Raw genomic sequence first — 60,948 nt, 5'->3', positions numbered from 1 at the left:
CATCAATATTACAGAGAAAGAGATAGAAGAAAGCAGATGTGGGTGTGCTTACCTTCCACACGTCTGGTTTGCTGCCCTGCAGCAAGTATCATTAAAGGTCAACTACAACAAAATATCGCGTGAGTAAATTGGTTATAAAAGAGTACTTTATAGTATTCAAGAAAGCTTGGCAGAGTTTCAGGGCTGGTAATGACCTCATTTTCTTAATAGTAAGCCTGAAATAGAACTTAAGCAGACGACGCGTGCATCTGGCGTTTACCTCATATGACGTAAGTCTGCACATTGCTGCGGACATTTGTCAGCGAGCCAGAGGCAGCCGTGGGTTCCGTAAAATATCGCAGGCCTAGTCTAGAAGCTGGGCGTTCTAGCTCATGCGTCACTTCTGGCAAGCAATAATGGTGGCCCTTTTTTTTCAGATTCGGCATCACAAACTGCTATCTTCTCCAGCTTCACGAGACGCATCCGCTGCTATTTCGAACGTAACATTTGGCACGGAAGCTTTCGTGTATCTTTTATATCTGAAATTAGGCTTTTTACGCGGTCAATAATTTTGTGGCAGTCGGCCTTCATATTTAACGTGAAAAGTAGGGTTAGCTCGTTCTACACGATTCAAAATGCAGCAGTGCGGTTTCATTTAAAGACAAAAAATTAAACAGCTGTCGAGCAGTCAGAAGCCGCGTCGTTGTAATGTCAAATTATTAAAGAAGGCTGTTTTGAGGGGGCGCGATGAAAAATAAAAGATTATTATGCTAAAGATCTATTTTTCACGTCGTTTGGGCAAAAGCAGAAGTGCATGCCGGATGGGCGCGTGACAAAGCGTGTGTGCGTCAGCGACGCTGAAACCACGCAAAGGGTGCAGTTATTGCTTTCTATTTCGTACGGCAGCCACGCAGCAAAAAAAAGAAGTACCCTTGAATTTCAGGTTATGAAGCATCATGAGGATCATGATTTATTGGCATCGGCTTTGAAAGAGGACGCTCACAAATCGTCAACTAGCCAGATTGAGTTACTCAGGTATGATATCAATGCTTTTTTCTGCTTGCATTCTTGTATACATCTCTTTAATATTCGATATCTACATTTTACCACTGCCTATGCCTGTATGGATCCGGTCATATCAGTCTCTTCCCTGCTTTTTTTCCACCAATACTCTAAACATCTCTTCTCTCGACTGCTGACCGGTTAATACTCTCGTCCACTTTAAATCGAAGCGCTTCTGGGAGTTGGACGTACTGGTCTCGTTTGGTAAATCCCTTCGGGTTTGATTAGGATGTGGGGAGCAGTCTCCGGATTTTTGATGCAGTAAACGCATGCCTCATCTATTTCTGAATATTTGCTCCGGTAAATTTTTGCAGTTAGGCAACCAGCTCTAGCCTCAAATAGCAAGGTACTTCCCTTCGTGATATCGTACAGATTTACCCTTCAGATTTCTCTTTCTCATTCCTGTAAATTTACATGGTCTTTTTCGTTTCCATTCTTTGCATCCAATTTGCTGTCTCTGGCTCACTTTCTGTCTGATTACTCCCAGTTGTCTGTCTATACTTTCAATTACCCTGTACTTGGTGGCCAAGTTTCTTGTCCTCTCCCTCCATTATGTGTCCACACATTTTAGGTACAGATACTTGTGCACTTCTGCCGCCTGTTTATTTTGATTCATGTTCCTGAGTTTTTGTTTGAAAATAATTTTGCTTTTCGCTTCTCCGCCTTGAAATGAGGCCCAAACCATGTCCCCTTGCATGGCCACATTTGTGGTTTTGCGGTGGCCTCCCAGTGCCAACCGGCCCCCGATCTGTAGTTAACATCCAACCCCGACAATATACCTGATTAGGCACAGAATGGCATTTGCGAATGTCAGCGCTGGCACTATCACTTCATTCCAGATTCTAAGGCACCACCTCATATTTGTTGTGACCCCAAAGTCCCTTATGCTTCATTATTGCTGCATTCCGCTTCCCTTTTATTTTCAGATTACCTTGGTGGGTGCTTGAGTAACCCTTTCCTTTGTTTATCTGTACGTCGAGCTATTTACATGGCTCGACTATGGGTATAACTTGCTGTTGAATCGAAAGCGCGTAGCTCCTCGTCTCTTCATTGAAGATCATAATTCCCGAATTCTCTGTGCTAAATTAAAGGCCTAGATTTGTCGTTGCGTTGCCACACATATTGGCCAGTCTCTGTAAATTTCTTGCATTGGCCGCTAGCAGCACTATGTCGCCCGCATACATGAGCGCGGAAACCTTCTGTTGCACCATTTCTCCATTACACGTGTACGATAAATTAAATTCTAATTGGCGGATTTCCAGTTGCGTTTTTATGGCGTTAACATAAAGCATGCTTAACATAAGCAGACCGTATTACAACGCACCCCCTAACTAAAACCCTTGATAAAGTGGGCAACGCAGTTAGAGACTAGTATTTCCGTTACGAATCGGTGACTAATGCATACACACTCTGCGAAGGGGGCTTATTATATTATGGTACTTCACGTGCCAAACTACAATCGGATGGTGAGGCACACCGATGTGGGGGTCTCTGGATTAATTTTGCCTTTCTGGGGTTATCGTGCCCCTGGTGCACAATACACGAGTGCATATGCATTCCACCCGTATCGGAATGCGGCCACCACTGTCAGAATATGAATTGTCGGAATAAACAAGCCTTCCACTGTCAACAGGCATCCAAGTGCAATAATTAAATATATATACATTTGTATTCGACGAAAGTGTAGCTCACGTGACTTGCTTTTGCAGAATACTTTCTGATCACTCTAGAGACAAATTTTGCCCGGACTTTTTCAATTTTATTCCGTTCATATCACTCTCCGAGCTCAGTCAACACCTCCTTGATAGCACAAAGCCTGTGCACTTCAATACATGACGTCATGCTGCCTTGCCCGATTAAAGGGATCTAATGGAGATGCTCCCAAGTAGGCTACGGTGAGTTTAACGTCAAAGCTTTTGTCACGCCGGGCTTGAAAGTGTAAATTTCGGTCGAAGTAGGGTGAAGTCACAAAACAAAGTGCACAGCCCTGCTATACAGCACGTGTTCGCTCAGTTAGCATTCCTAGCGATAATAGGGGTGAAGCTAGAAGTGATCCAGCCACAAATGATGCCCCCGATTACAAATGACATTGAAAAATGACGACCCCATTTATCATGACCTACACATCACGCACATAATCTTCAGATTGCATCATATTTTTCTCGCACTACGTTTTGCAGGATCCGCTTTGCCCTCGCACCATCTGACCATGAAACGCGTTTCCTGAAATTCTGCTAATAATTGATGATGGGAAAACTTGTGAAAAATAAATAAAACGGGCAAGTGAATGAAGAATCAAAACAACCTGTTGAAACTACGTTCCCTTGGTTAAAAAAATGCAAGTTCATCTTTGAAGCTGCGTTATTAGAGATCTTTGGCAGTCTTCGCGAAAGCAGCGTTTAAAAATCATGGCATAGCGCCAGGATCAGATGAAATTTGTAACTCGCAGCCGCCATACTGCACTGCCATCGCACTAAACCAACAATATTGCTTCAAAGTTGTTTTTTTTATCGTCATTACCCCTCCACCGAAGACGTATAAGCGTTGGTCCCGCACTGCTTCTAGATAGTATTTCTCGGTGTCATCGTGGTTTGTTTCAGCACGCGCGCTGCCCTTGCGACGCACATGCGGGCGATGACGCAAGCCTGGCTACAACTTGCGTGTGTGCACCCACCTGAAGCAAGACAGCATTCTTGAATCATCAGACAGATAATGCACTTAGCGCAGTGTGTTGCAGTGAGCACACCAGCTAGTGACATTTCAATTGAGTGAAAGCAACTTGAGTGAGCATGACGCATTCATTTCCATATGCAGTTGACCAATCGAAGCAGGCGCAATTGTCGCGTTTGTTTCGTGTTCCCAGGGACTTTGCTACAGCTATCGCCAAAGGACTTGAACAGACGCTTGAACATTACAGCCTTTAACAAATCCTCTTATGCTTAAAGGCAAATTTTATTTTAACAGAGTTCTGTACAGTAAGAACTTCAGTGGTGCGAACCATAACATCAACACAACTATTTGTCTCCCTGGTAATTATTGCACTTTTTTACGAACGAATGCTCACTTTGTGTAGTGCGTGCGTTGTATAATCGCAAAAGAAAGAACGTTTGGACACGTATATCGTCCAGCGCGTGCCACCTTCCAGGCGCACGCCGCGTGCCTAATAGCTGCTCCGAACCACTGTCTTTTTGTTGGTCGTGCAAATTGTTTTCGACATACTTGGTCGCTTACCACACTATCTAGCTCGTGCTGTAATCAAGTGGAAAATTGGCCTCGATACATGATGCAACCTTGTGCCGAGAACTGAGGCCAGTAGTAAATAGCGTTTAGCCGATGTCCCTATATTGAGAGGCACCGACCGCTTCTTAGTTTACCACCCTGCCCGAAAAGGTGGAGGGTTATTTGATTGATTCGCCCTCTATGTGACTCTTTCTCAACCAACCCAGGGATGAAAACATGTGTAATTGTGAGTTCTATACTCGGCATTCCTGGCGAAATGCCCCCAGGTGACTCAGCGTCAAAAATACAATTACATACTTTCTTTGAAATTTAGCATAAAATTCTCACGCCTGCTCTTTAAAAATCATGGGCGCAACGTAAGTTTACGACCTCTGCGTCAAATTAACACTTTCTAAATGTCACTGAAGTTAACCGAACATCTAGGCACACAGCTGCGCGAGTTGTAAGGATTAGTTCGTAGCAAACCCACACAAAATGGTCCTTGTAGCAATGAGATGTACCCAGCCATTACTCACCTTAAGTTCAGTGACGCAGTCGTACTGAGAAATTTGCATTTGTCACGTTCTACTTAAATAAGGCCTACCTCATACATAGATATAATATGCATCGGCCTCCAAGTAACTGCGGTTAGTGTTGTCGGTAGTTTCAGAAAGGGGATTCACCGCTTTGTTAAAAGAAGGGTACTTCTTCTATAACAAGTACCGCAGTATGAATGTGTTAATGTGTAGGTAAAGCGATGCGCCGCATGGCGTGAGTTTCTGATGCAGCAATGTGCTGATTTATATGTAAACGTCTAAAGACATTGCGCTTTTTGGCTAGACAGGAAGGACGCCCATGTTATGATATTCAATGTAATTATTATCAATAATTCTTCATAAGCGACACACAACTTTCACTACATATCATAAATGCAAGGATAACTTGAATTTGCGAGCGGCTGGAAAATTTCGATCATGCAAGCCACCGTCAAACTATTTGGCAGAGTGGTCAGCATTCAGGTGAGAGGTGGTTGCATGTTACGTGAAAGGCTCAGTGGCTGCAAGTAAATACTCCTGCTATGGCAAAACAACCTCCTGAGACAGAAACAGGGCAACAATACCACAGAGTTTGTCTTAACCTATCCTTCGCACTTGCACACGCACATCACTTCACAGTTCGGGCACTGACTTCTTAGAAGTTGTGGTGGTCCAACGACAACGTCATCGGTGAGTCACACCGGGGTAAAAAAGAAGTGTCACCATAGAATTGCCACACTCGATAGCTTCTGCTGGGAGAGGGCAAGGATCAGCGTGTTCCCGTCAGAATCTGTTGCATTTTTTGGCGCGGCTTGCTTCGCTGCCTGCTGCTGCTGCTACCTTCGAGGTAGGTGCCCCGCTCAGAAATTTCTTGATGGTACCGGTAGCGATGATCCCGACGGCCAGGTGGTTCGCGTTGTTGCCGCTGATGCCATTTTGAGTTGCCCCGTTTGTCGCGCCGTTGGTACACACTGCGCGTGTCCGTCGTTCACGCATGAACACTAGCTTCTCCAGGTGACCCGTCGGTGCGTCGCATGTGATGAACAGGAAGTAGCTCAGGATGTAGCTCCACACCACGACGGCGAAGCACTGGGATACCTGCGTTGGGCACAAAAATGAAATTAAAGGCGCCGCACAGGCATTTCCCAGAATTATGCGCAGGTATCAAACAAGTCATTGATCCACTCTGGCACACCATCTGTAAAATTCGGTAAGACGTCTGCCAGGCTGTGGGGCAGACGTCTGAAGCAGCAAGCACATGCAAGTTACATGCGACGTACTTCTGGCGCTGCATTCCGTTTGTATCACAGATTTTCGTGCGTACAATTTTACCATGAATCAAATGTGTCCCGTGCTGTTGATAAAGTGTTGATGAAACATGTGAACGTTCAGTCTGTGGCCAAAATTTTGACCAGAGTACTCGTCGTCCTATTCAGGAAAACCTCGTGTTGTTGCTTTGACAAAGAGAAATCTACTCGCCGTAACGTTACCTACAGGTTTTAGCATTTCGTATTCACCTACTGTTGATCAATTAACTTTCGGTATTACCTCGACTGCTTTGCCATTTTATTTCTTTTTTTTTTAAGTTCCAAGTGGTTGATGCCTGTGTATACATTAAGGTCGAACACCAAGGATCCCCGATACTTGCCACGTCGACATCGAGTGTGAGGTAAAAGCGCTGGCTCTGCGTTTCAAATAAGTAAGACGCAGGTTCAACCTGCATGTCACGTGCTGAAGCACAGCTTAAAGCCTGCAATGTGACGCACACCTTGATGCAGTGCCATGAAAATTTTGAATCGGTATGATCGGGTGACGTTTAAAAAACTTTTTTCTGGAGTTTTGCGTGCCAAAACCACGATCTGATTAAGAGGCACGCCATAGTGGGGGATTGCGGAATGATTTCGACCACCTGGGGTTCTTCAATCTGTTCTTAAATCTATGCAAACAAGCGCTTTTGCCCTGCGCCCCATCGAAAGGCCACCGCCTCTCCTTGGGATTGAACTCAAGACTTCGTGCTCAGCAGAGCAGCGCCTTCGCCTCTAAGTCATCGTCATGGGTATGGGAGGAAGCTTCGTCAAACTTGAAAAGTTTCAGGAAGTATTTACACACCATATAAAAAGACTATATATAAAAAAATTCCCTATATAGAGGACTAATTGAAGTGTCCGCACATTGGTCATAATTTTCTGCTATAACCACTGTAGTAACAGGACAGCGTGCTAGTGCGCATCACATCTGGAACTTGCAAATAACAAAAACTTTACCAAGGAAATCGCGCAGAACTACCTAATCATATGAATTGTGGGTATAATTTCCGCTTGCAAGCTTCTTTGTTCTGAAAAAAATATGCGTTCGGGATGTCACATGCTAAAGTGCAACGGAAGCCCGAAAGTTGTAGTTGAGGCTCACATAAGCGCATCAAAATACTGAAAAAATTAACAAAAAAAATCTATGCGAACAAGTGCAAGCAAGAGAGCGAAAAAAATAATGCCCTAGAGCTAACTTTCAATTAGGCAGTAACACAGGCAATCAGCTGTATCGCCAAAAGCGTGAAATAAACCATAACACCATTCGTAATACAGCAGGCTAGAGGGGATGTTGCCTAATAAGTAAACCAGCAAAGGTCGTGCAGGAAACGATGAGGCGCACGTTGTGTTTTTATGGACATACTTGGCGTATTTTTTGTGCAGATGTGCCCCTTTTTGCAGGGAATGCTCAGATTAAAGTCAGCGCAAGCATTTTCTTTTTGTTTAATTTGTTTGTTCTTTTCCCTCACCGTATTGAACTTTAAAAATAAGCGTTAACCGATTTTCCCGACTTTCCATCTTTGTTCGGCATTGCGTACCGTCCACCAGGTGAAATACGCGCGGAATACAGCATCCTGAAAGCTTGATGCGTCGGCGCTACTTGCCTTTCCTTAGCACTAACACTAGCTACCGCTCAACAACGATGCTATCTTTACGGAAGTCCTGAATGCACGAAAGTAGCTCAGATATAGCGCCAATACGTCGGGTTTGCTTATCTTGCGTGGGGCTACTAAAAATGGAACTCAGTCAACTGGTGAGGTGCCTGCCATGAACGGTCACTTAACGAGACTTAAGTGGCTGGGCGCTTGGAAACAAATTGATCTTAGCAGAGATTAAAATAACTCGTGATCGCACCGCCGAGGCGGAAGCACTGATGGAGCACGCGTGCTAGCGATGCACGTAGCATATTTGTTCTATATACACATGCCGGCGGACGTAGGTCGGTAAATTGCTCTGGTACTACTTCATGAAATGTCCCCTAGGGAGGTATTGCCAATTGTGATCCGGACAGCGATATTACAAGCGTCTCATATTTGCATGTCCTAAATAACAATGTCCGTGTTTATATATACGTAGCCATCACCGAACAACTACAGAAGGTGTTGGCTGAATTGGTCATATTCCGGAAAGGGGGAAGTCATACTTAGCGTATCACCAGCCTTTTCGAACAGCCGCGCAGGCTTTTTATAAATGCTTGGCTAAAGTACGTTTACACGAGAACCTTGCAAAGGCTGCGCAGTTCGCAGAGTTTTGGTAAAATCGCTACCATTAAAAGCAGGCGATTCAAGGAAAAATTAACTTCAGGTGAGGGTCAAAGCTTACAAAAATAGTTTTTTCTTCTTGCCCACTGTCTCTTTATGAAGACAGACTTTTCTGGTGGGGCTACTGCAACTCTTTATCGTAAATTTGTGGCAAGAAATATAGTGTTTTTACTCACCTATGTGCTTAATATAAATCACATACTGTTGCTGCGCAAATTATTATTCGAATGGGAAATTACGCTTAGAACAAGTTTGTTATATCTTTCGTGCTAAAATTACCTACATTAAAGTTTTGTCGGTGCGGTCATGATCTACATTTGCAAGCCAACGACGATCGTTACGTTAACACAAGAGAACCACTCTAACCTGAGCGCCTAAACTAAAATGTCCGCATTTTTAAAGACAATGTGAGGTATTTTATCAGCACAATTACCGTGAATCTGTCACTAACTATGAAGAAACAGAAATGCAGCTTACCAGAGTGAAATGGGAATAGAAGATGCGTTCCCTGGCGACGTGGTGCGTCAGGAGGAAGACGGGGTAGTGAATGAGGTACACTCCAAACGACAGGTGGCTCAAGGGCACGAAGCCGTTCCAGGAAAGAAAGCGGTTCACAATTCCTGCGTTTGTTTCACGGCAGACAGAGAAAAGAGCAGTGACTGTACGGGAATAGGGGTGGGCCGGGGCTATGAAAATACTCGTTGCACAAATGTAGCGACATTTTCTTCGTGCATGGCTTGAGTTCAAACCAAGAAAGTGCAAAAGAGGGAAACACGAAGAGCAGAGCGCCAGGCCTTCCCAAAACTTTTGCGTTCCGTTAATGGGAATGTGGGAGCGCCCCGTGCGCACTAGCCTTTCCGGGCCGAACACTGCTGCAAGTCGTCTTTTTCCAGGATTGCAGGAAGTGCGGTTTGCGCGCCGTACAAGGTGCTTAAGGGGTGACAGTTGCCGTCGGTCCTGTAAATCCGTCAACTCGCAGCCAGTTAGCATACTTTGTGCAAAACGCTCGAATATTTCATTTATAAGTGCAATTTCATTTTGTTTTCATTTTGGTATACAAGACCTGCGGGAGACAGGAAAGCGCTAAGACGAAGAAAATAAACGTTGCCCTAGTCATCGGCTCGACAAAAATCCGTGGAAGGCAGGCAAAATATTTGCCAATACGGTTTTCAAAAAAATAAGTCAACTGAGCAAGCTTTACTGGATATTAAAGATCGAATAATTGCTAACATCGAACAGAAGAAGTTAACGCTTGGCCTGTTTTTGGGTCTGAGAAAGGCATTTGATTCGATTGACCACTATATCCTGAAAAATTGGAAATATACGGAGTACGAGGCGTTGCAAATGACTTGATAAAAAGTTATATATTTAATAGAAAACAGTTCGTGCAGCTGGGAACTACTGCATCTGACATGCTTACCCTACACCAAGGTGTCCCACAAGGTTCAAAGTTTGGACCGTTACTATTTCTAATTTATGTTAATGATATTACAGATTTATCAGGTTCACAAACATTGGCAATGTATGCGGATGATACAAATGTGTTCTTTACAGCTGATAACACAACAGAATTACAGCAGTGTGTAAATGAATATACAATTTTGTTATCTGACTGGTTGACGACCAACAAACTCCAGTTGAACGCAACTAAAACAACCTACATTATATTTAGGGCGCCTAATAAAAGAATTGATGGTAGAATACAAGTAAAATTTAACAACTACCTCATTAAACAGGTCAAACAACAAAAGTTTCTGGGCATACATTTCAGTGAAGAATTGTCATGGAATACACACGTAAATTCCCTTTGCGGTGAATTGTCAAAAAACATCGGTGTAATCTTTAAAATTGGCCACCTGATCCCTCCATGGCTGAAAAAACAACTGTATAATGCACTTATTTATTCAAAGCTTTGCTACGGGATATTGGTTTGGGGTACAACCACCAGAACAAATCACACGAAATTGATTACCTTACAAAAAAGAGTTATCCGCTTATATGCAAATTACTATGGCCGTTTTTTCAGATCTAAGAACCGGTCCACTATTCCAAAAATATGACACGCTGCGTGCGGACAGGATATATTATATGAAAATTCTTCTAGAAATCCAAAAGAGAAATCCGAGCGCTCAAAGTAGTCATTGTAACCTCTCCGGATACTCCTTGCGACACAGCTCACGACACACACCAAAAGCAAGGACCAGTTACGGGAAACAAACATTTCTCTATCAGTCCACAAAAACAATGAACAGTTACAGTGCATCTGTATCCTTAAACACTTCTTTACAGACATTTAAACAAAGAATAAGAGATTGGTTAGATAGGGAAGACATATACTTTAAAATTGAATAAATGCGTGTAATAAGATGAAAAATGTTTCTGCCATGAATTACATATTTTCTCTTTTCAGGATTCACATGATTTCATTTAATATCTATTGTTGGGTTTTGTATTAACACAAATGTTTGCATCCACGTACTGTTCCCAGTGTTTTATTACTTTTGGCACACAATTATGATGTTTTTATATGCGCATGTTCTTGCTCTATATTGCTCCATAAATTATCTGACGTTTATTTCATGCATAATTGTACAATTTTAGCATACCATTAGCATCTCAAATGCTTACTTGCACTTAGTCGTTGCTGTACATTGTACTATACATTTGAAGAATCGAATGACCATGGACTTTCACAGTAACCAACGCTGTTGTAACGCGCAAAATTGTGCATATGTGTGTGACCTGCTGTCAAACCTGTCGTTCGGGGGGGCTGGGACCTTTGTCAGGCTTTATGCCTTTAGTCTCAGTCTACCCTCGTTTGAATGAACGAGAAATAAAATTCAATTCAGTTCAATTCAACTGATGTTGCGAAGCACTATGGTTGATCGCTAAACGCTAAACGGCACAGTTATTGAGAGCGCTTTCCTATTTTCCACCCCCTTAGTATTAATCAGTGCTCCATATCTCGTCTGATAGGGGACACATTTGCATTCTCGCATTCGGTACAACATTTTGGTGCAAAGAAAGCAGCGTGGCTTGAGATGGCTCTCGGTGTATCGCATGTTTATTTTTCAGAGCCATGCTACCCGGCTGCGGAGTGCTCTTTCAACGATTTGCGCCAGTGTGTGTGTGTTGTTGTTGTTTTTGTAGGGCATGTTAATATAGCGTACACTGGTTGCGTTACTTCGGATACAAGACTACTGGCAAAGAATGATAGTCCCACACAATCAGCACCCTGGACTTACTGGGCTTTGGAGCCAGTCGCTAATTAAGGTAGCGTTACTCAGAGGCAGCTAACTGAGGTTTCCTATACCTTGACAACTGAGGTTTCTCACACTTTTTTGGACATATTACTTGGTGCTCAATTGACTTAAGCGCCTACACTCGCAAACATAAAAAGCCAATCCACAAAAAACAAGCCGTATTGGTGCATGCGAGTCGTGCACGTACTAAGACCTAGAGCCCTACAACGTAAAACTATACCGACATGTTTTTATTCCAATCTCCTCACGTCAAATTCGCGCAACTGCCCACGCAAGCATCGGGCGCTGACACGCAGCGCTACCTGAAGAGCCCACTCAAACGCATTCCCAGTTTATATAGTTCACTTTGCTTTCAAAAATGAATAACGTTGCCTACATTGAGTGGTTTTACGTTTGTGATTGGCTACCAGAAGGCGAGGAGCAAGCTCCAGTGGAGAGGGTTTCAATGGGGCCGAGCCAGCACTTTGAAAATAGACAACCGGTTGAAGAGGGTGGTTCCGGCGTCCGCGATTGTTCCGCTTTTCCTTACTTAGTTTGCGGTGGCTATTCGAAAATCGCGGCGGCGTGCAATGGAATGTTGCGAATGCCGCTAAAATGCATACTCAGAAAAGAAGAGTTGGCACAGCGAGCTCGTAAGTGCAGAAAGGGCTAGAAAAGTTTACGCGGCCACGCGAAAAGGTTTATTATATGCAAAAAAAAAAAACATACTTTCCGGCAGGTGCGAGTAGCCAGTGCCTGGGCGATCGGCGGCAGCCATCTATTCCTTTCGAGTTTTGTTGGGCATATTAACGCATCCCTAACGCTTACACGTCACTTTGACGCGGTGAGCTTTCACGGTTTTGTGATGTCGCGCAACAGGTAGGCGAAGTGGGTGCAGCCAGAAAACTTTTGACCAATAACAAAGGGCTAATGGCGAAAATGCGTCGAATCAGAAATAACTATTTTTCTTTTGTTCGGTTATAAGAAAAACCGCTCAATGTAGGCAATGTTATGCGTTTTGAAAGCAAACAAAAGTGACCTCCCATAAACGAGGAAAGCGTTTGATTGGTCTGTTCAGGCAACGCTGCGGGTTACCGCCAGATGCTTGCGTCAGCGGTTACTTAAATTTGACGTCAGGAGGTTGGAATAAAAACAGATTGGAATAGTTTTATGTTATAGGGCCCCAATAGTTGTGAACTTTCTTTTCCTGAATAACTTCCACATTTTATTTCGTTGAGTAGCGCCAAAAAAATCATACCAGCAAGTTCCAAGGTTATCGTAACACTGCTACTCTTGGTGAGCTTGAATAAAGATGAAGCTCCCCAGTTGCCCCAGTAAGCTACAAGCGCGATCGACATGAAGTAGTGATTAAAGTGCAGAGACAACTTGCTACGTCATGCTCACGCTCATATATACCACAATTCCAATGCCCCCCTTTCCCTTCAACATGTTTTCAGCCTAGCATTATAAAACCCGCTCATCAATACCAACGGAGAGCGCGAAACAGGCACCGTTCTTTACCTCCACGGCCAGTAGCGCAGATGAAGGCGATACAAGCGATGCACACAGACCAGATGATGCGGTCAGTGAAAGCGTGGAAGAGTCTCTTCGTTTCGCTGGCGCGTTCACTCTTGCTGTACCATTCGATCTTCATGAATAGGCAATACAGGCCGCAGAATAAGCATATGCACCACAGAGAAGCCTGCATCATCTGCACGTGAAACAGAAGAGACAAGGTTGCGCGTCAAAATTTTGTCCTACGGAAACTTCTTATAGCTTCCTGTCTATCAACAGAAAATAAAAAAAAAAAATGTGTCAGTCTGTTCCTCAAACAGACATATGCCGTGATCAGTCGGGCAGTCATAGACAGAGTTCTGTAGAGAATAACCAATCAGTAAAAACCTTACAGCAACAGCCACTGCATACTCGTTAGGAGGGCACGGCATAACGTCGCCAGGGGTTTGGATTTTTTTACTGCTCTTCGTCGAGCTAATAGCACTTGCAAATCATGCTGCTGCAACAGATGTATAATCAGAAGAGCTCGTAGATAGATATAATTTATTGAGAGAAAAGACAGAGAGGTCGACCTGAGCTAGTACGTTCTATAGTCTGCTAATCTTCACTAGAGAACAGCTCAGTTTCGCTGATAATGTATGCTCGTATTCCTCCGGGTGACACACACTAGTTGTAGAAAAGCTGCAAATAAAACTGCCTTCAAAAGTGGCTTTATTTCTGTTTTTACCAATCTCTATAACAAAATTGGATAGTTTTTTCCTTAAAGGGCCTCTCACCGGACACCGTCGGGCCTTTTGATTATACTGCCTAAAGTGGCCTCCAGACTTCGTTTCACCACACCAACTTTGCATAGGGGTTGAGTAATGGGCTAGATGGAAGCAAATAAGGAAATGAAACACTGCTAGTGTTGATGACACAAGAGGGGTTTTTTTTTTTACCGGTCCCGCAGCATCGGCTTTTACTGAGTGCCTCGACTGGCGTAAAGTAGCAACATTCTACCTCTTCGTCCTCGTGTATCAGAGCCGAGAAAGCAAGACTCGCTTACATCGCCCCATAGAGCACCTTCTATGTTCCTCTCCCCATCCCTTCATCGTTTATTCGCTCTGAATTTGCGGCGTCGCTTTTGATTGCGCGTTGTTTCTCAGGAAACTCCGTGCTTTTAGTTTGGATTAACGCAGAAAGTTGGGCTAGTGGGTACTGATGCATTTGCTGGGACGTATTTACTAGCGCTAACAAGACTAATGGAAAATGAATGCCGGTTTTTTATGCGCTGCAAATGAGACCACAGCGTGCTTTGCTTGTGGCACCTTGTTTGGTAGTCAGGAGATTGGCTGCGCTGAGAAGAATGGCGCGCGGTCCTAAGTTTTAGTTCTGACGCGTTTTTGCGGCGTATTCACATGTAATATTTCGTAGGCACCGTCAGCATTACGGCATCAAGGCGCTAGGCTTGTTTGTTTGTAATGCCCAAATTTCGTGAACGGCTAACTAGTAGATTCAACGATTCATGCTGTCAAGAAGCATGCTGCTCCTTGAGCTTAAGGCAGATCAGCTCACCTTGGAAATGTTGGCTTTCCCGTATCGCTCAACGATGAGAAAAGTGATGCAGCCAGAGAAGAAGCACACTCCGTGGTAAAACGGAAGCATGTAGTAGTGGTCCATCGTGTCCACAACAGTGCTGCCGGAAAATAGAACACGGTCACTGTCTGATCTCGAAATCTCTTTTTTAATATATATGATTATAGGAGAGAGGTTGACATGGTGCGTGATGCGTCATATTCCTTCTAGCTTAGTCACAAAGTCCATGTCAATGATAAGTCAAGATAAACAAGCAAACAAAAAACCATCACAAGATAAAGGTCATTCACAACAAAATTTGCCACTGGCAGGCGCGTCCGCTAACACAGTTCGCCGATAGATGATCTTGCTAAAAACTTCGATAGGAAATTGAAGCTTTACGCCAAGACGAGGACATGAAGTAGACATGAAACATACAAGTGTTGAATTACAACATTTTATATTGAAGCATTTGTTTCATATCAACTTCTTGTCTTCGTATTGTTGTGCGCTAAAAGCTTCAATCATTTCACACTAACATGCCCAAACTGGCGCTTCAGTACAAAGAATATCTTCAATCCACGCCGATTCCTGGCTCGACCAAGCTGTCGGTAGCGCAGCGGAACCTACGAGAAGCAGTGCTGGTCATTCGTAAAAGCGATGGTACCAGCGAAGAAGAAAATATGAGAACACAGGCTCCGCTGGCTGGTGTCTATAGAGAGAGGCACACGCGCTTTATGAAGAATTCAAGAGTCCCAACGAAATTCACAACGGTACGAAGCAGATAGCTTCCCAGCTAGTACGTTTTAATTTAAGCTTAGCACTGGCTGAAGCACGCATTTCTGATTATTTGTCCAGACGCCAATTCATGCGGGACTTCCCTTACTTAAAAGAGCCGCCGATCAATTGTTGCAATGAGCATGCATTTGGACAAGGCGGCGGGCGAACGACAAACATTTCTGATAAAAGAAAGCCTTTGCTAATCCGATCTGATTCCCCGCAGAGAAAACAGCATGTTCTAAAGTACTATTCGATGGCACATGCGTGTCAAATTACTACGGACTTATTTTAAGTGTCCGTTCATTTCGTTGTTGTTTGTTTTCTTTGGACAGTTTTTTCTTTTTTTTGTCTATGGGTGTTAGATAACAAGCCCATTGCTGGCGAAGTTCCCGTGCCACTGAGCTAATACATATGAATGACAGACGGTGTGCTTTAAGTGACCCAGCAATTGCTTTCACTACCTAAGGTTCCTAAAAAGAGCCCTTATCTGAATGAACGTGCGTTTTTGCATAGCGCAACCACAGCAATTCTGTTGCGGCGATTATAATTGAAACCATGACGTCATGCTCAGCAGCGACACGTAAACATCGCTGATGCATTGGGGCTGCCGGGAAGTTTCAACCATTTGAAAAAAGTTTGCGTGTCTGGAATTTATATGTCACACGAAGCAAGCTAATGCTGGTATGGGGCGGGCTTTCGAAGACAAGAACACAGTAAGGTACACAGATAAACATTACTGTGTCCAGGGGCCCTATAACGTAAAACTATTGCAATGTATTTGTATTCCAATTTCCTGACGTCAAATTTAGGTAACCGCCTACGCAAGCATGCGGTGGTTACCTGCAGCGTTGTGGGAACAGCCTAATCAAACGCTCTCCTTGTTGAAAGAAGATCACTTTTGTTCGCTTTCAAAACGAATAATATTTCCTACATTAAGCGGTTTTTCTTATCTAATTGGCTTACAGGAAGCCAGGAGCACGCTCAAGTGGAGAGGGCTTCGATGGGGCTGTGACAGCGCAGTGAAAATAGATAACCGGATAAAGAGGGCGGTGCCCGCGTCTGCGATTGGTCAGCTTCCCCTGCGCTTTCTGACCAGCTTGCGGTGGCTGGTCAAAAAGGTTAAGAATACCGCTAAAACGGATCCTCAGCAAAGAGTTGGCAGAGCCGCGTCGTAAAGGTGCTGAAAGGGCTCGATAACATTACACGGCCACGCAAAATGTTTATTACACGCAAATAAACCCATGCTCGCCGGCAGGTGCGAGTAGCCTGTGCCTGAGCGATCGGGGGCCAGCCATTTTCTATTCCTTTCGGAACGCGGCAGTCTCAGGCTATTCAGAAAGAAATTCAGTCTTTTTCGGCATATTATTGCATTTTTAACGCGTACACGCCACTTTGCCGCGGGGAGCTTTCGCGGTTTTGTGATGTGGCGTGAGAGACAGGCGAAGTGGGCGCAGCCCGAGAACCTTTGACCAATTTTGGCGAAAAGGCGTCAAATCAGACAAAAGTATTTTTTATTGTTCGGTCTAATCTTGCATAATCAGTGTGTACACGTCATATCAGATGTAGAGCTGTCGCGGTTTTCGTGACTTCGTGTGACAAACAGGCGTAGTGGGGATGGCTCGAAGAAGCTTTTGGCGAATCGCGGAGGGATGTTCGCATAATTGGAATAGAAAAGTTTCGAATAGCTTTACGCTATAGCGCCCCAGGGGTGATATAACTTTAAGCCGTTCCAAACTCTTCTCCTTCAATTCTGCAATCATCCCTCGACGATTTGCCAAAAACTTTTTGGGGAGCCCCTACTGAGCCTGTCTGTCACTCGACGTCATGAAAACCGCCAAAACGCTTTATACGCTATATGTGCACACTGATTATGCATGAGTAGACTGAACGAAAGAAAATAATTTGTGATTCGACGCCTTTTTCGCCATTAGCGTAACAGGCGCCCTTTGACCAATTGCTATTGGCCAAACGTTGTCGTTGTGCGCTCACTTCGCCTGTCTGTCACAGGACGTCACAAAACCGCGAAAACTCCTCCCGTCGAAGTGACGTGTACTCGTTAAGGCGAAGCGCAACGAATTTCCCCTGGACTAAATTGCCTGTAAATGCTTCTTGTACACTATCAATGTAATCTTGGCAAAGCCTCGGTCCTGGTAATTGTATAATTTTTCATTAGCAGCCTTTAAATAGCGCCCAAGCATAATACGCATGCACCTTGTGGCAAACGATGGCGATGCGGAAATGGCGAACGTTGCAGAATCGTACACGACTGCTGATCCCTCAGTTACGACTAGACAACCTAGGCCCCCAGGTGTGTCGCTCGCTCAACGTGTACAAGTCAAAGGGTGCCTCTCCGGGCATGGTTGCTCGTTGCGCATGTGATTTGGGTTCTTACAAGAATGCCGACGCGTTGCATTGCCGTCGCGTGCTCGAACACGTATTCGAACACAAGCGATGGCTGTAGAATACGTAACGCTGAGTAGAGGCAGGCCGAATACATCTTACCTGTTCCAGCTGTAAAAGCGCAAGGGTTGCACCGCGGCGCAGCAGGAAAGTGCGACGCGGACCAGCCAACGCTCACAAAGCATGTAAACTGCACTTGATGAAGCTGCACAGGCTACATTTCACGAGCACAGTCACTTATCCATGCAAGATCTGCTTAGAAAACGCTTTCTTGGGATGCCTATAAGTACTATAAGCAGAAAGGTAAGTTGAATCCAGGAGTGATATTCTCCAGCGATCATTCCCGGTAGTGCACCTTCATCGAGACATTTCGCGCGTCTCTGCACCGGGCGCGTCGAAGCAGACGAACGAAAGCCTTTCTGACGCAGCGGCAGAAACGCTATCAGCAGGAACCGCACGTTGCATTTGTCACAAAGAAGAACGCGAAGCGACGGGCATGGTACAGATGTGGCAGCAAGCCACGCAGGAATGCGAGGCCGCCAGAGGGAAACGGGCGAAACTTTATCACGGCAGAAGTCCGATCTGTCTGGCCGTGAGTTTACGCGCACTTAGCACAGAGCCCACGGCCGTGCCCGAGGTAGACCCATCTTGCTCGGCTGTGCCGAGCCTCAGCTACTTATCATCTTTTACTACAGACGGCGATAGTTGTCTTGATCGGCCGACGAGTCCGGCGTTTAAAGCGTGCCAGGAAACAAGTCGGATATGTCATGCAGTAGACGCTGAAATCGCAAAAATTTGACTCCGAGCTTTAAACGTGATCCGTAGCAGCATGGTGATCAGTTGTTACCCCAGCGCCAGCGCAGAACCGCGCAGCGAGCGAGAGCTTTTCGGTTTGTCGAAAGCGCAAACTCAACACGATTGCATTCATTGAAGTCATATGCTCGCATCAGTGAACCTAAACTGCATATTGGTAAGCATGCTGCTGTTCTCCCAAGCTAGCGCGAGATGCAGCCTGTTCCAGTGACTCCGGCGTGCGTTAGAACATATTCTATTCCCGCACTAGCCAGAATACATTGTATAGCGTCCAGTTTTCGCCAACGTAGTCTAAAGCTTCGCAACGCATGGATCACGTCCGCGTTAAGCCGAACTATATCCGCACCTGTATCTGGCCGCCTCAGTGCGCTCTTCTACGAGCGGAGGTAGAACGCATTGAAACTCTTCTTGTTGAGCGCAAAAAACCAGATAGAGAAAACCGGCTGGACTGGGATAATACTTCGCATTGAAAGAACATCGCGGACTCGCAACGGTGTTGGCACAGCGCATGGAGCAGGTAGAAAAGTATACTAACCCTGTGGCTAGCAGACGTGCAGGACCTGTTCGCTGATACACGGGAACGGTATAGAAGGAAGGGAATCAGATCATCCGGGTGCTAGTTCTCTACAATCTCCGCAGTATGTCACTTCCGGCGACTAGGACTGGTGGTGTTTTTTTTTCAATTTCCGTATGAAAAGCATCTATTTTTGCGAGCGTTTTGTGAAGCGCCCACTCGCATTTCATGCATAAAATTTTTCACAGAGGCTACTGTACGTCTTAATTGTCTGAAATGGGGCTTTATACTCAGTCAAGAATTTCGTTGCAGTTTGCCTTTAAAGTAGCATTCATATCACAAATAAAATTGAATTCTTTTGGGAATACCCGGAGACTGCCCTATGCCGAAAGGACTAGAATGTAGCTGCCCTCCCATCGCTTTGGCACTGGCTACTCGCAGCTGCTGAGGAGCATGGATTTATTTGCGTATAATAAAACAAATGCGTAGGAGTATAACGCTATCGAGACCTTTGGGCACCTATACGACATCGGTCTGCCAACTCTTCTTTGCTGAGGATCCGTTTGAGCAGCATTTTTAACCTTGCATTTCACGCCTCTGCAGAATTTGGTCCGGCCACCGCAATTTACGTAAAGGGACGCAGGTCAACCACAGATGCTGGCACCACCCTGCTCATCCGGTTATCTACTTATACAGTGCTCGCTCAGCCCCATCGTAACTCTCTCCACTTGAGCGTGCTCCTTATCTGTTGTCAGCAATTAGATCAGGAAAACTGTTAAATGTAGGCAATACTATTTGCTTTGAAAGCAAAAAAAGTTACATGCCATAAACGAGAAGTGCGTTAGATCGAGCTTTTCCAGCAACGTTGCGGGTTACCGCCCGATTCTTGCGCTGGTGTTTGCGTAAATCTGATGTCAGGAGGTTGAAATTATTGTACGGTATAAGGTCCCTTGTCTTCGAAAGCGCAAAGCATACCAATATGCAAGTCCAATTTGCCCAAGAAATACCACTGTTCAAGCTAACACGTTCTAGTAACTAGGCAGTTAGCTCAAGGAATTATGTCCGAGATGTGGAGTAACGTCGTAATAAGGGAAACTAATTTCGATAGTTCACTCATTTAAGATCTTAAAATTTAATTGCTCACTGCTGCTTATTACAGAGAGGCCCGCATAGCTGTACCGCAGAAGAGTGAAGCTCTGCGCTGCGGAGCTCCAAGCTTTCACGTCAAGTATCGGCTGTCCAGAGAGCCCACGATGCGGCGGTGAGGCATGGCCTTCCCCTCCCAACGTGGGAGCGGCCCGCGGCTTCATCACCTCCCTGAAAAGGGGGCATCGGCGCCTCTCAGGATCATCAATAAAGTTCTCTCTCTCTCTCTCTCTCTCTGTCAGTCTGTCTGTCTCGCTAGAGTGACGAAATGGTTGAAATTATGGGACCGAAACGAACGCCTGTGTCTCCTCAACCAAGGATTATTTATCCCTGGCTTTCTGCAGGCAAGCACTCTGCCACCTCACATGCTGAAGCTGTGGCAGGAAACAAGTGTTCAGCTGCAGTGCAAGGTAGGTAAATTTGGCAATGTATTTCGCCGTCTATTGATACATTATGCCACATACGTGTGTGTTTTGAGTACAGCTATCTACAAGGCCTGTCATAAAAGTTTATGCAGTTATCAGCAAAAAAATTCACCGTCGATTACGATGCTCCCTAATGCCAATAAATTTGAGTGCAGCTTTATATGTGCTTTCATTACACGACATATTGGCTGGCGCAGAAGTTCTCTCTCGCGCTACACATTGCAAATGGAGCGAAGTGTGGCGCAACAGCGCGCAACAGCCTCGCTAAACCGGAGATCGCGAGAGCCAGCGCGTGGGTGACGTGCGGGAGCGATTCACCGCAGCTGCCGCAGACAGACCTCCGCCCATGCAACCCTTTGTTTTATATAGTATTGGTCGACGAGCTCGCCGCATGCCATCGCTGAACGGACGACCGCGCGCTACCCTGGTGCGATCCCGTAGTGGCCGTCGCCGTAGAGCCCATGTTGCGCGGCACTACGCCTTTCTCCTCACGCTTTTGCCGTACACTCCTCATCCCCTTTCCTCCGCGCGCTCTCTTCGCTATCGCCGTCTTTCATCTCCCGCTGCGCTCCGCGTTCGCTCTTTCATCCTTCGCTGTGCTCGCTCGCTCGGTTACGCCGAGGGACGACGCCGACGCGAAACGCAGGAACGGGCGCCTAAGAGCTGCGCGATAAATGCGGGAGAGGGTGTCTCAATGTATCCCCTAGAAAAAACCCGTTCGACTTTTAGTACGAACCTGAGTGTATTGGTGCGTGACAAGGTAGACATTTATGTGCGTATATTCTGCTTAACAAATTTTAATTTTTGTCGAAATGGAGGTCGACGAGCAGAAGAAACAATATATTAATATTAAATTTCTCGTTAGGTTTCGCAAGAATCGAGCAGACATTCATTAAATGTTGCTAAACGCCTATGGAAGCGATGCCATAAAATAAAAGGACTGCGTTTAAGCAGGGCGATCGTATTCGGGAAGGCCATGAAGGCACCAAAGATGATAGAAGACCAGGACACCTCTCCAGCTCGTGAGTATATGAAAACATCAATCGTGTGCGATCGCCTGTGATCAGTGACCGCGGAATCGCTGTTAGAATGGTAGAAGACGCCCCTTGTTTGCGAACGTCATCGCTTCATTGAATTTTATCCGAGCATTAGGAAATAAAAGAGGTTCGCGTGAAGATGGGGTCGAAACTGCTTCCTGAGAAAAGTTGCCACAAGAAGGATTTTGCAGTGATCGGAAAACTTCAGACGACAGCAATGAACTTTTGCAAATGGTCGCCCTCGCGGACGCAACTTCCATCTACAAGTGCGACATCGAGGTGACATCGCAGAGCAAGGAATGGAGAAAATATCGGCTAAAGAAAAAAAAATGCGGAAGAATAAAGAAAACATCAGTCATGTTTACCGTGTCTTTGACTGCGAAGGAACTGCGCAACACAAATTTGTTCCTGAAGGTAAAATTGTCAATGCAAATTTTTAAGTTGAAGTGCTGAATCATATGAGAGATCCTAGGCACCGCTGTAATGCCCCTGCGCACTCTGCTCTTATAGCCCTCGAGTTTTTGGCTCGCGACTCCATCACTGTGCTGGAGCACCCTCCATACTTGTGGGGTGCAGCCCCGCGCGAGATTTTTTTTTTCTTTTTTCTTTTTTTGCTGTTGTTGTTGCCCAAACGTAAACTTTCGCTCCGGGAACGAAATTTTTAAGGGGTATGACGGCAATTCAAAAGGAAACGACATTAGTTCTGAAGACTTGACAGAAGAGGACATCCAAGAGTGCTTCCAGCAATGAAAGAAGAGGCGGAACCAGTGTATTATGTGGAATAGTGAGTATCTTAAAGATTATTGGATTGATGCACCCGAAAGATAGTGAAATATTTTTTAACTTATTGCACGAGCGTTCGAGACAGACCTCGTATGGCCCATTGAGAGCAAAGCTTCTTTCTGGGACAGTTATTTTTATTACACGTGTTTTTTCCCCGCTTTATATTCAATACAATATTTACATCGACCTGCTAGGAAATAATTAAAGGATTTCCGACCAGGGTTGCTAACTAGAAATTTAAAAAACGCAATAGTCGAGAGCTTGAAAATCTCTAAAACCCGCGATACAGCAATTTAGAACCCCGCTGAATGCAGAGAATTAGAATGACGTTAAAAACATGTTTTATTGCGGGTACATAAAAGACTGCAAAAAAAATTCACTACGCAGTTTTTCCCGTCGATAATGAGATGAAAGATATAAATTGTTGATACTGATAAACGCTTTTTCTGCGACTCTGAAGCGCACAAATGGATTGTGAAACCAAACTAAATTAGGATGCCCATTACTGGACAGCGCGCACATAAAATTCAAAACACAAGAAAGGAAACCGGACGAGTGCGCTGCCCAAAGTTGAGGTGCGCTGCCCAAGATGGATTACAACTCGCCCGTTCTTCAATTATTCTGCAGTAAATAAAGATGCGTCCGTGAACTACAATCACTGGCCAGCAATCAGCTTGAACTACCGGGAAGTGACTAAACCAACAGAAAATGTTCGTCTCTTTCATCTTGTAACGGCCTCTCGTTCTCAGTGTCTATTCGTTTGCTGGCGAGGCGGGTTCTAGGGCGGGTGCCATCGGTGATCCCGTAGACCTCCATCGTCCCGATCTTGGTAACAATGTGTTCGGGCTACGTGTAACTGAAGCATCATTTATATATTCTTTGGAGATCAATCCGTACACTATGGCATTGGTCATATCAGTGGACGTTTTGTTCTCTAACTTGCATTTAATCACATCCAGCTGGCTGAAAAAACTCTCAACATCCGCGCTGCACCACGACAGCACGATTTCTCATAAAGCGCCATTAGCCATCATAGTTTTTAGATTTATTTCGCAATGCGAATTTCCCAAAATCGCGTCTGCGAACATCGCGAAGAGTGAAACTTGTACCAACTGCCGAAACTGCTGCACCTATAGTTCAGAGGAAGCAAGTAGACATGTAGGATGAAATGCAAAGCACACCCTTTGTGAAAGAAGATCATAATGCTCATTTACTTGGAAAGGGGGCTAGACAAGCTGCATGTTCACGACGCGTGAAGCAGGACTTATTGCAAAAAATTTCAAATTTTTATGACCACCAAAAAACAAGTCAACGTTACATGAAAACTGCTAAAGAACCCGCCACCCACAAGCGAACAAGTGTGCCCGCTCGACAGCGGAAAAAGAAAATAAAAACTCCTAGATTTATCAGGAAAACCACTCAGTTGGCGGCACCAGCTGGCGGCACTTTTTTCAAGTTTCAGAAACACTATTACTCGTTTACTCATATTTTTTTTTTTTTACAATTAAGTGAATTACACAAGCAAGTGGAGGCTGAGCAGCACTAATCAGATAATTTTTTTTTTTTCGTAATCTCGGTTTTGTCAACATTATCGTGACGTCATAGCGCAGAGGTAAGTTTGCTGGCGTCGCGCAGCAATGAGGCCTTGTGTGATGACGTCGCTCATAAAGAAAATACGGAAGTGCTGCGCGTATTTCTCTTGGCTGCAGCTTGCGTGTGGCAGAAGCAGCGATCGAAAGGAGACAAGCTGACGTGGTGCCATAAAACATTCAGCGCCAACGTGTACTAAAACCGAAACTAGTTTGTAGGAAAAAGTACCATAATAACCTTTTATGTTCTCTTATTTTTCTTTCCTCCTTTTTCTTTCCCTAGTATAGGCTAGCGAAGCGGGTGAGCCGTTTGTTAGCTTCATTGCCTTTATTTCTTGTTTTTGGCTCTCTCTTTGACGCATTGTAGTATTTTTTCTAGGGTTTAGAGTATTTCCAAGTTTATTTAACGCAAGAAACACAACTCTAACGTTTCCTGTTATTATTTCTTTAATGACTTCCACCATCTGCAGTTTACATTCTGAGTCCATTCATATTCATAGAGGTATTAATCGCAGGGATTGCAATCCAAGATTGTGTAGACCTAATGTTATTTCTACTGGTATAATCTCCTTAAATGGTAAAACAAAAAGTTCTCCCTCCGCTTATTCGACAAGCTGTCCGAGTCCATAACCTCCGATGTACTAGGTTTCAACGAACATTCACCCGCAATGCCAGCGGCCAAGCAATTATAGGTCGCACCATGTCTTTGTCACACCTCACTGCATCATCGTATATGAGTGCCAAGGATGATTTCCCAGTAAACAACGAATCTTTTCATGACACTCACCTGTACGAACCTTGCACTAGGACCATGAATGGCGTCATGTTGGTGCCGTATATTTGCCACGCAGCTATTGCACAAGATGCGAGCGACAGCAAGACGAAGATGGATCCAGCCAGCCGATTTCGTCTAAGCCAAGACACAAAAGAAAAAAAATAAAGCCCATTAAAAAACTCGATGAAAGCTACAGCTATTACAAAACTAGTCACGCCTCACTTACACAATGGCAAAGAGAAAGTGATTTATGCATACCTCACTACGAGTGCGCTAGCCCTACTCGCGACGTTACTTCTTTTGCAAACTCGCTGGCAGAAGAGGCCATTTCATGACCGACGGCTATATCACGTGCCTTGTTACAAGCGTGATTTACTAATGGCCTTAAACGTTCCAAAACATCACGTCGGCAACGACATAAGCCATAGCGGAGGGCTTCCGCTTGCCTTTCATCAGGCTCCTTGAAAGTGCGCCCCAAGTGCGGTATGTAATTTTGTTTTTATACTGCGCCCCCATTAGAATGCGGCTACCGGGGCCCCGCATCGAACCCGGACTACCGAGTTAATCGTTGCCGATGTTGATCAGACCTAGTGCAGGTAGTTTTAGACTTTTATAATGGTGTATCATATTATAGTAGAGGATGACATTGAATATTAATGTGCATTTGAATACTGGTGGAATTTTTATGGACCGTATAAGGAATACGAGTGCTCAAGCTGTAAACCAAAGGCAGCACAGTAACCAACCGCACTGAAAGCACTGATTGTAGCTTTCAGTAGAAGATCATGGTATTTATAACCGGCAAATTTACCGTGCGTCATGAGGAGCAAGTGCCCAGCTTATGACCTGATTGCGAACTGGCCTGCTAGAACTTCGGAGCTAGTGCGCGTCTTGGCACGACGCGCATGCTCATGCAGAGCGCATTGTTGGGCGCCGAAGCGAGCGTTGATGCAGGCGTGCTTTTGTTATCGTTCAGTAATACTCGTATTATTATTGTTCAAGTTTTTTTCATAGCACTTCGAGCGGATGATATCGTTCATTTTGTTCTTGCACACGTAAACAGTCGTACCTCTTCCTAGCCCTGGCTTATTGAGCACAGATACAATAATAACTTCGTATAGATATTAGCTATACAATAAATAGCTAAACGATTAGACACCTTAACCACCCTTGCCCCTACACGAACTGTAGAGCAGGAATAGACTGAAAAAAAGACATGTTAGTGCATTTGGCCTATATACAGCTGGAATAGGCTAAAGGAACAGTCAGTCTGACGACTTTTTTTTACTGGCATTGTATATATATATATATATATATATATATATATATATATATATATATATATATATATATGTGTGTGTGTGTGTGTGTGTGTGTGTGTGTGTGTGTGTGTGTGTGTGTTTGAAAAGCCAGCTTCGATAAAGAAAACAATTAGGCGCTCCTTTACGGTTGCTTCTTTACACATAGTGACAAAAGCAGGGTTGTGGACGTGGCGTCATCAGGATAAAAACTGTCGATTGGTCCATATGAAAGGCAAATCAGGTATGATCGGTCTGCCTGCACACCTTCTCCATGCAGGCACATGTTGAAGCTGTTTTCATGTAATAGCGACGACACGACCTTCGGTTTTAACGTGTTTTTGTATGCCTTCTAGAGAAGTACGCGGCTAGTAGAAGAGAGCGTCTGGGGGGAGGGCAGCAAAGGTGAGAGAAAACCAGTCGCTCATCATCGATCTCCGGCAAGCTTTGGGGCCTTTTCAGGGGGCCCCTCACCAGGTTTGGGCGTTGTAAACAGATATAATCATTGTGCACGCACTGATAATCGTGTCCCTAAGGAGTACGTCACGAAAATAGTTATAAATTCAAAATGCAGCTCACGCGCCCTTGCCGCTGCGGCAGCCGGGCATTCCGAGAGAGAAACAACCTCACACCGAAAGGGCGCCCGTGTCACACCGAATACCTGCAACATCAGCTGTCGCGCGTGACTGCGGTAAATAATTTTAGTTACAGTTAATAGTTACAGCCAAAATAACAAATTTACACAAAGCAAGTCTGGCATTTGAAAGTCCAGAGAGAGACTTAAACTCGTACTTGTTGCTTGCGTTAGACTAACGAGTTTGTGTAACCACATTTTCCCATCGTGGTAGATAAAGACATGAAGGTGACAAAATCGGCCAAGACGGCCAGATCGAGTCGAGATAATACAGCGCTGGGGGACATATTCGCTCACCCCACATTGTGTCATTGGACTCATTGCAACGTGCTTGGCTATCTACGTGTGAAAGCGAACGGAACATGTTGTCTGTTCCTGTGAGCAGCGAAGAACAGAAAGTTACGGTCCCGGTACTGTCTCCTTGACGTCAAATACGATGAGACTTGGGCGCAACAGGATCGTATTCATGTAAACAATGTCGGGCTTGAATCCCTTATACTGGGAATTTCCCTTCACTCACCGAGGTCAAATTCATATGTAGAAATTACAAAAACTCTAACTTGTGCAGAGTTGCAAAAGAAAAACTCAAATTAAAGCCTCGTTTTTTTGTCCCTCAATGAAGACGACGGCTGCTAATGTATTCCTGCTGTGATGCAGGAGAAATGAATTGTTGGCGGGTATTGCTGGGGCTAAAAGCAGCAAATTGACTATCAGAATAAATGGAAATGAGAATGGAAGGGTCAGTCTAAATTTTGAACTCCTCGGGCTATCTTAGCGAGTGGACAATACTCGTTATACTAGCGTCCTTGCATTTCACTTTCGTGATAATGTAGTTCCTGGAACCCAGAAACGAACCCACGACTTGATCCTCAGCGACACAGCACCTCAGACACTGAGCCAAAGCTGTGGGTGTACGCGTTGAGAAATACATATATCCACAGAATGAAGTATAACGCTGTTGTTGTATCGCAAACTGGCACATGGCGTTCTTAGGGGACGCCCTGAGGGTTAACGTGCTAACTCTAGAGGACAAGCTGGGTGATAAATGTGCCGTGTACAAAAGCGCCGTCGTGTGGCTAAGCCTCATTTCCGTAACCTTAAAAGATACAAGCCATGATGCAAAAACCAGCATTTACACGTAGCACGTGCGTGCGTACAATGCGCAGAGTTCATTTCGTAATGAAGCAAAGCTTTTTTTGCCTTTCCCTTCGACTTTTTCACTGCTGCTGCTGCCTGGCACACCGCGCCGGGGGGAAGTTTATAGCGTGTATATACATTCAAGGAGCGTGGCAGAGATGAAAAGGAACGCGAGGAACTCGTTTGGGCCGCACCGTGTCGAATGTGGAAATGCCCTCTGGAGCTCCCAGGTCGTCGTCACATTAGCCTCTTGAAAGCTGTAATTATTCGTGAGCCGCGCAAGCGCTTAGCTTTGAACCAACGTGCAAGTTCAGAGGGAAGCTATATATAATGGAAGAGAGGAGGGGAGAGAGGAGGCAGTGAATGGGTAGAACAGACGCAATCGCGAAACGAGTGAAACAGCCTTGCCACTCTTCGCTCGTACTTCCCATACAAATACAAGGGGGGGGGGGGAGGCTAGGGAAAAGGTGACGTGAGAAGGCAAGGAGACGCTAGATAAACTGAAGTTCAAGGTACGGTACGGTGCGTTTCTTTTATTTCCGAAAAATAAAACCATGCAAACATGTCTAGCGGGCAACTTACGCAGGGCGTGGAGAAGCACAGCTGCATTAATTAAAGCGCACCGCAGAGTCTAGGCGACAAAACGGAAAAGGTCGCACGTCAAATCAAGACTTCTGTGGATGCCGCGGTAGCTTTGCGTTTATGGCATTGCTCGAGGTTGCAGATTTGATCCCGACCGGGGCAGCCGCATTCATACGGGGGCGAAATAAAAAACGCTTGCGCACTTTGATTTAGGAACACGTTCAAAAAGTTCCGCGGTGCCAAAATTAGCCCGAAATGCGCCACTACGGCCTGCCTCATAATCCGATTGTGGTTTTGGCACCTACGGCCCCGTCATCCAATTGAAGTTTAATGATTCGCCCACGATGCGATGTGCCATGTGAGGCAATGAGAACGCTCAACCCTCTCAGAGGTTATGAAATATGGCGCACAACAACGGCTCAAGCAAACACTTTGCGTTTTGTGCACTACGCAGATAAACAGCAGTGGTGCACGCAAGGTAACATTTAACATCAACTCACTACTCTCGTGTTGGACAAAACGTTGAAGAAATTAACTATAAGCCGTCAGCATCACCGCTAATTATTGTCAATCAAAGCGAACAGTACGAAAAGCTTCGCTTACATTCCCAGTGTGTGGGATCTGCATAATTTTTTTCGTTTTTAAAGATATGATGGCTATTTATAAAATTTTAAAGCGAAATTTATGGCGCGTGAAAGAATTTGTTTGCAGACGCCTGAGCTAGATGGTGGCACCAGTTTGAGGTAAGCTCGGAATCGCATTGATTGCGCGTCTCGTTTGAATTGCACTTCGTCGTCTGCGCCAGCAATCCTTCACTGAGTAGCAACATGGCGGCGCTCCTGCGGTTGCCGATTTCATTGCATGGTTTCATTGGTTTGCGTTTCCTTCAGAGTTGGTTTTATTAATTCTATGGGGGACGCGCAATTCACGGATGCGATGCATGGTCTTCTCTGAAAGATGAGAACAGCAATACACGTTTCTCATTTGCTTCCTAAATTTGAATGCACGTTCCCTCTGCGCGAATTCCCATATCCTTGAGAACGCGTGTTTTTCGGAATATGTTGGTTTAAGCAAAGAGTCGCAGCATCGGCCGAAAGTCGAAGGATTCGTAGCGGTAGCAGCATATTAGACCGAGTAAGTGCCTAACTTGATAGGCCGTGTAAATTGAAGCAAAATAACATTCACTCATTAACGAAACAAACGCGGTGTCACGTGCACACAGAAAACACGGAGCGATCTCACTGGATGACCACGAGCACCCGCTGCCACAACGCTCGCGTGGTGAGCGCCGGTAGCGAGAAGGGAACGCTTCGTGCTGCCGCTCACATCACCGCGTCTCCAAGCCTATATTACGCGACCCTCAGCACCATGCGCACGGGAAGACGACGCACATTGAGCTACCGGCCGTCTGGGCTCGTCCTTAACCCTGGAACCCTCCGCAGATGATAGTCTACACACGGCGCGTGGGCCGCGTATGTGCCAAGCCACCGCGGGGCTAGCCTAGAATTCACTCTAGAGTTCGATCACCTCCAGCCCGCGAGAAGAATGCGCACATCAAGCAACGGTCCTTCTCGGCACGCCCTCGCACGCTTGCCCCTGCAGTCCAGCACACTGCGCGTGACCCGCTTATCGTTATAGCGCAGTTGGAATTTACACGAACATGAAGGCGGCGTTGATGGCTGCAGTAAAAATTCCCCTCAGTGTTCATAACAGCGCTATCGTAATTAAATGTTTCCACGATCCGAATGACGTAAGCGTAAAAGCCTAACTTGAGTGAGGAGCTTGTGGTGTTGGTTAGAGTAGGTGCTACCACAGCCACGAGGCAACTTCCTTTTGGCTAGGCTTAGCTAAAAGTGGCTTAGCTAGCTAGCGTCGCCGAAAATTTTGAAACGAGGAAAACGCTCCACGCAATGCAATTTGGGCGCAGCTCATTTTGTTTAGTGTGCACAGGCGGCCTGCGTCGAAGAAGGAGTGCTATTTCTTTATGATAATTAACAGTCAAAATCAAAAACTATGCTATAGAGCGGACGAATAGAGGCTTCTGTCCGCCTCCTTTCACGCTGGTGATTGCAACTCATGCTTTTTAATTGCGGGTGTTCGAATGGTGCAACTTTCAAATTGACTCAAATCCGAATATTTGAGAAAAAGAACCACCGAATATCAGTTGCGATACAATGTTTTTTTGGAAGATTTCTAAAACAGAATGCATATTCATATGGAATGTGAACTTCTGGTGGAGTCTGTCTGGTAAAAAAAAAAAAAAATGAGGCTTACATACATTGATATGTGCAAGTAAGATCATTCACGATTAGATATCCGGATAACGAAGCAGCTTGTAAATGATGACTGCTTTGAATTATCTGAGGCACCATGGCGATGACATTATGAAGCAATCAACATGCATCATGTTGCTATAGGCACGTACTGTGTTGTGTTCGCTGAATGAGAGGGATGTGATACTACATCCTCACAGATTCTTCCAAGAAGGCTACGATTGGTCAAAAAATAAATGTGAACAAATTGATATGTAGGCTGTCTCAAAGTGAGCCATTCTTACTGAATGGCTAGAAATTATCTACCTTGAGTTATCTGCCAAATGCGTTCGCTCAGGAACTGCTGCCTTAGTGCAACGACCGTAGCTATCCTGACACAGAATCATTCGGAACAGTCTTGACACGCTTTGCGAGACTCCAATAAGTGCTTTTTCCGTTAAATAAACAAGTATTCGACAACTTGGTGAATTACTGAATGAAATACAAGTGCTATTCATACGGATTAAAACTTTGGAACATTCGCGCAGCCCTACGTTTTGTGAAATCTACGGCGCGCAGTTAAAGCGCCCTCTAGGCACCGGATAGTTCGCCAATGATAGTAGCCAAGACAGAATTCAGCGTGAAGCAGTTGACCAGTGAGCTGTTGGGGCGCGGTCGCGGTGACTTCATTATTGTTGAAGTTTATTGCTGAGGAATAACAGATTCAAACATGGTGCAATAGTCAATGCATGACAGCGCGAAAAGATGAAGGTCTAGTTAGACAAGCAGGCCGCGTACTGCTGGGAGATGAATTTCTGACTATGCATATTTTCGCAAATTCAAGTTGCACCGAGTGTTTAAGGGGAGGCTTTATTCAGTAAAAACACCTTACTTTCCGAGCTGTAGTGTCAGAGCAGAATAATGCATTGTGTCAAACATAATGATAAATTATAATGACCTCTGCAAAGTCATCCACAACGTGCATTCAAAAATATAACACACTAAGTATCCTTCAAGTACGAAACGTGTCATAATTGATGGCTGTGCAAATGTCTAAGGAAATAGGAAACGACACTCAAGAAATTCAAGCCATTCCTTAATCTAACTTCCGCATAGTAGTGCGAACAATGTAAGCTCCTTAATTCCTGGAACTGTACTTCGTCAGAGGTGTGACCACATGAGTAAAAACCTGCGATGATCTCTTATAAAGAGCAGCAGCAACCATTCACGTGGTATGTTTCCGTCATGAATCGTGCAATAAAAAAAAAAGAAAGTGTTCAGTCACTACTGCGTTCTCATGCACGTGATAAAATTGAGAAAACTGTCTGGCAGGACAAGAAATACACTAGGAAAATTTACGCGTAAAAGCTGAGCGGATATGCGTCGACTTCTCCTAATTGTATATAGGCTAATTTTGACTCATAGGCTTAAAAGAAAATCACATAATAAGTGTTGACTATTTCATAAAAGCTAGCCGGCAAATTTATTGTTCATAAATGTTTGACAAGCATGAATTTCTAGCCTTTCTTAGATGGATAATTTGAGGCTTAATGATAAACACAAGAATTCCAGTAAGATTTCATCTCAATGTAACGGCAGCATTGCATCATGTACTCACGTTTTGCAAGTCTGAATCACAATGACGGCCACTACAAACAGCTGGTAGTCTGCAGAAAGGTACCACAAGTGCAACATGGTGGACTGCAAAAATATGATACATCAGTAAAATGGGTAGCAATAGAGACATTGCAGTGAATAAAAACGAAAAATGGCGCATACATAAATGAAGTACACAGGTGGTAGCCTGTAAAAGGAAATTGAACATGATTTTTACAGCGCATGGAGTGATTAGGATGGCGAACTCATGTGCATATGCATTCACTCGCATTTTTTAACAATTATTCAATGCCTTCCTTTAGCTACATATCGCTTCGTAGGCATGCTGGGGCATTAGAGTGCCAAAGATTTTAACCGTAAAAATCCTTGCATTTCAAGAACCAATTTCTACATGGCTTATCGTAAAAAAAGAGAAGAAATCATGAAGACGGGACGCGGATGATAATAAACCGACCCAGCGAAGCACTGAAAGGGCTTCACCGCTCTTATCTGTGTCTTTTTCTTGCTCATCGTGTCCCGTATTCACGCAGTCTTACACAATAAGCAACACACAGGCCCCGCACAGACTCCACAGTTCCCATTCAGTGATAGGGCTGAGCCGTTTCACTGCCCAGCACCTCCTTTGAATGACCTACCTACTGCATTCACATGACCCAATAAACGTTCTCAGAGGCCGTACTCGAGCCACTTTTTCTTTACATTGACACTTGCGCTGTTTAGATAAGTCGATGTAAGAATTTTAGTCTTTCTTTTTGCTTGTAATGAAATGACTTCAATAAACTGTTTTTTAGAGATGGAACTAAATGCTACACATGAATCTTGGAAGGGACTGGTCATAGTCCAATGAGCAGTGACACGGGGCAGCGCCAAGGGTCTGTTAAATTACTCTTGTCACTCTATGCTTCACCAAGTAGTTAAATTCACCGACCAAGCAGTGGTTAGGAAGGGCGTTAGTTTGGGCTAGTCAGTATTTCATGACGCTTTCTTGAATTAGCGGGGCTCAAAATGAGTGAAGTAAATAATACGAAGAGGAAGAGTCAGGCCACAGGTGGCTTTATCATTAGCGCCCACCTGTTTTCTTCTTGTGTCTCTTGTTTCCTGCACTCATTCTGAGTAGCGCTAATCTAAGAATGCGCGGTGGTTGATGGTTATCGCTGACATGGTGGCAACTGATGTTCTTCAGCGGGTGAGAAGCACGAGTTAGGAACAAGCCGTCAGAAGACGTAAACTTCAACGCAACCTAAAACCATGATTACGAGAATTCCATGTCTTCCTGCTACTTGAAGTGCCATGCGACAAGAATAGGTGCATCTAGGAGCGCTTGTATACCCGTGCTTTATTATACGGTTTCGCGAGTGCTCTAGAATAAACTCAGAATGGCGTAATTTATGGTAATTCGAAGGGTAGCGCCCGACTGTTGAAATCGGGATTAAGGGGTCCGAGAAGGCTGAGTTATAGAGAAACATTTTAGGATAAAGATGATTCATACATATCACGGGAAAATGGCGCAGGAACTGTTGACCATTTTCTCTTAGGATGTCACAGTATTCAGACAGTCATAATTGTACGTGCAGTTACCCTGCCTGAGCTTTTGGTCACAACAGTACCTGATCAATTAAGTAGCTACGTGTACGTCATATTTACTTCTGCGTTATTCATGATGATCATATATCCGGTTTATTCGCGAAAGGGCTAGGGATGGCCAAGGAGAGACTTCTGTGCTTAATTACCAGGCATGAGAAGCTCTCTGAAATTTATAAAACAACAAGGACGCAAACGTCATTGACGCAAATAATTTATTGGGCCGCCAGAAATTCTCAGCGATTTAAACTAACAGTGTCAATCATTACTGTAACGAATGCATGTGCCACAGAAAAACGGTCATGCTGAGTTATTCCGCTATGATACAGTTCTAGTGCGTGTTTTTGGCCTGTGCAGGTTCTCGTGTGTGATCAACGGCACAGACCGGTTCTATACAATCGCCCTGGCTTCCTCACCGTATAGTCCTCATTCTTAAAAAGCAAGATGCGTACTCACCACTTCAGAGTCTCCTCTCCAATTTCGTATCTGAATGAGTAGGTCCCACCAGTGATTCCGAACTTCGGAGTAGAACTTCTTATAAAATTCTTTGGTGTTTGGGCCAGATGCAATAAGTGGCAGAAGGTACATAGACATTATCATAAAAAACAAGGGCACGGTGCACCTAGGAAGAGAATAAAATGATGTTTTGTCTGAAAACTCGGTGCGAATATGCCGCGGATTTTTCAGGCAGCCATGCCATGTCCAACCCTATGTGGTTGTGTTACAGTGGACTCATTACGATAAGTACCGTTGACGAATCGACCCGGATCTGATCCCCTTTCTATTTGTTTTTCGCAACCTACCAGGTACCAAAGAGTTAGCGATTCCAGCTAACTATGCCACCGCCAAGTCAAACGCAACGTCATCAATTTAACCGCTTTGTATGGAAACGCTTTAGCGATCGGCGATTCTTTCGTACGTCGAAATTTAAATGATGAATTTTCTATACATTTTCTTTCTGCTGATGTCTCTGCTCCATGGATAAAAACTTGACATGAACTACTGACATTCTTAAGTATATATGTTATGTAAATTTAGTTATCTGTGCCATGCAAGCAATAATAACTGACATGAAGAGTGCGCATATGGCATAACTCTGGAAAGTATTTTTGATTGAAAGATCCAGATACAGCCAGAGAAACAAAAATGCTTGGGTAGGACGCCCAAATTTATTTCACGTAGCTGCACGTTCTAGTAGTCAACACCCTGAAATCATTGATCATAGCAGCAGCCTTCTCTACGGTAGTGTCAGCTTTTGGAATCCACGAGCCAACGCAACTGACATTCGCGTTCACACCCACCCGTGAAAATAAGCAATAGGTGCGATCTCAATTAATTTATTCTAAGTGTTACCCATGAAAACTTTTCAATGCAATGAAGCAAGACAATTAATGCTCCACTGAGGAGCCTGTGTTGCCACAAGTCTGGCTTGTAGTTCCATTGCAGCACCACGGTGATGGTACAGGTTGTAGAATTGACAGCAGGAAGTGTGAAACATGTGATCTTTGTCTACGAAGAGGTGCACATTTACTTCTCGTGTTTAAACCTTTAACCTCCGAAATAATTCAGGAAACAACCTACCGAATTTTCCTAATTCTTTATGTAGCCATGATTTTGTGTATCTTTCCCTCAATGCTGACCGTAACTAGTCTTCGAGCAGCAGGAGCAGCACAACATCGGGCTAAATGCGTGTGAGTCGTCATTGGCGATATTTGTACAACCTCCCATGAGGAGTGCAGCTGGAGATTGAGGGTCAAAGGGTTACTGGATTTGTAGGAATAGATAGCTTTTGGGCTAGCGATAGAACATGTTTTCGTAGTTATTGAACTCACTCACACCAAAAGCCATATAAATTACAGCATATTTATGAAAACTTAAGGCCAGTTCACTTTTGCTGGCAACTGCCGGCTAGCCTTTACTTTCTTGCGATCGGGAGTACATGCCTGATTTCTTCTGGTGCGAATATTGTAAATGCATGTCTACCTGCTTCTGTTTAGCGATCTGCTGAAAAGACCAAGCACAGTCTTACGAAAGAGGACAGTTGACATATAAAACAGAGTGACTGAAACCAATTGGTAGCATTTATTCGTGCTACCTGGGGCAATTTTGTAACCTTGTCATAAATGAACAGCTCAAGAAAGCAAGAAGGATGTTCGAAAAGTTGCATACTTGCGTAAAGTATGCAAATAGTTTGCGGCATAAATCTTTCATAAAATCTCGACGTTGGGTGCTTTATTACGAAGAACTATAACTGTTCTACTTACCTAATAAATCGTCTAATCATGGCAACTGCAGCCACGACTAGTCGGTCGTGCTTCTGCTTCCTGAGTACAAAGTAGAGCAGAAATCCGCTGCGGGAAAACGCAGTGAAAGGAACAGTTTTTTCCTAATAAACATGTAAACCTCATGGCATGCAGATGTCAAACTCAGTTTTTTATACACAATTTTAAGCTCTATCACCCATTTTTGTAAAGATAATGAAATTACGCCCCCTACAGAAGGTAAATAGATCCACAGAGCATTTCGCTCACACAACTCATGTTTTAGTCATAGTTTCCTTTCCCATCTTGTTTCGTGTGAAGACCGCTTTGCGAATGGGGACGCAAAGTTAGCGCATATATTTTTCTAGACAGTAGCATGTAGGGCATGCGCCTCACCTGAAAAAGAAGAAACTGTCTACGCCTTGGTAACCAGCCGTTACTATCATCGTTTCCCAACGCTCGAAATAGTGCAGAGCGTTAAGTAGCCTTGCTGAAAAGAAATTTGCATCACAATAATAAATATCCAATATGTCTTCTGCAGTGCAAACGTCTGAAATGTTCACATGTCGGCTCAAATGCAATTGTGCAACATTTAAGATCCGTGACTCTAAGTGGCAGATTCGGCGCCAAACAAATTTCTAGCCTCATACGGTTAAATATGCGCTATTATATTGTGAAACAACTTAAATATTCTATGTGGCATAATTTTATTTGAACAAGACGCGGCTAACAACTGTATGCTATCAATAATATTAAACATTTAGACACACCTGCAAGATACGCTAAAAATGTTACAACACTCTTAGTGACCAGCGCTTACGCAATATACAAAAAATCGAAAGACGCGGAACAATTAAACCTGTAACTTGAAGTTTCATTCTCGTTACATTACCTCATTATATCTGAAGAAAGACGATGTGTAGTGTTACTTTCATTATGGCCATACCACATAGGTTTCCGATAGCATGAACTCATAACACCAACTTTTAGCGGTGCGCAATGAGAAGAAAACATGAAATAATATGTCTCACTTATATTTTCGGTGATGATTGCGTAGGAATGTCCGAGGCAAATCCAGAAAATGCTGAGGAACCGAATTCCATGAACAAAACGATAGGCGTAGCTATCGGAACACTTGTCCTCGTTGACCTTCAAGATTATCCTTGTGTTTGTCACTACGGAGAACGCTATGAAGCACTTGTAAGGGACGGCTGAAAAGAAAAAGAAATGCATAGGCTGCTTTGCTTATTCTAGAAAATTGAAATTCGCACAGGCATGAATATAGTAGCCAAGACCAGTATTCTTAGGCTGGTTACGGTTGCTTAAGCAAGAGAAATCTAAGCAATAAAAATAATACGTGTAAAGCATAGTCCCTCATAGCAGTCTTGCAGGTTTCACATGTTCATTCGAGCAAAGCAAGGCCAGGTTTGGTCAGTCTAGAGCAGAAAAACGTTTTCAGCGCTATGCAGTCAGTATTGTGGTTGAATTGAGAGCGTCAAGAAAAGGTGTCTACGAGGATTCTGTATGAGGGGTACACTACTCAGGCAGAGGAATCTAACGGGGTAAAAATACTAGAGTGATGACGGCGGGCGGCGCGCGCACTAGACAGGTTAAGGCCAATGCTTCCCGAAAGCTTGACTCCAGGCACCGCATAAACATTCCTACTCCAGGAAACGAAAAAGCTCAATTACGAGTCTGTTTAGACTAATCTGATGCCCAATCACCCTCCTCGACATGACATCACATATCGCAGCTACAAAATGCCACAAAAGCGCTGCATCAATTATTTGTAAGCTAGTGGATTGTGTGACCATCTGTGATTCGGTCTGAGTGATCGTCAGTTATATAGAGCAGAAAACTGTTGCCACGATGCTGCTATCCACAGTACACTTTCTCTTCTTCTCTTAATATTTCCCTCCGCTTTCCCATTCCCCCAGTGTAGGGTAGCCAATCGGGCTCAGTCCTGGCTAACCTCCCTGCTTTCATTTATCATTTTCTCTATATCTCTCCATAGCATCCGCTGGCCATGACTAAATACAACATGGGGCGTAGCAATTTGTAATAAATTATAAATATTTATTTGTCCTTTGGACTCACTCAAGTTGTTTCTAGCGTACCTAGGTTAAGTTCCATCCTTAACGTAGTTTTTGTATGGGCTGATCTAGCCGAAAATGGCTTTTCTTGCGAGGTAATTGAGGGACACTTAGGTCATGAAGGTGCTTTGTTATCGCTCTTTTGTGCAACCTGCAAATCACCCTATACGTTTCATGTTTGGCCTGACTTCACTCACGCGGACGCCATGGAATTCCATTACTTATCTCTTACCTGATCATTTCTGTACGTTTTGCACTCTGTAAGTGAGACAGGACGCAAATTATCTGGTTAATTACTTCGAGGGTCTTGTCAAGTTATGTATCCGAAGATTTGCGCACATTAAAACTAAAAAAAGTGATGCTAATCTTCCCTGGATCAATCGCGATATCTTGCATTTATGTCGCCGTTTCCGTAGAGTCAGGAGTTCTAAACGAACCAACGATCGCATAACCCAAGACAGATTTCACAAGGCGAAAAATGAAGTTAATTTTATACTGGAATTGGTCAAAATTTCTATTTTGTTATTGCGTTCAACTGACTGATCTATTAATAACTAACCCTCGTGAATTTCAGTCTTCAATTTTACCTCACTATGCTTCACGCACTTCATTCAAAATTTTACAATGACGTCATCAGTGATCCGTCAGTAATATCACCGACTTTAACAAGTATTTTCTGACCGTATTTGTTCTCGATAACAACTTCTTTCCTTCTCTCCCCAATATAGTTTATTTTAAAGCAATCAGTGACATTGACATAAGCAATGAAGTTATTCTTAACTTGATAGTAAACTAGGATACCAAGAAATGCACCCCTCCCGAGGGGATACGCGATGCATTCTTGGTTCACTATTCCTCCTGGTGATTAAGATATCTGACAGCCATATTCAAGAAATATTATTATCTAACGCAGTTGCCTCCTCGTGGAAGTTAGCTAAAGTGCTTTCTCTGTACAAATACCGTGATAAGCAGTCTTTGTCTAACTACAGACCAATTTCATTGACATCGCAGTCATGCAAAATCTTGAAATATATCACGTATAAACACGTCGTGCTTTTTCCTGAAATCACACAATCTATTATCTTACATGCAGCATGGGTTTAGGCGCGGTTTCAGTACGACAACGCAGCTAGTAGAGTTTTTATGTATGACATTTTCTTTGACCTTCACGTTGGCAACCAGGTAGACGCAATTTTTACAGCGCAGCTACATGGGTATCCGGTTCGTTCATTTGTGTTTCCGTCCGTCTTTCGGTCGCCTGTATTCCGAAAACTCCCCCAGCGCAACCCCATGCGCATGCGCAAAAAAAAAAAGACGAGAGAAAGACAGGCACGCGATTCGCTCACACCACCTAGATAGCACAAGGCCTGTTATTTCCGATCCAAGACGTCATGCTACCTGACCCGAAATATCTATTGACAAGACTGGCGTGATAAAAGCGGTGACATCAAAATCACTGTTCAATACTCGGGACCATCCCCATTACAATCTATGGCAGTCGGACCAGGTAACATATAACGTCATAGATCGGAGTGAAAAGGCCTTCTACTATCTAGGTGGTGTTGGATTAGCTGCGCCAGTAGAGACGCCATTGCTCTCCGTCGCAGCTTCTCTCCGGCTGTGAAACGGGTACGCCATGCGTCATATCTACTCCTGAGGAGCAGGCAGCTTTCGATGAGCAACGCGGCGAGCAGAACTGCGAAAGAGCACGCCATACCGATGATGCAGCCTGGTCAAAAGAACATGCTCGCGCAGCTGGGCGCAAGCAGCACCTGCGTACAAAGGATCCGGCAGCCTACCAACCTGTCGTTTCATGATTCGTTAGGATTAACCCAGTGATAAACACCGGGGCCGCGCGTTTTAACTTCGCTGCTTAACCATCTGTACGGAGTGCTTGGGTGATCATTTCTTTAGATTTCTCGAAAGCATTTGACATAGTGATAAATTCTAAACGCCATGCTAAACTTAGCGCAGTCTTTAATAATCCTGTAGTTAACTGGATTTCATGCTTTATTTGACTTCGCTCCCAGTTTGTCTTACAACACAGCCAAGTCTACTGATATTGATGTTGCATCTGGGATGCCCTAAGGCTATGTTATAGGGCCATTGATTTTCTTAATATGCATAAATGATTTCCCTGTTTACATCTATTCTAACATTTGTCTGTATGCCGACGACTGGAATTTATATGAAGTGGTTAACTGGTTCAAGGATCATTTCCACCTCGAGGAGTCATTTCCTAGGTCTTGCACTTGGTGCAGCACATGGTAAATGAACATTAATTTTGATAACCCCTTCAATAACCGTGCTGTGCTATGATTAGGGTATCTGAGTATAAGTATCTCGGGGCCATTTTAAAGCATGACATGTCATGGTCTAAACAAATCGATTACATATGCAACCTATGTTTACATTATCGAACTCTCCAAAATATACCAAGCTACTGTTATATGAATCGCTAATCCGTCCTGTTCTTGACTACACAACTGTCGTTTAAAACCCTTATAAGCAATGTGATATTACCAGGCTAAAAACAAATCAGAAAATAGCTGCAATATTTGTATGTTACCGTTATGATAGTGACTTTTCACCTTCCTCTACACTTGGCTCCTTAAATTTAACTTAGTTCTATTCACGTTGCCGAATGTATCATTAGACTTCTGGCACAGCATCGTGCACTCTTCGCTTGGATTTTCATAAAATAGCTATACAAACTTCGCTCCAGAGTCATCGACGAGACGACATCACAACTTAAACTTCATGCCCTACTTTATACGCACTAATATGTATAAATTCAGCTTTTACCCTCGCTCCATAGAAGAATAGAATTCCTTGCCTAGGTATATTCGCTCATACGCATCCCGAAGTTTTGTATCCACCATCCAAGATATAGGCCTTAGCACATTATCCTTATCGCTGTATGGTATTTCGTTGTGCACGAGCATATTTCCCTCTGTTAACCCACTCCTGCTATAGCGGTTATTGCGCTGTAGTATGTACAAATAAATAAATAACTAAACAGTCGATTCGGGAAAGAATCGTCGAATAGTCAGTGACATCACAACCATAGCGACAAAATATCAGCTCGATGACATGAAAGTTATACAGTCAGGGTTAGGGCCCCCATAGCGGCAAATGGCGTAATACGTTGTGTGACAAGCAGAGCTCATTTCCTCTGTGTGCAAACCATATTAGTCGCACTGGTAAACAAATAACGGTGGTCCCTGTTTCTTTTACTTGCTTTTTAGTTTTCTTATATTGAAATGAAGAAGCATGACAAGTACGTGTGAAATTTTTGACGAAGTCGCTTCTCCGTAATGATCTGTGTTGATGCCTGTAGCGGCAACAGGTGGGATGTTACTGCGGCCCAATTCGGAATTTCACTGCCCAGAAGATAAGTGACTAAACTGCAGATTATCAAGGTTATTGTTCTTTTCCCTACGAACTGCCGCTTCAGCAAGAAAATATGCTTAGAGGTATTGGTATTATAATTTCCCAATTACTGTTTCCGCGGTTTATTCGTATAGTGTCGTAATGATCACTTTTGTGCTTTTCTAATAAGTTTGCTGAAGTATTACGTAAACCAACTCAGATGGAAATGCTTTACGTTGAGTAACGTGAATGCTGAGTTGAATATTCAGTTATTGCATTTCATGTCATAGCACGCTTCACAGCCAGCGTCCTTTTCAAATATATTGATGTACAGCGCATTTCCGTGCCTCCAAATAATTGGAGTATTACAGCACAATGCATCTTTCGCGGTGGGCAGTTGTCAAGAGTAATGATGTATACGCACCATTCTTTCGCTTAACGTCCCATTTGCTGGTGAATAGTTCGAAGGCTGTTGCGGCAACAATTGCAGTTACAAGAATGGCTAAAAAAGCTCTGTAAAAGACAGTGAGGTAAGTGAAAGAAAAAACAGACACTGAGATACTATTATTTCTTGTATAACAATGAAAATCCTTCAATCACCGGTGGAAGATTTCCGACGTTGGCTTTCACTCTGCCCTTTTCTGCAGTCTACATGGCAGTTTACTAAAATTTAATTGAATTTTATGGTAATGACTACTAGTTAAAAAGAAAATGAAAGGACACGAATAAGCGTGTTACGTATGTACTTAGTAAACATTTTGACAGATGAAACAATTTCTTTTGTCAATGGACGAATTTCAATACTTGAGAAAAACGCATGGGAATGAGGGGTCAGGGAATGAAGAGGTTGAAACTGTTGCTATGAAAGTGATTTTCAACATTGGTTTCAAAATAGTTCACACAACTCCACATTGTTCTTAAATTTTCGTTTTTGACTTTTAAACACTAGTGTAAAAGTTTCGCATAAGCTACGCACATTCGGGACGCAGTCAGTAGAGCTTTAGAAATGCACTTGGTTGTAAAATTCTTGGTAGTTGGCGTTGTTAAATTATCAGCTAGACTGCGTACAGATATCAGTAACACTGTATTATCTCTTTAGTATGTTGTACTACCTCCGGAGTCTGGGGCGCTATAACGTAAAACTATTCCAAACATTTCTATTCCAATTCTGCAATCAACCCACCCCGATTGGTCAAAAACTTTTTTGGACCACCCCCACTTCACCTGTCTGTCACGCGACGTCACGAAAACCGCGATAGCTCCCCATCTGATATGATGTGTACACACTGATTATGCATAATTTGACCGAACAAAACAAAAATAGTAATTTCTGATTCTACGCCTTCTTGCCATTAGCCCTCGGTTATTGGTCAAAAGTTTTCGGGCTGCACCCACTTCACCGGCCTCTCACGCGACGTCACAAAACCGCAATAACTTACCACGTCAAAGTGACGCGTACGCGTTAAAGATGCATTAATATGCCAAACAAAACTGAATTTTATTCTGAATAGCCGCAGGCTGCCTCGTTCCGAAAGGAATAAAAGATTGCTGCCGCCAATCGCTCCGGCACTGGCTACTCGCCCCTGCCGGAGAGCATGGGGTTATTTACGTGTCATAAAACGTTTTGCGTGGCCGTGTAACGTTTTCGAGAACTCTCGGCACGTTTACGACCTCGTTCTGCCAACTCTTCTTTGCTGAGGATTCGTTTTAGCGTCATTCTTAAGGTTCCGTTTCATGTCGCCGCGATTGTCGACGACCCACCGCAAGCTAAGTAAGAGAAAGTGAACCAATCGCAGACGCCGGCACTACCTTCTTTATCCGGTTATCGATATTCAGTGCAGTGGCTCGGCCCCATCAAATCCCTCTCCACTTGAGCATGCTCCTCGCCTCTTGTGAGCCAATTAGATAAGACATGCCGCTCAGGGCAGGCAATGTTATTCGTTTTTCAAGCGAACAAAAGTGACCTCCTGTGAACGAGGGGAGCATTTGATTGCTTTGTTCAGGCAAACCTGCGGGTAACCGCCCGATGCTTGCGTCAACGGTTACGCAAATTTGACGTCAGGAGATTCGAATAAAACATATTGGAATAGTTTTGCGTTATATGGCGCCTGGTTGTAATATGTGCGCGACTGCATCAAAACAATGTTGAACTGTTTCCGCTGTAAGAAAAGAAAGTTGTTTTGCAGAATGCATTTCACTCAGCAAGGCCTACATGTCGCATCTTGTTAGTATCAGGTAGGCGACAATTTGGGAGTACTGCAAGGTGTCTGATACGTATATAACTCAGTCACACACTCACAAGATCCAGGCCTGAGAGTCAGTTATCCCTCCGTTCACGCTTGTCACGCAGTTCTTCACTGTAATTCTGGTAGTAGGGCCTATTACTGCGTTATTGAATGGAAGAAAAATATATCGTTGAATTATTTTCTAGCACATAATGAAGCCAAAGTGGTTGAATGGATATTGAGATATTAACAACAGAAATTTCATCCTGGAAGCCCGCGTTTAGGCATGGCAACGTGTCTTTGTTGTCTCTGGGTTGACAAACGTAAGCCCTCGTATAGGTCAGCTGTGGGCTTATGTTTCTATTGCGCGCCCACTCTCAGATATTGAGGGCATTATTAAATAATTGAATAAAAATGTTACACAGAACATATAAATGCTTTGCCAATACGGCCCAGAAGCGAAGCTGTAGACATATTCTCCGAGTCGACGTGACTACAGCGCGAGCCGGCTTCCTTTCGTTACGCTGACGAAAGTGATCATAGTTCTTGTGAGGAAACTTTCCATCTAGAAAATATACAGGGTGTCCAAAATTAAGCTTTATGGTTATCTTAAAATTAGGCACTGGGAGGCACGCAAACACCACATGTGCTAATAAGTTATGTGGCCAAGGGGACACAAAATGAGATGATAATTATCGCTGTCAGCAGCCCAGTTACCTATAATTGAATAATTTTTTCTTGACTGCCGTAAGAGTGAATGTAAGTTTTGAATACAAAAACACAATTACTGCGTTCAGTAAAAACGTAATTATTTAATTTTATTTAATTGGGCTGCTGACAGCGATAGTTATCATGTCCTTTTGTGCCCCCTGGCCATATAACTTATTTGCACAGGTGGTCTTCGCATGCCTCCCAGTGCCTAAATTTAGGAAAAGCATAAAGGCCAAATTTTGAACACCCGCTGGAGCACTAGGGTCACTCTAGCACGTGGCGCGCTTCAGAGTATTTACACTATGACGGGGACAGAATGGTGACGTCTGCATAGCAGCTACAGTACAACTGTATTGGCGACTATCATAGATCGGTTATCCTAGTTACAAGGCTGCTTTGGCTGGAATGGGTACTGGTCCGGAAAGTGAGAACAATTATTTATAGCAATGCTGTGCCACAAGAACCCCGTGCTTTGTCAAGTTTAGCGCAGGAAATGTGATATATATCTTTCGATTAACCTGCACCTCTCCCCTTCACACACGATGAATACCGTTTGAGAAAGTTTACGTCTCAACACAATCATTGCCCCTATAGCATTATAACCAACATAAACACACTAAATTTCTGTGGGAGTGCGCCGTAGCCCCGAAATATTGATTCACATTGGCATTCTGAAAAATACTTTGGGTACGCGAACCAAATTTATTATTTTACGTAGAGTGCAGTAATAAAACAGAGAGCCACTCAATGAATTTTGCCATTGTAAGTCGTCACCCTAGAAAAGCATTAAGCGCATAAAAAGAATGATTGGCATGAACATATATCTTCATTGGCCCCGATAAGATGGGCGTCTAGCCTTTCTCTCTCTAACATAACACCCTTCGCGCGCGATAAATTCCGCAGCACAGCTTCACATAGACACTTCTCAATATGTATGCAACACGTTTTGAGCCTGAATGATTGCATTGCTGCAAGACATTTTCCTACGTTTTTCTTTGCGTGTACAACTACACATACAGCACTTGAAAGCCCTTTGTGCGAAAGCGTTAACTCGAAGAGGAAATCACATGCAAAGAAAACAGCCAGAACAACCCTTTCCCCTATCGATACAAACAGAGAAACGTCGTTATTTAAAGTAAATTGGTTTTCTTGTCCAATGGAGTTGTGTACAATCAGCGCACAAAAAGAACCAACGTTTCCGGTAAACATGACGACTGTCTACGAAACTTACAGCTGCGACCGATGTTAGAGAGGTCTTGCTCGCTGCAGGCCGCGATGAAGCAGATCCCGAGACGAAGCCCAGGCAGTCTTTCGTCAGTCATATACTCTGTGAAATTTATTGTCTGAGGGGCAGAAATTAACAAAAAAAAAAAAGACGTTAGAATAACCGCACAAGATGGAATGTTCTGAAGAAAAAATCGTGCGGATACCAGACACTGTGGGAATCGATATAAACGAAGCTTTTTGTGCTGTTTGTCTTTATTGACGATATTCGGAGGAGTTGTTCAGGGCTGTTTAATTTATTCAGCGTTTAGTGCAATACGAGTAGCGAGTTGATATTAAACGTTACCTTGTGTGCCCCAATGCTGCTTCTATACGTAGTACAACCATACACTGCCATAGTTATTTGCTTGGGGCGTTCTTGTGCACCATTATTCATAACCTCCTAGAACGTTAGCATTGTCATTCCTCCACATGGCACATCGCATCCTGGCAGAATATTTAGAGTTTAATTGAATTATGGGGCTGTACGTGGCCAAAACCACAATCGGAATATAAGTCACGCCGTAGAGGTGGACTCCGGATTAATTTTGACCCCGAGGCGTTCTCTTAAGTGCACCTGAATTTAAGTAAGCTCGCGTTTTCGTATTTTGCCCCCATCGAAATGCAGCTGCAGCGCTGGGCGTCGAACCCATGGCCTCGAGCAACGCCATAGCTGCAAAGCAACTCGGGCGGGCACAGAAGTGTTGATTTGAAGTGTGGCCGCTTCCGTGTAGAGGCTATGGTGCTTTCATGCGCCTTTCCGTGGCACGCCCTGCGTCCGTTGTCCGCTTGACAAAATTACATGGCGGTTCAGAAAAATCCGAAACGTACCGTACCGCACCTTGAATGTAAAATTTACCACTTTGTCAACAACTATTGCCATGCCTAGTAGTAGCGTTTCCTGGCCTACCTACGTCACTTTACCCTCTCCCGCCCTGCCCTATCTATGGCAGCCGCGAGCGAAACATTTCAAGGCTGTTATTCAACTGGGTCGGTTCTACGCACTCTCAGCGTCCTCTCCCTAGCCCCTCTCTGCCATTCTAATTACCACCCGTCAGGACTGCTGCACATTGGTACAAAGGTGAGCGCTGCTGTTTGTGCAATGCTTTAGTGGGGGCTCACGGATAGTTACAGCCTTCAAGAGGGTATTTTGGTGACACCGAGGAAGCTGCAGGGAGCACTGTGGCGACACGATGGAAAGGTCCAAATGAGTTTCTCGCATCGCCTTCCCTCTCTGCCACGCTCCTTCCATGTATATGCGCGCTCTGAACCACTTTCCGACACGGCCTGCAAGACAGCGACAGCAGCAGTAGTAGCAGCAGTAGAAAAGTTGAATGAAGAGACAAAATAAAGCTTCGCTTAAAGGCGTTGCTTGCAATCACTCTAAAGCAGTCGTTCTTTCGTTGAGATTGCGGATTGACGCCAGAACCCACAGGCCGCATGTAACAAACGGATTCTGAGAAAGAACTGTTCGTAAGTGTTTGTGTCGAGGCGGCACCACAGACGCAGGTGATTTATTAGACTTTCCAAGGCATTTTTTTGTGAAACCTGTTCCAATTGACCTACATTTCATCTCCTACAATCACTGATACTGCGATTGAACATTCATCATGGCATACACGAGGGACGATCGGAACATTTTGCAGCTCGTGTATGGAAAAAATGACTAGGTTTCGAGAAACAAGTTATTTTCAACATAATTCACTATAGCTAAACGTACTTCTCCCATTTTTCCTGAAAACTTGTGACACTGTGAAAAAAAGTTTTGGCATAATGCATCGGCAGTTTTAGGTTATCATCGCGTATCTTATGGTTATATATGTGTGTTTATGATAATAAAGTTAAGTTCGAAGTCAGATCTTGTCTCCATCGTTCCATTCTGTCTTTTGACCGCAGTTGTGATATGCGCAACATCATGGAGTACTAGCTGGCCGCGTCTCAAACCTTGTGTAGCCATGCTTCGGTGCGGTGGCTAATGTCCGCCACGTAAAAACAGGACACACTAAGGCGTAGAACAAGCACTCCTTAACCGCGGTGAGAAAACGAGACCTCACAAGTGGTAACCATGGACGGGTTACAAAAGGCAACGGTAGCAGGGTAAGAGAATGGTGCTGGCTTACTCTCTTGTGCGAGAGCAGCACCGCTGGCATGATTTCGCCAATAATCGGGCTGTCTTCCCCAATCGAGAGATGCACGTTGCAGTATTGTCCACGAGCCTTCTCTATACCATACTCGTCTCTTGCTACGGTCTCTATGCACTCATCGTAGGCTCCCAAATTGGCCGTGGACGCTTGCAGCAGACCTGTAGGGTACTTAGCCGTCGCGTCGACCACTGTGGGACGAAATAAAAAAGGCAAGAAAACGGACGCTGAAAAGACTCCCAGCAACGACAAGCCTTAGCTGAAGGACACTTCATATCGAGAAGGTTTCACTGAGAAAATGCTCGTACAAGTGGAAGGAGAACAAAATCGTCGACACGGAGTGGCACGTCTGGGTATTTGCTCTCTGTCTCGGCTATTCTTTTTCTTTCCACGTGCACTTGCGCTGCGAATTTCTTGTTAGTAATGGCGTACAAGCAAGTCCTGATTATGACGACTAATATGTCTGCAATCTGCAGTTTCTGTATAGCTCCGAAGGGACGGTCACTTTCCAGGCGTCCAAGAAAAATAGTGAAAAAAAAATCAAGCTTCACATATGACTTACTCCCGCGTCAACCAGATTCCCATTATCAAATTTCTTTAATATGCCTTTATTGGGCTAACGTAAGCGTTAGGCTGCACAATGTACGCTGAATAGGCAAAGGGCGTGAATAAAAACTACAGAAATACTTTACTTTTAAGTAATAGATTATAAAGTTCTGTCAACTTAAAAAATTATAAAGCTCCTTAGTCGCTGTTCTAGAATATCATTATCTCTGCGGTTGTATATCAGATGACGGGCGGTAGCGGCGAGCCATCTTCAAAACGGAGTACAACAAAATGTAACAGGCAGTGTAGCCGTCTTTTGAAGTATAGTACTCTGCCATGCTAAAAATTTGGATACCTGTGGCAGCTTGCCCCATGTCCTAATGGTTTAGCTCATATTACAACTCCGGAATATGTTCGTTATGCTCAAGGTTCAATTCTACTTGGTGTCGAAATCTATCAAATTCAGGTGCGGTTATCCTAGCCTTATCCGTATCTTTGCCTGAGCTGAAGGTGAATTTAGAGCAATGTGAGAATAGCGGAACGATATTTCTTTTGCGCGAGGCGCACTTGCAAGCAGCGATGATGCACCATAACTGAAGGCGCATCCCCTTCATGGAAGTAATACGGTTTCATCGAAAAGATTGTAGCTTGGGGTTCGCATATTTACACAAACGCACAGTGCATTGCATTAAATTGTAGTTAGCGCTAGCAGTTTTTCTTTATTTCTGCTAAAATACAGGAACTAAAGGACAACAAAAATTTCAAAATGCAGCCATTCCCATCTGTAAAAAAAGCGAGACACGTCGCTCTCTGTGTGCTACCTGCACTGCGCCAGAGCATTCTTCCAGTCGTCGGGCTTAGCAAGCAATGCTTGAGATTTCATGCATGGGATCTCCTATTGCTTCATTCATATAAACGCGGTTTGTGAAAGCACACGTATTAGCGTCCCCCCAACCCTTCCTACCACTCGCTCCACACACTTCATGTGGTCATTCGGCTTCGCAGGCGCCCAATTTTTTTTGTCATACCAACCTTTCGGGCTCCCGCTGCTTTGTTCTTTGCCCAATACCAGTTGATAAGGACTGACGCCGCAGACACATATTTTTTGGCTCACCGGAAACCCCTGGCGTGAGGTGTAACATTTAAAATGTTGGCGATGAAGTTTACGAGGACGGCAGTGGTTCTGGTGAAATCAAATTATTGCTGAAATTATTCGGTGTTTTTCTGTTTCGAAGCTGCCATATTTTATTTCGTCTAAATAAAAAAAACTGAGCTATAACAAACGTGTTACGCGCGATAAATTTGAAAATATCTTTCTGTGGGTAATGTTTGCTCGTTTTCATTGGCTTCTGAAATTTGTGAACATTTCAAGCAGATGACCTTGCTCGTGGGCGCCACGCCGCTTCAGGGGCACGCTACCTAAGCTGACCAGACGTCCCGATTCAGGAGGCACAGCTTCCGCCTTTATTGCCGCGCTCCCACTGTCCGACATATTCTGCGGGACGGTGCTTTTCCTGCATTGGTGTCTACGGACCTCCAGTTGTCCAGAAATGCCTGCCCTATGACGCCAAATCAGCTCTTCTCGGGTGGGGTGGCCCCACCTTCTAAAATACTCCAGATTCAGGCGGCAAAGCGAAACAGTACCGGAAATGATGCACATAACGCGCGATTACGTATGACTGTTAAGTGTTCTCAATCGAGCCACAATGGGCTTTTCAGTGCGTTGGCTAAGGACCCATAAGAAAGTCAAAGCGCAATGACAACGCCGTCTTCACAGCGTCTTGCTTGTCACGCATGTGTTGTTTGAAGTACATAGCATAATGTCGAAACGCAAGTGCTTATTTCTGAAGAACTTGGAAAACAGCTTTTCTTCACATAAAGAAGTGGAATAAACGTTGAATCTCGTTTATAATTCATGAAGCCGATCGCGCTTGCTAGTTAAGCTTCTAGGAGCCTAGCATTGTCGCGCATCCGAAAGTAAGCAGTTGGGTGTTTATTTCATTCTTGTCTTACTCAATGCCAACACTATTAAGAAAATTATATACCGCGTGGAAGGCTGACAATTTGGTCTTCAACACAATCACTATGATAATTGTTATTTACACTGTGGGTGAGTGAGGTAAATTTAAGTACGCTTGAGCGGGCTCGCAATTTGTTGCAAAAAATTCTCTTTCCGTGCATTATATTTCGAGGCTTACTTGTAGAAATAGAAAGAAATAATGAGCCCTCAACGCAACCACTAGGCCACAGAGAAGTATGGCATTGGCGACCATTTATTAAGTTTCACATGGTTTGCGGTAACCATTGTGGGCACTCTATAAAAACGTAACCTTCTGCGCATATTGATATCATTCCCGCATGACTTAAGTTATCTGATATTAAGTCTTATGGCAGCAAAAAAATTTTTTTTCTACAGTGGCCGAGTTATCGGGCAAATTTCGTATCCCACCTCCTTTTTTTCTGGAACTTACATATGTAAAGCTCAAATAGTTTGCGATTGCAAGCACAAAAAATAATGTCTCTCTGATATCAGAAGAAGAATACAAATGACAAGAAATTGTTTCACTATGCTCCAGTAATCTCGCGAAAGTATGGCGAAAGTCACATACCTAATTGCCAGCAATTATAGTAGGCGGGAACAAATTCATGGTAAATAAGCCGTAATTTCATTCAACACAAAATGCACCTACAGTAAGCACAAAAGAAGCGTCTGGCAAGTGGCATACTCACGCCTGAAAGCCCATGGCTCGAGCGTCTGGATGGCGCGCATGAAGTGAAGCACGCCGAGGCTGCATTCCGCCGAGATGTCAGCCTGAAGCAGTCGCCGCATGAGTCTGCCACTCATGCTGGACAGAGCCTTGGTTATGAGAGCCCGGATCCTCGACGTTTGCGGTGGCCGCGTGGTGCTCCTTGTCGTCGCACCCCCACTCGGGAAGTTCTGCGAGGCGTTGGGAGGGACAGCCTCAACCGCACTCTGGTTCATCCCCGTCACAGCAGAAACGTTCGCTACACTTGCCATGGAAGTTCTCGCTGCAGCATCACCGGCGGTCGTTGATTTCAGTGATGTGGCTATGACGCCGACCACGCCCCATTTGTCGCCGGATGCATGCCCGGCAGTGTCCATCATCTTGGACGCTGCCGCGATGGAAACGGGGGCGCCTTTGCGAACTGCGCTCGGGCCGCTCGACTGAGATTTGGGGAAGGCGTCCGTGGTTCCGAAAAGCGTACTGCTGTCTACCACCGTTGCTGCACTGAGCGCACTGGCGTGCATGGCCACCATGGCGGCACTTTCGCCTTTCGCCATGTGTCGGCTATACATGCACAGCATGAGCAGAAGCAACAACTCTCTGGAGGAACCCAATAGCGCACATGTAAACGCTTGGGGCTCCATCGCCGAAGGTCCTGACTTGGTTCACTGGCACGGAGAGACGGGGTCCTGTCTCAGTAGTAGCACTCTTTCAAAAATAGACTGTGGGCGTAAAAATGGCCGACTCGAGAACTCACCACCTCACTCACTTTATACTAGGAACAACCGATGCAAGTCAGGGCTGCCACTCGAATCCCTCGATTTTCGCTGACTTGATAGCTCCGCATGACATCAGTGTCTACCGGTTTCATGTAATGATTCGCAGCTTTACCGTCACGTGAAACCGACTACCGAAGTTTCGCACATGCCATGTATGGTAGCTACAATATATTCCTTAATAATCAGTAAATATCCTGCCTGTAATCTCGCATACAAGGTAACTTATGGCCATACGATCAAAATGTCTCTCGCTAGTTTTTTCTCTCTTAGTTCAAACCTGAGTGTCACGGGTTACAGTATCGACAGCATAAAAAGGGCATTGTAGAGAAGTCATGGGAGTCGACGCTACTGTGGCAAAAAACGCCAGCATGGTTGCCAGATTCGTTGAAGAACGCTTGATGGCTTCTCTTTGAACGGTGTCGAAGTTGAGGTCCCCAGATGTGGTGAGCACCTGCTACGTAGAGAAAGACGAAATTTACTTCAATTAAGAAAACCATAAAATACTTATGCTCTCACAACCCGTCCAACCTTCACTGGCGTTAAGGCATGGTTTCACGATTAGGCTCAAATGTTGCTGACGATACACGTAAAGTCTGCTGTGTGAGTAGCGGTGAACAGAAAAACAGATGCCACAAAAGGCTTGGTGATCTGCAATTTTCGCACTCATCTTCCCCATCCTCACGTTTGGAGGACACTGTTTTAATGTGACCTCTCTTGGAAGGGGGCAAGAAACTTTTAACGTACCCTTAAGATGCGAGGAGCTATTATAACATTTCTGTTATTAGTTTAATGAATGTACGCGTCACTCTTAGCATGTGCGGTAGAACTTTTTAAATCTTTCAAATCAACAACCGTCGTTCGTTAACTTTTAAGTGCAAAGATATGAAATCAAGACTTGGTGAAAAAGAAAGAAAAATGACTAAATTTTGTCTGTATATTGTAGACGAAGTCGTAAACACCATTTTTGCACGATTCTATGGAAGCCTAGAGCTGTGACCTAATTAAGTGCCGCACGACTGCAGGCATGTGCCTGTTTGATTCCTTCATTTATTTACCGAGCACCGAAATTTTGTGCAACTTCTTTCGTTGCATTCCAAAACCTGTTGGTGCCGTGTTTCTATTTGTGCGGCTTCTAAAAGATACAAAAAAAATGAAAAAGTTGCGACACCGGACAGTGGCTTGACTTCTCAAGTGTTTCGCCATTCAAAACAACACGCCACCTCCGACACCTGCCTCCTGAGCGCGCTCAAAAGAGCGCTAGATCTAGGAAAGATTGGTATGTCCAGTACTTATCGTGAAACATTCCATCATACACCTATAATTTCGCGGACGCTCACGAGCTAAACGAACATAACGATGACCGGGTAAACCATACGAGCAAGCCGTAGCACTTCCCCCATAGAACCTAGTGAAACACGTGTCACACTGTTAATTGGGCTAGATTCTTCTGGCAATGGGTAATGCAAGTAGCGACACGCTTTTTTCCCAACCCGCATTCCATAAAACGAGGATTTCGCGTGCGATGTTGTGGCTCAATGTGAAGGTTGTGGGATCGTCCCCCCCCCCCCCCCCCCCGAGGCAAGTTGTTTATTCATCCACTTTCATTTCTATTAATTTAATCGTTTCCGTATTTCATTTATTAAGCACAAGAAATTTCACCTATGTTGTCCTTGGTGTCACTGTTTGTTGGCTTCTTATAATATGACTAATAGAAATCGGGCCCCTCAATTAACCCCCTTTCTTCTCGCTTACTACATAAGGAGGGTCTCAAATCCGGCAACATTGATGTCTTCAGGTAGCATGTGTGGGTTCATTGGCCGGTTGCCTTCACTCAAAAAGATCACGTCCTCGTGACGCCTGCGGCCGGCAGAGAGGCTGTTCCACATCCACCGCCAAGGTCTGTGAGTGGTGGAGTTTATCGTTTCTTTATTTCATCTAGACAGCATAAGTCATTTCCCTTATGTTGTCCTCTCGGTGTCAGTGTCTGTTGGCTTCTTATGATATTACTATGTGCATATATATATATATATATATATATATATATATATATATATATATATATATATATATATATATATATATATATATGGGGGGGGGGGGTTCCTTCAAATATCAGCATGCAGGACCCGACGCAATATATGCAGTAAAGAGACGAAGACCATTTTGGACGACGTATTTACTTATCGTTCTCGGCTGGTGGAGCAGCCTTCGGCTGAGTAAAGTAACGCATACACAACTCATAGACAGCTTTAAAAGCACCGTATCAAGAGCAGAGGGCGCACTATCTGCGCTGACTGGAACTTACATTGCGCAACATAAATCATTATCAATGAGACGCATTTCGGAATAAAATATGAAAAGCAGATGTGTTGAGGATACAAGATATACAAACATGGCTCTCAGGTAAATGCCAGCAGTTACCATGATTATGCGTAGTGAAAACAAAATGACGTACATATGCAGATACAATTGCATGATGTTTTAGCACATGGCATCTCGAAGTGCAACCTCAAATTATCTAAAAATTAACGTGTTAAGCATACAACTTCAAGCCACATACGTCAAAAAGCCACATGTAAGAAAAAAGAAGCGTTGAAGTTATACATGTACACTGTGTCGGAAGCGTATATTTGTGCTGAATCTAAAGTTAGACAGGTTAGTTTTCCTTTGTTTTCATTTATTCCGGACGAGACACTGTTATGTTTACAAATACAGTAATATTCGCGAAGCTCGAGGTCATGACTGGTGCGGAATCGAAGAGCGCTATAACGTAAAGCTATTCCAAACTTTTCTATTCCAATTCTGCCATCGGTCCACCGCGATTGGTCAAAAACTTTATTGGACCACCCCAACTTCACCTGTCTGCCACGCGACGTCACAAAAACCGTGATAGCTCCCCATCTGATATGACGTGTACACACTGATTATGCCTAATTTGACCGAACAAAACAAAAATAGTTATTTCTGATTCGACAACTTTTTGCCATTAGCCCTCGGCTATTGGTCAGAAGTTTCCGGGCTGCACCCACTTCACCTGCCTCTCACGCGACGTCACAAAACCGCAAAAACTTACCGCGTCAAAGTGACACGTACGCGTTAAAGATTCATTAATATGCCGAACAAAACTGAATTTTATTCTGAATAGCCGCAGGCTGCCTCGTTCCGAAAGGAATAAAAAATTGCTGCCGCCGATCGCTCCGGCACTGGCTACTCACCCCTGCCGGAGAGCATGGGTTTATTTGCGTGTAATAAAACTTTTTGTGAGGCCGTGTAACGTTTTCGAGAACTTTCGGCACCTTTACGACCTCGTTCTGCCAACTCTTCTTTGCTGAGGATCCGTTTTAGCGTCATTCTCAACCTTCCGTTGCATGCCGCCGCGATCGTCGACGAGCCACCGCAAGCTAACTAAGAGAAAGCGGACCAATCGCAGACGCCGGCACCGCCATCTTCATCCGGTTATCGATATTCAGTGCAGTGGCTCGGGCTCCATCGAATCCTTCTTCACTTGAGCATCCTCCTCGCCTCTTGTGAGCCAATTAGATAAGACAAGCCGCTCAGTGCAGGCAATGTTATTTGTTTTTCAAGCAAACAAACGCGACCTCCTATGATCGAGGGGAGCATTTGATTGGTTTGTTCAAACAACCCTGCGGGTTTCCGCCGGATGCTTGCGTCAGTGGTTTCGCAAATTTGACGTCAGGAGATTGGAATAAAAACATATTGGAATAGTTTTACGTTATACGGCCTGAGATTCGAGTAGGGTTACTTTGCGATTGTTACAGGAGTGGCAATAAAGAAAAAAATAAAGGAGTGGCCCGGCGCGTTAACATGTTTCGAGAGTGGTAGGTTCAGTTGGGATTTGGCGTGCGATCTGTGATTGTGAAAACTGATCCTGAAAAGTATTTCAGGTTGGCCTATGTTTTGCATATGGCAAGTGCTGCGCTCGAGCAAGAACACTACGCTACATGAATCAGAGTTGAAACTTCCTTTAATTGTGGACATGAATTGGCTGGCTGTGCTGCTGGCTGTCAATGTAGATGTTATATGAGGGCAGACTTTGCAACGTGGTTTATTGCAGCGGCTGCAGCCGGTCGGGTTAGAAGTAGCGATTTTTGAAGACGCTAGTATGTCGCCTATGTTTTTCGAACGCCTGTACACGACACGAGATGGCTCAGAGAAAACGACCTTTAGCGGGTTAGACGCGGAATATGTGAGTATCAATTTTGCCGCCTGGGAGCCACTGGGCTAGTTTCTGCCCTTTACAAAGTTCATCCGGTCGTGTCCTGCCGCTCGGTTTATCGCGTCATCGATCATCCTTTCTGGATATTTACGGTTGAGAAGTTTCTTGTTGAGTTCCTGAGAAGTTGCGAGTTCCTGGCAACAAGAAATAAAATCGTCTTCTTCGGAATATATGCGCTTAAAGCGCTGTGCCTGGCTGTATGGAATCGCAGTCTTGCAATGACGCACGTGGCTGCTTTCAAAATGAAGAAAGCTACGAATATCAGTTGGCTTTTTGTAGAGTTTTGTGATCAGGCGTCCGTCGGAAATAGTAATAGTGACGTCAAGGAAGTCTATAGACGATGTTGAGTAATGATGTGTGAATTTGACAGCGGGGTGTGCCTGGTTAAATGCCGCAACGAAGTCTGAGAGTTCTTTTCGCTATGTGTCCAAATACAACATATATCGTCGATGTAGCGTTCAAAGTAGATAGGTTTTAGTCGTACACTGTTAAGGAACGCGTCTTCGAGCACTACCATGAACACGTTTGCATAATTACGGCCTATTTTCGTTCCCATCGATGTTCCAATAATTTGTACATAAGGAGAATTATTAAATTCGAAGTTGTTACACTCGAGAACTAACTTCAGCAGAACCTCTAGGGTTGAGCTGTCAATCAGGCTACTACACTTGAGGCGTCCATAGGAGTTCAAGACAGCCTGAATGCCATCCCTACGGGGCACGTGCTGGTGGGCGAGTTGGTTATGCATGATTACAACGAAGGCGCCAAATAAAACAACGGACGAAGGAAGGAGACACGAGACAACCACGTAGGCGCACTAACAACTGAGCGTTTTATTTCTTGACACAGGAATAAATACCTGCTTTCAAGAATCAAAAGAACAAGAAGAAACATGGCCGTCATCTGCATCGCACGAGGAAACCACTATACAGAACAACTTCTAAGTGCCGCTCCCAAGATACGCCAGTTCCTTTGTCGGAAGGGAAACTGAGGCTTCACTGATGCAATCATCACCATGCTTTTTGATCACAAGCGCTTCCAATATCTCCCTTGTCAGTTGATCATCAGCTCTGTTCAAAACACAGGTTCTATCAAAATCTGGAATGCACTTGTGAGCCTTAAGATGCGCACTTATGTGACCGGAGAGCTGGTTTTCCATCTTGTACCAACGCTCATGCAATCTATAATTTCATCAATCAATCATTCTATCATTCTATGAATCTATCATCTATCACGAATATTCCCCTACGGGGCATATTCATGTAGAGGGAAGTGCCATCTATCGTCACCAGACGCGAGCCTTCAGGGACGGTTAGATCTATTATGTCGTTAAGAAAAGCATTAGTATCCTTAACGAAAGAATAAAACGTGGCTGGAATAAATTTCATTCAACTGTCTACGTGACGAGAGATGTTTTCTTTGACTGTTCTTACGCCGGATACAATGGAACGGCCTGGATTACCTGGTTTATGTATCTTGGGCAACAGGCACAAGCGTCCCGCTACCGAACTAAGTGGGATCAAAGAGCGTGCTGTCTTATCGTCGATGTTCTGTAGTTTCAATGCTTTTATGGTGTCCTTAATGAAGGAAACTAATTCGTCGGCTGGATCAACAGGAAGTTCTTTATAAAATGTGCCATCAGATAACTGTCTTAGGACTTCGTTTATGTCATTTTCTTTAGGTCATTATCACGACCGAGGCACCCTTGTCCGCCTGTTCAATAACAATATCATCGCGTGTGCTTAGGCTTCTAAGAGCATCGCATTCGCTAGTGGAAAGATTTATCTGGAACGGGGCGCGTGTCTTGTAGGTGTCGAGCACGTCGAGAAACAGCTTCTATATATAGGTCTAGGCATTTGTGCCGTTGCGAGGCAGGCGTCCAGTGTGTCGTGAACCGTATAGCTGTGTGGTCTTGTTTGCTGCTAGCGCGGTCATGAAAATACTCTTTGAGTCTTAAATTTCGGGAGAAGTTTTCAATGTCTTTTATTAGTTGGAATTCGTCTAAGCCCCCGGTGGCTGGACAGAAATTAAGGCCTTTTTGAAAGAACCTTTCTTCCGTAGGCAGAAGCGCAACATGGGAAAGGTTAACTGTGGTAGTATTCGGGTGGGTTGTCTTCGGCAATGCTTCAGCAGTTGGGACTATAGAAGTTGCCGAACAGCTTTGCTTGGTAGAGTCGGTTACTACCGGGATATTGTCCCGCAACACTTTCTGACTTTTTATTTTGCTTAACGCGTTCACCTTTCTTCCTTCGTAAACATTCAGCAAATGTACTCCATGTGGGACAAGCTGGTCAACCAAGGTATTTTCTTCTTTTAAAAGCGAGCTTTCCGATGATTCATAGTGCTTTAAAATAATACCGACTAGCTGGAGTGAAGCATTAGTCAGTACTTCTTGCCACTTATGCTTGTTTACGGTCGATAGCTCATAGGTAGCCGGGTTTACACGAATTCGAAGACCCCTAGGGATTTTTTAAAGTATTAACACACTCTCTAAGGGTGGACACATGAAGTTCCGCACGAATGCGCTTTTCAGTCACCTTCAGGCATTTCAGAAAAGATACAGGAACAGTACTTAAATTTTAATAACCAAGGGAGTTTTGTGGTCACTGGTCACTCGGGACTGGGTTATTTGGAGACTCGCAGCGCGGAACGTGGGATGGAGGTTTGTCCCTTGATATCGGGGTTCGTGCAGGTGGCTGTGTTGGCTTTTATTCGAGTGCAGCAACAGTCTTTCAGTAATACCGCACCTTAATTGACCAGATCCGGATGAAACTACGGAAAGTATTTCGTATATACGTAGGCCTGATTTTTCCAAGAAGCCTAAAGCACCGATACGACAGTAAAAATCTAGGCTTTGTGCGACGATGCAATACTGAAGCATATAGGTTCAACAGGATGCTTCGCAGTTTTTCTCATCCACCAAAATGAGTATTTTTCCTCGATCATGGTTTCCAATGGTAACCCCCTCCCCCGCCCACACCGAGTGTTTGCTGCCTATGGGCTACATCCTAGCTTGAAGCGCGTTAGCCTGACAGCAAGCCACATCGGTCATATTGCGCCGAGAGTCTTCTGGACGCCTCGTCGTCCTGGTGCGACCACGCGTCAAAAGAGCCTACACAGCCACCTGCACGAAACCCGATGTTAAGGGAAAGCTCCATCCCACGCTCAGCGCTGCAAGTCTCCAAATAACCGAGCCCCGAGTAACCAGTGAATTTTTCTAAATACTTATTATGCTCACAAAATTCACAAAATACCTAAATAATTTATTATTCATATCTGTAACAGTACGCACTTTCAACCCCATCTGCAACAGACTTACTTCATTTCACCCTTACTTATTAAAAAATTGGAACTAGCTCCTTCATCGCCTGATTCATGGTCGATCCCCCAGAGCGAGTTGCGCCATTTCTCTAGGGAGCAAGAACAATATGTGCAGACGATGCAAAGGTGCTTAAGAAACGCCCACAGTAATTTCCCCAGGCGGGCAAGCGGCCAACCTGTCCGCAACTTCAAGGAAGAGATAATGCATGCGAAAGGCTTTATTGGAGAGCCGTGGACAATCTCAACAGCGTTACAGCGGCTGTCAGTTGGAACAACTGGTTGGACGCCATTATTTACTGTAGAAGTCTGCTCCAAGATTGTGTATAGGCCTATGAACCTAAACGAAAACGTGTTGCACAAGCCAGGTGTGAACTGGTGCCCGGAGTAGTACTTCTTCGCGAGGGCGGAAGAATACTGTGCGATGAGATCCGTCATAGAGGTCTTTGCGGCCTTGTTGCCATGCTTCAGTGTTGATGTGGTCGAGCTGGCGACAATAGAGGGGGCGGAATATACATTGTTCACAAGAGGAAGCAGCTGGAGTGACAGGGGCGGAGAACAAAGAGACGTCAAGAAAAGAGGGCGAACGGCCGTAGACAAGATAGAATGGCGAGTAACCAGTTGTGCGTTGTACGGCGGTGTTATACGCAAAATTCACGAATGGTAAAATTGCGTCCTAGTTTGTGTGGTGTAGTTGGATATACGCGGCTATCATATCAGAGAGCATGCGATGAAAGTGCTCAGTCAGGCCGTTTGTTTGAGGGTGGTGACTCGAGGTTGTCTTCTGGGAGGTGCCGGCGTCTCTGAGCATACGTTTACGATTTGCGTAAAACATTCCCTTCCACGGTCGCTCAGGATGACACGAGGAGCACCACGACGCAGCATTAATGCTTGAATTATAAATGCAGCCATTTCAGAAGCCGACACTGAAGTCACGCAAGCTGTTTCGGCGTAACGTGCCAAGTGGCCGATGGCTCTCACTATCCGTCGATTACCGGTAAGAGTCGTGGGAAGGGGCCATATAGGTCACTGCGAATGACATCAAATGGTGCCGACGGACGCGACAAAGGTTGCAGCTCTCCGCATTGAACCAATGTTGGGAGCCTGCGGCGCGGACAGAGGGTGCAGGAAGCGACGTACCTCGCTAGCCTTGCGCATTAGCCAGGCCAGTAGAAGCAGCCTTCGATGCGGTCATACGTTTTCTGGAAGCCAAGCAG

At 44.5% G+C, this 60,948-nt stretch overlaps 1 protein-coding gene across 1 annotated transcript; it reads right to left on the bottom strand.

The window, feature by feature from the left end:
- Positions 1-3,945: 3,945 nt before the first annotated feature.
- LOC126518566 (nose resistant to fluoxetine protein 6-like) lies at positions 3,946-52,606 on the bottom strand. The gene is made up of 15 exons (XM_050168341.3): positions 51,381-52,606; positions 48,084-48,295; positions 45,932-46,043; positions 44,064-44,148; positions 42,189-42,277; positions 37,331-37,510; positions 36,696-36,789; positions 36,303-36,389; positions 34,495-34,660; positions 32,459-32,541; positions 24,950-25,072; positions 14,676-14,796; positions 13,128-13,317; positions 8,842-8,984; positions 3,946-5,894 (listed from the first exon to the last, which is right to left on the bottom strand). Exons 1-15 carry the CDS (start codon positions 52,039-52,041, stop codon positions 5,580-5,582), a joined length of 2,661 nt encoding a protein of 886 aa, XP_050024298.2. The 5' UTR covers positions 52,042-52,606; the 3' UTR covers positions 3,946-5,579.
- Between the last annotated feature and the right edge of the window lie 8,342 nt (positions 52,607-60,948).

This window comes from Dermacentor andersoni, chromosome 1, assembly GCF_023375885.2.
Source record: "Dermacentor andersoni chromosome 1, qqDerAnde1_hic_scaffold, whole genome shotgun sequence".
In the NCBI taxonomy this organism is placed as follows: Eukaryota; Metazoa; Arthropoda; class Arachnida; order Ixodida; family Ixodidae; genus Dermacentor; species Dermacentor andersoni.
Note: the sequence above shows the minus strand (reverse complement) of the source record. Positions and strands in the feature narration are given on the sequence as shown.

Bases quoted from the DNA above. Each gene is read 5' to 3' on its own strand.
- LOC126518566 (XM_050168341.3), bottom strand. From the start codon at position 52,041: ATGGAGCCCCAAGCGTTTACATGTGCGCTATTGGGTTCCTCCAGAGAG. The intron at 36,390-36,695 runs GTGAGGCGCATG...GTTTTCCCGCAG, and splicing joins GACAGTTTCTTCTTTTTCAG to CGGATTTCTGCTCTACTTTG. The intron at 13,318-14,675 runs GTGAGCTGATCT...TTTCACGTGCAG, and splicing joins GGAAAGCCAACATTTCCAAG to ATGATGCAGGCTTCTCTGTG.